The 72,089-nt window shown below is 27.9% G+C and overlaps 1 protein-coding gene and 1 pseudogene across 1 annotated transcript; both read left to right on the forward strand.

The window, feature by feature from the left end:
* Positions 1-562: 562 nt before the first annotated feature.
* Positions 563-5,464, forward strand: LOC111284322 (AP2-like ethylene-responsive transcription factor PLT2; annotated as a pseudogene).
* Positions 5,465-23,016: 17,552 nt separating this feature from the next.
* LOC111285481 (serine/threonine-protein kinase UCNL-like) lies at positions 23,017-25,147 on the forward strand. Its single transcript, XM_089762108.1, has 2 exons — positions 23,017-24,612; positions 24,830-25,147. Exon 1 carries the CDS (start codon positions 23,346-23,348, stop codon positions 24,603-24,605), a length of 1,260 nt encoding a protein of 419 aa, XP_089618234.1. The 5' UTR covers positions 23,017-23,345; the 3' UTR covers positions 24,606-24,612; positions 24,830-25,147.
* The last annotated feature ends 46,942 nt before the right edge of the window (positions 25,148-72,089 follow it).

The raw sequence follows: 72,089 nt of genomic DNA on the forward strand, positions 1-72,089 counted from the left end.
GTGAAAAAACCTCTCAACTGTCGAATGCCTTTTTTCTTTTTTTTTTTTCCTTCTTTCTCTCTTTTTTTCCTTTCTCCCTTTTTTTTCTTTCCTTTTCCTTTTTTTCCTCTCTTTCTTTTCCTTTGTTTTTTTTTTTTTAAGCTAAACTAATTTTTACTTTTTATTTTTATTTTTGCAGGAAAGCTTGGCGCTGAGGTTCATCCCTACAAGGAGGATTATGATTTTGACTCTTTTTTTTTATGGGTTAGAAGGGTTTTGAGATTTTTAGGTTGTCAACAGGGAAAATGGTGGTCACTTGGAGGTAGGTTTCAATGGTGTGTCATGGATTGTTTGGTCGTATGAGCTTGGAGGGAACTGGTAAGGGCTGAGGTTATGGAGTTTTTTTTTTTTTTTTTGGTTGGTTCATTTCTACAAGGGTTGCAATCAAGGTTGGTGCATGTAGGTTTTTAGGTTGTCTTAGGAGGTGCTGGTAGGCACGAAACTTGGGTCGAGGGTGACTTGAGAGGGGTTATTATGGAAGGCCATAAAGAAGGCTTGGTCGTTTAGGGTTTTGATGAGGGCTATGGCAAAAGCTATGGAGCTAGGCTTCAGGACTAGTATTGGAGATGGGGTTCTAGGATGGAAGGACCAGTGATGGGCAAATGAAGGGTTTTTTTTTTTTTTTTGTATCGGAGGGTTTTGGGTGTCTTAGGAGAGGTTAGTAGGCATGAGACTTGGATCGAGGGTGGCTTAAGGGGGGCTATTGTGGAAGGCCATGGAGGAGGCTAGGTGAAATGGAAACTATTCAGGGCTGATTCTTGCTGGGTTTAATGAAGTGCCGATGAAGAGGCCCTAGTGGAACGGAGGGGCTAGGGATAGCTTTAGGTAGGTGTCGACTGGGTCTTGGAAGGGGGATGATGAGGATGGGTTTGATGAAAGGACAATGTTGAGGGGTGCTTATGCAGAGGCCGTGAAGCGCGAGTTCTAGCTGGGGAAAATGGTGATGGTCGAATGGCTTTGCTCTGGTATAGATGAAAGGGGGTGCATGCAAGGCTGGTTATGGCTTGGGTGTAGGGGCGTGTAAAAGGTGTAGTGCTAGCGAAAGTGTTGAGGAAGGGCTGTGAAGGCACGCTGGTGCAAGGCTGGGGTAAGGGTCTTGCATGACTAGGTGATTGAGTCTGGGGTTAGGCTGGGTAAAGACCTGGTTCTAGTATCTACTGGACTGGGGCTAGGTGAAGTGGGGTTGGTGCTTGGAAATGGTTTGGAGCAAGCTGAAGGGTGCCGGGAGCAGCTAGCAAGGTGTTGGCGAGGTTTTGAAAATGGTGGGTATGGTGCATTGGAGCAAGAGCTTTGGGGGCTAGTGTTGGGTTAAGGGCTCATTGTGGAAGAAGGTTCTAGGTGGAAAATGGGTACTTAACCCCTCTTTGTCTCGTCATTTCTTTGGTTTTTATCTGGTCATTTGTAACATCCATCCAAAGTTTTTTTCAGTATGTAGGGTGGTGAAGGATGGCATTGGACAGAGTACCAAACAGAATTGGCAGTGGCTATTGGCCACTCCTTCATGTATTTTTTGTTATTTTTTTCCCTTTTTTTGCTTAATTGTAATAATAAGAATAATAATATAAATATTTATTTATTTAATTGTATATATGTATATGTAATTTTTCAATTAATTTAATTAATTCAATAAAATTAAAAATAATTAATTCAAAACAAGTTTGAACAAATCAAATTCGATTTAACACTTAAACTAACTTAAATAAAAACATACAAATTGAGTTTAAAAAATTGAACAAATTTAAATTAACCTAAATAAAATTGTCTATAATTATTATTATTATTTATATATATTTTTTGTATGAAACTAATGTGCATAGAAAATAAATTAAATCAAAAATAATTTACAATATGAAAAAATAACTTGTATGAAATTAAATTTAACATATAGATTTAAACCACATAAATATCATAATATATAAGATTTAAACTTAAATTAAATTTAATAGCATGAAAAAAAACATATAATATATAAAAGATAAATGCACTAACATTTATTAACCTGTAAAGTCTAGGCTATGAAATATGAATGATGAGTCTAGCAATAATGTCTAATTTTTAGGCTTTCTTTCTTTAATAATTTTTCATTCTTTAATCCTAAAAAAACAAGATAAATCGTATAGTTTTTTTTCTTTAATAATTTTTCATTATCCAATCCTGTAAGAACAAGACAAATTATGTAGCCCCTACCCCTTTTAAATAAAGTTCTATTTTTTTTTCTATAGCTTTTTTTCTTTAATAATTTTTCATTCTTCAATTATAATAAGACAAGACAAATCATGCAGTCCCACGCAAAGTTTTAGACAAAATTTTAGACAAAGTTTTACTCTATCCGTTGCTTCCTTTATTTAATAAATTTTTTTCATTCTTCAATCATAAAAAACCAAGACAAACCAAGTAACCCCCACCCCTTATAAACAAAGTCTCAGTTTTCTTCTATGGCTTCTTTTATTTCTTAAATTTAATAAAAACATGGAAGGTATAGCATCTTATTGGTGAGACAATCATCCCAAAATGGCATCCAAAACAACAAACCATATGCATCAGAGGAAAGGAGAAATCTTTGTATTTCCATGCAACAAACCATACACTAAAGAAAGAGACGAAATCAACCCAAGCAAGATGAAGTTTCACATGCAGATGCAGCCTATGCATGCTAAACCAAGCAAGCATGAAGAAAAAGAGAAGCTTTTACAAGCAAGCTATACAAAAAAATGCAACTAGGGGAAGAAAAACAAGCTTAACAAACACACAGTTGGCCTTCATAGAAATCAATTTTCCTTCTAAAAAAACCTTATTCTCACCTTTAAAAGCAGAAAAATACTATTCCAAAGTTTGAACCTTGCTTCCATAAATCTTTTTTTTTTTGTATTTCATCTTATTGCTTCTTTTTTTGTCCTTTTTTTTTTTTTATCAAAACTAGATTTTCAAACTTGCCCAGAACCATATCTGTTATGTTTTCAAACCAGTTTTAGCTTCCTTTCACCCATATCTCGAAGAGGCATCAGATTTTTCTACAAAGAGACTTTTTGTTACAATTCAAAAAACTTATACCATAGTGAGGAACTAAGCCCTATGAAAAACCATAATCGAGGCTCTTGAATGGAAAACAATTCAAAAAACATTTGAGACCTCAGCTCGTTTTTTCTATTTTTGGAAAGTTTTCAATTTTGTAAATGAAAAGGCTCTATTTTATCCTCAACAATCTGACAAAGTGAACCATGAAACTCCTAACACAATAAAAAAAGAGGTGAAACAAAACAAACATCCAAAAAGATATATATATATATATATATATTTAGCTTCTAAATACTAAACAACCTACTTCATGCTTTCCTATATTTTCACACAAGATCGCGTCTGAGGAACAAGAAAGTAAAAGCATTTAAAGCTCTACACATAAAGACTGAAAACAAAACCAAGTTATATGGAATGCTGGATGATTTTCTGATTTTTATATTTTTATCCAAACTTTATACAAAAACATTATCACCACTATACACAAAAAAAAAAAAAAAAGGGATAAAGGAGTTACCTTTCCCATAACCCTCCCTAAAGATAATAGTTCTTTTTTCTTTTGGTTCCGTTCCAATCTCTTTACCGTAAACCTTGCTTTCCTTTTTTTTGTTTCTTTTTTTGTTTCTTACTCTTCCTAATTTTTTTTCCGCTTCCAGTCTCCTCCCATTCTGTTTCATGATCTCTTCTCCTTTCTTTTATCTTTTTCTCTTGACTTCTTTAAAAATCCCATATTGCTACTAAAAAACCTCCTTTCTTTTTTTGTTGTTTTTGTGTTCGACTTTTCCTCCTTCTTAAACTCCAACCTTGCTGCCCCCCATATAGCCCCCCTTTTTGTTTGTTTCTTCTCCTCTCCACTACTCTGAAACTGACACCACCAGCCACTAACTTAGTTTTTTTTTTTTTTCATATGTTGCAGGTGTTGTTCCCCACTCCCCTTTTGTGGCAAGTCAGCTCATTCTTAGCTGATTGTCTTCTAGTCCATGCAAGCCTCTGTCATCAGGTGAATGAAGATGGGCTCTCTAATGCCCAGCCATCGTGGGTTTTCCTTTCCATTCGGGTTTGTCTCCTTTCTTATTTATTGGACCAAATAATGGGTCACACTATAGACTCTACTTGGACTTCGTTGAAGACTTCATAAAAGACTTATAAAAAGGTGCATTACGGGCTGCTTGTTGTGTTTTAAAATGGGCCTCATGTAATGGCCCCTTAAAATGGACCAAATGTAATGGGCCCAAATACAAATATAGCCCAAGTTAAAAAACGGCTCCAGATTAATAATATTAAATTGTTCTGAATAAAATTAAGTATTTATAATACCGAAACAAACGTTTCAATAACTCAAACAATTGTTCAACATTTTGATTTTGGAACTTAATTGGACTCTACTATTATTAAATTATTAGTCACTAATTGGTTACTAATTATAGGCACCGAAGAGGAAGCAGCTGAAGCTTATGATATTGCAGCAATTAAATATAGAGGATTTAATGCAGTCACTAACTTTGACATGAGTCGTTATGATGTAAAAGCCATTCTTGAGAATCATACATTGCTGATTGGGGGAGGAGCTGCTAAACCGCGAAAGGAAGCTCAAGCACTTGAATCATCAAGGAAACGTGACGAAGTGATACCTCTTGGTTCAAGTTTCCAATATGGAAGCTCTAGCTCTAGCAGATTACAGGCTAATTACCCTCTCATGCAGACCCCATTTGAGCAACCTCAACCATTGTTAACTTTACAAAACCATGGCATTAATTCTCAATACACTCAAGACACCTGCTCCTTCACCAGAATTATATTCACACGCAGCTGCAATCCGGGTCCTATAACTTGCACCAGTCGAGCCAGAATTCTCAATTTTACAACAGCTATATCCAAAACAACCCGGCTTTGCTACATGGGTTGATGAACATGCGGTGTTCTTCACCATCTGCTGTGGATAATAATGGCAGTTCTAGTGCCAGTAATAATGCAGGTTATCTGGGGAGTGGAATTGGCGTGGCATCCAATTCCATAGCAGGAAATGCAGTGGGATCTACGGAAGAGCTAGCCCTCGTCAAGGTTGATTATGATGTGCCTTGTGGTGGCTACGGTGGCTGGACTGGGAACTCAATTCAGGGCTCAAATCCCGCAGTTTTCACAATGTGGAATGGCTAATAGTTAAAGATGTTTGGGGAATTGTGCGAGGAAATGCAGCTGGAATTAAGAAGATCAGCAAATCATCGTTTCTGTTTCAACTAATATCGGTTAATTTTCAATGCAAAAGCTTATAGAGTTAGATCCTCCTGTATTAAAAGGCCTTTTTTATTTTAATTTTTTGATGTACTTTACGACTTGCTATTTTCTTACTGTTTCAAGAGAAATAATTGACCCCAAATCCAGTTTAATTGGGATTTGTTTATGGGTTAAAGTGGGGCGCAAATTTTGTTTTCGGAAATCAATAACAAATTAATTGCTCAGTCTGGACTATGTATCAACTCTTAAATCTCTTTTATGGATTCCTACTCTTACTTAAATCGTATTAACCTTTAGTTTTTTTGTGTTGAAATTATTAGTTTTAGTATGAACATTTGTGCAAAGATTGTCACATAAAATTCAAATTTTAATTTTAATTGGTTTATATAATTATATTTAGGTGATATTAACATGCTTTAAGTTCAGATTTCACTGCCTAAAATCAATTTTTTTACCGTTAATTATGACTTTCTTTGTAAAAAGAATTGTCACATTTATCAGTATATAATTAAGAAAATTATTATCTATAAAGGAAAATATGAAGGAAATTATTGAAGCTAAACTCTTGTAAATTTTCATTTTCGTTTTTCTTTCTTGAGAAGCTCTTGTAGTACAATCAAGGATGGTCATGATCTGGTGAGCCGTTGCAAAATATAAAGATCTCGGTGATTAGTGATGACAACGGGACGGTTCGAGTTGATACGAATTTTTATTTGTCCCAAATTTGACTCGACTTCTATAGATATAAAACTCAAACCCGATATTTTTTTTTATTTTTTTATATTCGAACTCGACCCGACTTGATTTGATATTGTATAAAATCGTACTCGATCAGACTCAAAATTAATAAAATATTATTTTTTAATTTAAATATAAAATTAAATATATATAAAAATATATAAAAATAAATATGAAATAAATAAATAATAAAAAAATAATTTTTTATATATATCAAATCGTGTAAGATCAAGTTTGCCTAAAATTCGATCTCGAACTTTTTTTATATTGCTCAATTCGACCTGATACCAAATTTTTTAAAAAAAAAAATTGACTCTAAAATATCAGATTAAGTCAAAACCAGTCGATTTTTGGTTAAATTGGCTTCCTTATCGATGACCTATAGGATTGGTCCATAGGAATTTGGATCATAACCATAAAAACCTTGGATTGTCCTCTTGAGTCCACTAAAGTTCAAGATTGACCCTGAATTCTATCAACAATATTTATTATTGGAATGTGTAACAAAATAACAATAAAGTAATTAATTAACTACTATTACTATGTCACACTAAAATAATAACATTTCAAGCTCATAATAATGTACCGAATCTATGAATTCATATATATATTACCAAATAAAATTAATTAATTCATAGTTCAAAACACATAATTAATTACTTTATTTGATTATAAATAAGAAAGATAGAGGGTGAATGATCCTTTAATGGTTTGAAGCTCATATGTACCTTACAAGTTTCAAATATATGTCTAACATGTATAAATGTGTGTGTGTGATCAACATTTATATGGATATTGTTGTTTATTCTAATTTTAAAAGTGGTGTCCATAATTGTTCAAAAGTTAGCAGTTTAAGGCAGGTCGGTAAACACGTAGAACTAAAAGCTAATTAAAAGAGTCAATTCTAAAGGAAAAAACAAATAACTAGAGATCAATAGCCATTCATCAAATAACAATTAGAAGTGTTTATTGATCGCACCCAATCATTTTATAATAAAGTCGATTCATCTTTTTTTCAAAAGTCAAATTTGAATTTCACCTAATTTACTCATTTAACTATTATTTTTATTATTAAATAATAAAGCACTATTTTATATTATTATTTTAATTTAAAAATAAAAATAAAAAATATTATTTTGAATAAAAAATTTAATCAGATAAAGTTTTTAATATAACAGGTTATATCAAACTTGATTTATAAGATTGGACAAATAACCTGATCATAGTTTGGTCTAGTCATATCACACCTTAAAATTAGAATCAATCCAAATCAATCAATGAGACGACCTGAGCCATTTCATTTATCCAATGTTATATTTTATTGAAATCCTAAATTTGGGTCGGCTCATCTGACTTTTACAACTTTTAAGAGCAATAGTTGTGAGCTAGGAAAACAAAATGCATCATTCCTAAAACCTTTTTATGGCATTTGAAAATTGGACATTCAAATTTGGAATGGAGAAAGAAATCTTAAATGAATACGATCTTTACTTTTTCTTTTCTCTAATGTGTAACCCCCCTGCTCAAAAATGAAAAAAAAAAAAAAAAAGTATAAATAGTCTTTGCGTGTCAGAGGCACTATTTGTTTTGGACCCAAAGAATTTGGGTTAAAGTTAGAACCCAAAGTGTCTGTAGGGTCGAGTGGTATGTTCCTTGCTTACTGGCCCAACAAACCGATTGATGTTATTGGGCTTTCCTTCGTTGGTATTACCCTACTCTGCTATCTAAAAATGAACTTAGTTATTTCTTTTTTTCTTTTCTTTCAAAGGAGACTGAAGCTTTAGAATAAATTTTTTTTTTAATTTATTAAATGTCATTTGTTAAAATTGTTTGTATGAATTAACAAAAATAAACTCTTTATTTTTCAGTAAAAAGAAACCCTACCATTTAAAATTAGAGAATTTCACCTAAATTATCTCAATTTCACAGCATGAATTAAACAAAATTTTGCATTATGAATACAGATACGGATAAACAGGATTTTTTTTTTTAGATTTTTAATGCCTCTATTTTATCGCAAATCTCTTTTTTTTTTTTTTTTTACATTTTATGTAGAAGAATTTATTCTCTATGTCAATTCAAAGAATCTATGCACTTTTTCTCCCTTTTTTTTTTTTTTTTTTTTTTTTTTTTCTATTTCATGTATTAGATAAGGCAATAAAATTTTGAAGCTAATTAAATATGTTGTCTTGGCCAAAACAAATTATCTTGCATACTATAACTAGTTATTTGGTCCTTTTGAAGATGCCATTTGGTTACCACCATTCAAAATTTCATACCTCCTTTTTCTCTTTACAAGTTTAATGAAATGGAAAGGACATAAAGGAATTTCAGATTTAATCATAAATTAACAAATAATCAGAAACTCCAAACATGTCTCTGCCAACCAAAAATACGATAAAACAAGAAAGTAAAGCAAAATAACTTAAATTCTTTTTCATTTAAGTAAAGCAAAACTACTATTAAAACATCTTTTTAATTAACATATTAAACTTTATATTTTTCCCCAATAGAAATGAATCTCGACTCACCACAAATTTTGAATCCACCGTTCTAAATCAGTAAATCCTAATTTCCAAGTTGAAATTTGACATGAAAAAAATGTAAATAATCTTAAATGCACCAAATTAAATAGATTAGACAAAATAATTAAAAAATAATCCAAATAAAAAAATAAATGCACCAAATTGACATGAAATATGTCTTTAAAATTGCCTCAAAAGAAAATTAATTAGATCAGACAATGCTTTGAGATACCATGACTACATTACCAAAATAATAATAATAATAATAATAATATTTATGTAATAACGATAATAATGGCTAATAATCATGTGATTTATTGATAAAATATTAAAATTTTAATTTTAATGATTAAGAATCAAACTTTAATAATGTTAAATACCACAAAAAAAAACCTATAATAATCGCAAGTAATGTTTTATTAAACCATTCATATCCAATCTTTACATTCCCTTATAAATCATATGGTACTCTTTCATGCAATCAAACTCCACAATAATCATTACAATAATTAAATACCAACAAAAGAAAAAGAAATGATAAAAAAAGAGGAAGAAAAGAGAAAAATTTTCACTTTTTTTTTTAATTCTTTCAATTTGTAATATGCATAAAGTTATTTTCTCCACAATGAAGACGAAGGCAATTAAAAATTGTACCAAATAACTGGATGAATCATTATTCATTATTTGTGGGGTTTGATCATATAGAATGATCATATCAAACAGACAGTTGCAAATGATTGAAAATTTTTTATGGAGTAAAATAATTTAAAAAAAAAAAGTAAAATGAGTAGAAAATAAATGAAATTTCACTTATAATTATCCAATCACAACAAAAATTATTTAGAAATTGGTCACTTATAAATATAAAACTCATATCAAATTTTGATAAATTTTACATAATTTTATAATTAATTAATTATAATATAATTATAATATATAATTGTAAATGATATACTGTGGTTTGGACAAAAATGTGAATGGACTATAACGGATCCCATTTTGAGCTCAAACAAAAAAAAATGTACGTGCGTGTATCGCACTTTTAATCTTTAAATATTTTATTGTTGAAGGAAGCCTCTTTCACTCTCTCATCCACAGTACTTCAAAAAAGTTATTATAAAATTAATAATTTTTCCTCACGATGGATCAATAAATCTCCAAGATTTTCTTCACTACCAAGCAATTGCTCTAACTTCCATTTCCATTTCCATTTCATAAGTGTATGCATCCATTTGCTCATCTTGCTACTTTTCTTTTTATATTATACATATAGTTATTTGTTTTCACTCAATTCATGTAATATATTTAATTATATTACAGTCTGTATCTCAACAAGTAAAACTTGAAACTCCAACTATAAATAACATAAAAATACGATAATTTTATTACTGGACCTTAAATTTGTTATCAAAATGATTTAAATTTAATAAAAAAAAGTTACGTTGTGGTAAAGATTGCAGCTTACATAAAAATGTGTCATGACCAAACAACAAATTAATCTTCCGACTAAAATTAATTGGGATTTAAATATTTGATCTTTAACACTAACAGTGTTGTGCTTGCACGTTCTTAACCAACGTAAACTCAAGATATATAGACTAATTAAAAGAAATGGATATATTATATATATAGTATATGGTTTTTCATTTTGAGTGTTCCGCCTTTAAATGATCCTAAAACTTTTTCAACTTGAATAACAAAATGGGTTTCTTTTATGTGGTGAAATCATGGCCGACAGCAGCATCATCAGAGTATATATAGCTTTTTCTTTAAAGTACATTTATGTTGCTAACTTTGACATGGGTGGAGGGAATATAATTATTAGTTTTCCTCTTTGCTTTTACTTTGAGCTTAGGTGGAAGCCTACATTTTCTCCCACCAACTGATGGCCATTTTATGAAACTTCAAAAATAAAACAAAAATGAATTTAGGGTTTTGTGGAAAAAATCGTAATAAATTAAAAATTGTTGGTGGGGTTATAATGTTCCAACATTAGGCTGAAAAGATAGCCAAAAGAAAACAGTAGAAAAGATTTTTTGTATCCTAAAGTGGGATAATATGGGGTTTGTAGGTTTGCGGATCCTTTTCCAAAGAATTGCTTCTATATGTTATGTTTATGCCACAAGATGCCAACATCTAAAACCCATATGGAATAACTTTTCTTTCTCTCTCTCTCTCTCTCTCTCTCTCTCTCTTTTTCCTATATATAGCTTTATTTGCTAGCTAATTATACACCATTGGCTAACCACATGACGCAGTTTAAAGCTGATATATATCATGGATGCAAGGCCCCAAAAGGGCCAAAATTAAGGTTGAAAGTGAAACTGATTAGTCGTATGTAACTCTACTTTTCTAAGTTAGCCTCATTTTTTGGTCAATGCATCGATTTTTCTACCAAAAACCTTTGAATAAATTTACTCAATAATTCTTTCAACTTTAAAAGCTCATATATATCTGCATTAAGTCTTCAATTTTTTTTGTTTTTTGGAATGTTACCTAACTTACTAGAGTTACAATGTATAAACAATCAGTTTTCAGTAACCGTACCATATTACACTATTACTAAAACACTGTTATTAAAGTGGTGATAAAACAAATCTTAGCCTATTAAGTTTGAAGTATATATTTTGGAGATATAAATGTATATATAACAAAAATCTTTTCAATTATTGCCAATTAATTTTATATAAGATGTATAAAGAATTCGTTTTAAATTTAATATGACATCAGAGTGGTTAAAGACTTTTTAAAATTAATTAAAGAAAGTAAAATTTATTGATCATTTATTAGAAGGCCTTTTACGTTAAGTAAAACTAACACATACCTTCAATCTAACCCAAGCTGATGGCATCTTTCCAGCTCTTTCGATTTTTTCCAATATTCCAGCCGAATGAAAAATAAATAAGCAAACCCTAATTTAGTCTTTAGAATTTCAAGATTTTTAGCAATTTAATGAGTAACGCTTCTCATTTTCGAGTGATTTCTCACTTTTCCGTCTTTTTTTTTTTTTTCAATCTTTCTTTTTTCTTACATATGTGTGTCTCTTAAAAAAAATATAAACCTAATATTAATTGTTGCTGAAAGTTAGAATGGTTCAATGATTTTGGTCAAATGGATGTCTTAAAAGTCATAAGAGTACTTTTATTTGCACTTCAATTTTTTCTTAATACACCTAAAAATTATATTATAAATTTAATTTTTAATAAAATTACTTAAATACTCATTAATCAATTATCTTTTTATCTTTCACACCCCTTTCCTAAAATTTATTTCTCGAAACTCTTAAAAGTTTTTAAAAATGGATATCCAAATATCCATTTTCGAAAACTTTGAATTTTCAAAAGTTTTTAAAAAATTTCAAACATCTTTTTTTGAAAAATTTTAGGAACTTATGAAAATTTATATTCAAAAGTTTCAAATCGCACTAACACATTTTAATATAAAATATTACGAAACTAAACATAAAATCAAACAAAGAAGTACAAAGAACAAATGATTTATCTTTAAATTTTATACTTTTTAACTTCAAATTAATAAAATTTCCTTTCAATTTAACTTAATTGAACTTCAAATCATTTAAAATTTTCGGTTGGAAAGAGAAAGAGAGGAGATGGGGTATGAGAGAAAAGGAGATGAGATGTTTGAGTTTTTTGATAAATTTATGTTTTTGATGTGAGTGTATTGAGTAAAAAATTAGATGTTAAAAGTAGAAGGGTATGTTGAGTAATTCTTAGAGTGTAAATAGTAACACTCAAGTCATAGTAACGTGTACTTTCAACTTCATAATTTTATCAGAATTGTCCATCAGACCATTTCTTTATTTATTGGATTTAATTGAATTAAACCGTTAGCTTCAAGACCTAAATGAAATTCACCCTTAATTTTATGGACAGGGAATATTGCCTATCATGGTACTTTTTTTTTATCTTTTTCTTCAATTTTCTATAATGGAACTTTTGATGGGAACAATTAATAGATAAATGGAAGTACAACAATATGTATGTTATAGAGCTATAGAGAAAAAGGACAAAAATACAGCCTAGCTAGCAACGGCAAAAATACTAGCTGCCCATGCACCATGCTTTTAAACAAAGCTAACAGACAAGAACCTTCTTATCTCTTTTCCGTAACCTTTTTTCTACTCGCTTTATCCCCTTGTGCAATTCTTTTTCTTCATTTCACTTCATTGATTGGGAAGATACAATGTCAAGACTCAAGGATAAAGGTGTAATTAATGATACATCTATGGTCATAATTTACTCGTAATCGACTCCATTATTATTTTTTATTAATAACATATTATATATGTCATATGTATAACTTATGAACTATTAATTTCATAAGATATATTAAGTTTTAAATTCTTTATATATATATGAAATATGGAAAAAAGTATTGGTACTATTTATGTTTTTTTTTTCATATTTAATACAATTTATATATAAGTATGTTATATTTGTCATTATATAATGCAGATTTTTTATTGCATATTTTTTTCTTTAAATGTTGCTAAAATCTAGTATAACATTGTTAAATTCATATAAAAATCTATTAAAAAGCATAGAGTGTAGCAATTAATTTTTTTAATAGCATTAATTAAACCATAACTAAAAACTAATTATTGTACATGTGAATAATAAAACAATGAATGACATAGCATTTTTTTTGTTGGAATATAAGATCAAATGGTTAGTGTTTAAATTTCATATAAGATACAATTATTTAACAACTAAACGAAAGATTGAGTAAAAAAGTGAGATAATTAAAGTGAAAAAAAAAAAAAAAAACCAACAAAAAGTCACATAATGCATTTTGTAGGAATCAAGGCAACGAAAGAGAATTCATCTCTTTATCAATTGAACTAATCCTTGTAAGTATCAAATAATTCTTTTTATTTTCAAAATCCATCTTATAAGTAAATTTCAAATATATGCATTATCTTACAAATTAAGCACAATTAATTATTATAAAATTCTTTTGATAAATTACGAATTGTATGGAATATTCTAACAATCTATTAAGTTTTTTTTGGTACGAAGGTTGCAATATGAGATATCTAAATCCCAAATATATTGAATAACATCTTTTAAAAGTGATTACATGAACAAATTAAATTAAATTTTGGATTCAACAATCTAATAATTTTTTTGGCCTCGCATGAGTGATTTCTTAACACAAAAGATGGGACATTAATAAGAATTTTCAACAAAAAATCACATAGATTGCATTTCTGTTTTTCCTTATTGGCATTGAGACTAAAAAAACAAGAAACAAAGGACCATGAACAAAAATCAAAGATACGCTACAATTATCGAAAAGGAAATTTGCACTTTGACGTATCATAAATAAATACCCATTCATGAAATGGTTGTTGATGGTTGAGGTTGCCGGTTGACTCTTCATTCGACAAGAGATGCAAATTGTAGGACCGTAAATTTTAATCCATGCTAGTGAATTGTAGCAATCAACACTAAATGCGTCATGTGATTGAGCAATCCTAGTTTATCTTGTCATCTATCTATCTTGTTGGACATAAGCACCAAAGGGGAAAATGAAATGTCTGGTAGCTCCCCATGTACCTATATACATGTACATATATGTATACGATTTTTTTTTCTTTTTACATGTGCTCAATATACATAACATAGTTAGTTAGCTCTCATTCATGTTAACGTACGACCTATCTCTTTCTAAAACTCTATAAGATTTGGAAATGGAATATTTCGAAAAAGTTTTAATATTATATATATAATTTTATATTGATACAAGTAAATCCCTTTATATATATATATATATATATATATATATGAATGGTTAAATTTATTAGATATTAAATGGTTCGTATGTATAATTCTATTATTATTATTTTAAAACTGATGTTTCAATATTGATTTAATTTTGTTGAAGGGATATGATGGACAACGAACTTCCTTCTACTTTAATTTAATGTGATGCATATACAAGAGAAGATACAGTTGGCAGAGAAACAAAGCCATCGAAAAAAACAAAGGTTTTGTGTAATGAAGTTTTGGAATTTTCTATCACACTTTTTTCTTATTTGTTGGATTCTGCTTAAGGGAAAAGGAAAATTATGGTGAAGATCTACCTCCCGGAATATTACCCAATACAATCAATCTCAAACTTGAGTAATAAGAGAGATCAATTAATTTAGGTCCTGTTTGCTGGAAGGAGAGAAACAATAAACTGAGTTGAAGCAAAGATATTTGCCCTAATTTTAATCTAATTTGGTAGGTTATAGTAGGAAAGGGTCGGTCAGCAGCACCACCGAATATCATCCGAATCATTAAAAGTGTTAGTAATTAATAATGGGATTTCATGATCTCATTGATTTTATACATCTTTTTCAAATAGAGCAAACAAATCCCCACTAGATTTTAGTTACCTCTCCCTTTATTAATTATTAATCCTTTTCTTTTCTGTCAAATCCCTACAAACCTTAATTTTGATCCAATCTTCAATTCTAATACATCATGACGACAGATTATAATCTAAGCAAACCTATCTATTTTTTTTTTGTCTTTTAATTAAATAAATTTTACAACAAAATAGACTAAAAAATAAAAGTTTTATGAAAAATGTTAATGAAAGTACGATGACAAAATAATTCATATCCAATGAGTTTCGATTTGTCAATATTCACTTGGTTTGTTTTTTTTTTTTTTAATTTGGGATCGAATCAAGTTTTTTTCTCAAAAATTAGAGTGAGGTTGTGTGAAGGTTTATGGTATTTCACCCCATCCAGTATATATAAATATATATTTTATTATTTATTTAAAGTTATATTTATATATGTATTATATTAATAAAATTATTATTTAATTTCTTAATTTAATAATCCATGTGCTATCCTCATTTGGCTAATGTTTTTTTTTTTTTTTCGTTATTTTGTTTCTTTTTAATATTTTAATATTTTTTAATTACATAAATTTTATAAGAAAAAAAATCAATGGATATAGGGTTAACAAAACAACCAATATCTTGTGAGCTTCAATTTACCTCGATCTAATATGTACATTTTAAAAAAATTTTAGATTGAATCGAGGTTTTTCTTTTGTAAAATCGAAATCGAGTTGATGACAAGTTTAAGGTGTTTCGTCTTGTCTCTTCAGCCTAGTATATATATAATTATATTTTTAATTATTTATTTAAATATAAATATATATGTATTATATTAATAAAATTATTTTTTAATGTCTTAATTTAGTTATTATTTAATCCATCATCTATTCATTTATTATATAAATTTTATTTATTTTAACTTTTGCTTAATCCTTGTTCAAGATGCTAACATGGCACTCTATATTTCTTTTTTTTTTTTTTTACTTTTTCTTTGATTTTTGTCAACATTTTTGTTTTTAAATTCTTAAAAAATTAAGGTGTCCACAAAGCACCCTAAATTTTATTTTTTTGTCCTTTTGCCTTTTTTTTTATTTTTTAATCACATAAATTCAGTGAAAAAATAATATCAATAAAGGTGTTCACCTAGCATCCCCATTTATTTTTTTTATGTTTTAAGTAAATAAAAATTATAACTAAATGAGACGGGTGATAAGAATGATAAAACAATCAATACCTGATAGGTTTTGATCCGTCATCTTTCAATATGAGTTTTTTTGTAAAATATAGGTGCCGAGTTGAGTTGAGTCGGTTAATTTATGAAAGCAAAGACTAATCAAAAATGGATTTAGGGTATTTTGCCCTAAGCCACCTTATAGTACATATAAAATATATTTTTTATTTTTAAATTAATTTAATATTTTTATATATGTACTATATTAATAAAATTATTATTTGATACCTTAATTTAAGAAATTAATATTTCAAGCTCACCCACAATTAGCTTTTTTTTTTTTTTTTTTTAAAGATAAAAAACAAAAAAGACACAACTCTTTTTAAATTGTTTGCTTTTTTTCTTTTTTCTTTTTTTAATTGAATCAATTTTTTGAAAAAAAAAAAAAGTCAATGAATGTGTATATGTAGCACCCTATTTCACTTTTTTGTTTTTATTTTTTTAATTAGATAAATTTTGTAACAAAAGAAATAAGTAAATAAATTTTTAAAAAATATATCAATGAGGTATGGATGACAAAATAACTTATACCTGATTGATTTTGATTCATTTGAATTCGTTAGGTTCGTTTTTTTTAAATTTGAGATCAGATCGAAACTTTTTAAAAAAATCTTAATTATGTTTGTTGTGAGTTTTAAGTGGTTTACCCTACTTTATTATTTATTTAATTATATATATGTATTATATTAATAAAGTTATTATGTAATTCCTTACTTTAATAAATTCATGTGGCATTCTCATTTGACTCTTTTTTTCCCATCAATTTTTTTTTATGTTTTGATTTTTTTAATTAGATAAATTTTATAAAAAAATCAATAGATGTAGAAATATATCATGGGTTTCAATTTTACTCAATCCAATATGTACAAGTTTTAAAAAAATTTTAGGATCAGGTCGATTTTTTTCTTTTTATTTTTTCAAATCGGGGTGGGGTTAAAAGTAAGTGTAGAATGTTCCATCTTACCATGAGGATATGTAAATTTATATTTTAAATTGTTTATTAATTATATGTATGTATTGTATTAATAATGTTATTAGTTAATATATTAATTTAATTAAAAGACTATATTTATACATTATTAAGATGTAATTTATCCATCAATGTATCTATTATACAAATTTTAGTCATTATGATATTTGTTTAACCCTCATTCAAGGTTTCGAAATGGTATTGTTATGTTTCATTCTTTTTTTTTTTGTTTTTTTGTTCCTTTTTCTTATTTTAACTTTTTTTGTTTTTTAAATTTTAATTTAAATAAATTTTGTTAAAAAAAAAAACTCAATGAAAGTGTGTATGTGATACCCCAAATTGGTTTTTTTTTTTTTTTAATTAGATAAATTTTGTAACAAAAAAAGCTAAATAATTCATATCCGATGGGTTTTGACTCAACTCGATTAGATAAGGGGTGCGTTTTTTTTTTTTTTTTGCTTTTTTTCACTATTTTACCTTTTTTTTATTACTTTATAAATTAGATAATTTTTGTAAGAAAATAATATAATTGGATGTGCATTACCAGAATTAAAGCTTATTGCTAACAAAACTTTTCTGATAGTAATTAATAATGAATTATGATAGAATCAAATAAAAAGTTATCCTGATTATTATTGACGGGTTGTTGATGAAATTTACTGATGTAATTTATTCTATCATTAATCCGTGAGTAACTTTTTGTTTTTGTTATTTTTGTTACTTTTTCTATTTCCTTTTTTTTTGTTTTATGTCTTTTTTATTATATTAATTTTGTGAAAAAATTGTTGATGGAGGTATCCACATGCCACCCCTATTTGGCTTTTTTTCTTTTTTGTCTTTATTGTATTTTTTTAATTAGATAAATTTTACAACAAAATATGTCAATTGATAGAAATGTCAAAACAATCTATATCCGATAAGTTTTGATCCTATCCCAATCCGATAAGGAATGAATTTTTAAATCAAAATCAAGTTGAAATGAGTTGAGTTTTTTTAAAAAATGAGATTGCATAAAAAATGTGTTTAAGGTACTTTATCCCGGCTCATTTCGAGATATATATAAGTATATATTTTATTAACAATTTAATTTTATATTTATATATGTATGTATTATATTAATAAAGTTATTATTTGATACCTTAATTTAATAAATTAATGTTTAAATTCAATGCGAAATTCATATGACCCCTTCTATGAGCTCCTTTTTTTCATTTTTTTAAGTTTTTGTTTTTCCTTTTATTTCATTTTTGTCCTTTTTCACTTATTTCATCTTTTTGTTTGGTTTTTATTTTTTATTAGACAAATTTTGTGAGAAAAGAAGATCAATTGAGATATTTACATGTCAACTCCATTTGTTTGTTTTTACCTTTCTTTTTTTATTTTTTAATTAGATAAATTTTGCAACTAAAAAAATCAATGAACAAGAATGATAAAATAAAAATTTTGATCTTTGGTAACGTACAAGTATCAATCTAGTTTATATAAGTGTTATGAATTTAATTTTGATCCAAAAATTTATAAAAAAAAATGTGTAAAACTTATACTAGTATAAGTGAATCTTTACTATCTTTGTAAATATATATATATATATATATATGAGGGTACAATATGATTACAACTAAGATCATTATCCAAATTTCATCCATTTTTGCTCTAAGCTAAAATATGTAACAAAAATGCTATCAAAAGCATAAAGAGTGATATTTAAACAAGTGTAGATAAACAATTTAAAACAATACAGTGCATATATATGAAATTTTAGTTAAATTGAACTTGAAATTAAATAGAGCATAAGGATAGAAATTTCAAATATAAAAATTTATAAAGGTTTAGTTCTTTCTCAAGGCACTAACATTCTCTCCCTTGGCTTACTCTTCGTAAAAAGTTCAATCCACTAAATCTTCAATCTTACAATTACCTTTCAAGGTTTATATATAACATTTATACTCTCACAATTGAACTAAGTGAGTTTCTAACCTAAACTCATAAATTATCTCAAAATGGCACCTACCATCTTGATGACTCACAAATTCATTTAAATCCTTAATGGTTCTACTCAAATTCTCACCAAATTACTCAAGGGCTCCACTTAAGTTGGGTGTTAATTTGTCAATATGATATAATGAGAGACAAATAAATATGAAATAAGGTTTGAATAGAAGAATTATGATGCAATAGAGATTTAAAGCTACAAAATACTTGAATGCTCTTAAATATTTGAAAGATTTGATCAATGTTCTTGCAAATGCTGTCTCTTGACTTCAAAGTTGTTAGAAAAGCCCCTTTATAGATGAAATTCACTTGGAGTCATTCAAGTTGAGTTGGTAGAAGAAACTATAGTTGAGAGTGCTTTTGCAAATAGTTGTTGTGATTGTCAAGAAATAGGTGATGAATCCCTTCATATAAGGGATCGATTCTTTTAAACCAAAATTCAAATCTCATTCCTTGTAAAGGCTATATGATCAATCCTTTGATAAGGGGAATCAACCCTTTTAAGTATTATGGCTCTTAAAGGCACTTTGTTTGAAAAAGAATCGATCCCTTTTGAAAGGATAATGATCTCTTACTTGTGCCAAGTCAAATTTTGTATTTCAAATGCTAGAGGATCAATCCCTTCATCCTTGCAGCATTAAGAGATGATTTTCTTTATAAGGGGATTGATCCCCTAAAGAAGGAGATTGATCCCTTCCTTAAAAAATTCAGAACTTGTATTTTTAAACCTTAAAAATTTTATTTTTTTTCTTTGTTTCAATTTTTTTCTTTTATTCAATCTAGAAAAATTATTGTGGAGATATTTTAAAGCCAAAAAACTTGAAATAAAAATAAAAAAAATTTTAAAAAAAATATTTGCAAAATAAAATTTTTTGGACTTTCTTTTAGGTTAATTATGAGAATTTTTCTTCACTTTCAATTTTTCCAAAAAAATGATTTCTTAAATAAAATATTGAGCTCAATATAGTTTTCTTTTTAAAGACAAAAAACTCTAGTCAAGTAAAGCACATTAGAAAATCAGAAAATTTCGTTTCTCAAAACTAAAATATTGTCACAATTATATTGACTGCAAGGAAAATAATATTTGAAACAACAATTGAAGTTGCACTTAGACTCAAATAAATAATCTCTAAAACAAACTTTTAATTTGAGAAGTAAACCAAAATTTGAAACAAATTATGTTTTTAAAAATACACTTAAATTTTTGCCATTTCAAATAATGATAAATAAGGAGCTAAAAATTGCTAATCAAACCAAATTTGTTCATTACTTTTCAGATTTTTGGTAGCATGCATGTTACCAAACATTTTAAGTAATGATCAATTTAAAGATCAGGTACGTGTGATCCATGCTTGTTTCACTCTCTTATAAATTAAAAACACTTAAAGTAAGCATTATATCAATCAATCCATCAACTTTATTTTTCCGAACAAGCGAAAACTGAATAGGACATTTTATAGGATTTGTATTTTCTCGAAATTAATTAAATGGAGCGGACCTTTGTATCATGGATCTTAATCTTTAATTTATAATCTATATCCGCGTCTATAATTTATAATAAATAATACAATTAATTTCAATAACAATATATACAGGATGAATGTTGGTAAAACTTTTGACTGATTTAAATAGATTTTTATATTTATATATTTCTAAATTTTAATTTAAAATATTTTTATTATAAAAATTAATAAAATTTATTCAATTATAAATAAGATTCTAATTAATCCCATCAAAAAATTTTATTTAATGAATTTATTAGCTGAAACAAAAAGAGTTAAAGTTTATATTAATTTTTTATTTAGTTTTAGAGTTTAGTTCTGCTTTAATAATAAAAATGATAAATTTTATGTTAATTTGACATATTTTGAACATACTTTATATGTTAATTAAAATTTTTGTTAATATGCACTTTGTTAATTTAATTATTTGTAAAAATTACATGTTTAATTTATAATTATTATTTAAAAATAGATAAAAACATTCACGTGACAAGAAAACCTAGTTGACTTTAAAATAAATGAATAAATAATTAAAGAGTAGAATAAAAATTATTGGGTAATTAATTTTTTGTTCAATAGTTCTGGAGATAATCTTTTAATCCAAATTTAAATATTTTCTCCATCATGGAAAATTTTAACTGTAAATTACCCATTTAGGCACTTAAGTTTTAAAGATTTTCTAGTAGAAGTTATTGAGTTTATGCTCTCTTAACATTTGCCAAAAAAAAAAAAAAAACATAAAACTTAAAAGAATCAATTGAAAACTTTAATTATTATAATAATGGAAATATTGAATTTAATTTGTCCCTTATATATTTTTCTTCTTCTCCAGTTTTTCTTATCCCATCCATAGAGAGAGTGAAGACGACAATTCCCATGTTTGGAAGCTTTTTAAATGTTGTCGCAAACTTGACAATTGTTGTACAAATTAAATATTATAAAACTTGTAATCAAACCCATTATCATGACATTTTGGCTATAAAGAAATGTTCCCTAATTGCAACATTAGACATTTCCCTCAAATTTTGTGACCTCTTCTAAGCTTATCATTGATATAGTTGGTTGATCATTTAACAATTCATATTATTTTAATTAACTTAGTGCAATACACATGCTACCTTTAATAATTAAAATGGTATCTTCCAAAAAAAAAAAAAAAACTTAAACTAATTAGATTTTTTGGCCAATTAGATTAAGTGATACTATCTTCAACAACTAATTTTATGATGATTAATAAAACATTAGCTCAATTGATAAATTCACCTATTTTTAAGATAAGTAATTTTAGTTTTGAGTCTTTTATGTAGTAATTTGTTGACACTAATCTCAATTGCAAGAATTTTAAAAGGTATGATTCATCTAGATTGATTTGACGATCTTTTATTTAAATGAAATTTTGAATCTTAATCTTTGAACAAAAAAAGAATCATGTATTAATCAAATGAATCAAATAATATATTAATCCCAAAATTTACCAAAAACCATGAATATTGTGCTAAAAAATATAGGAATTTGGAAGGTGAAAATATTCCAAGAACAAACCCTAAAATCATCAAGGTGCACGATCATATATTCTCCCCTTAGATTAGGGGAAGCCCCCATGTGAAACCCGTACAAAACCAATCTTTTTTTGTCTTTTGTTTGGCTCTTTGCATCTTTTCTTTACTCCAAACACGTGTGCCCGCTTTTTCTTTGCTAATTTGTTCTCCATTTGGCAAGAAAAATAAAAGGAAACGGAAAAAAGGCCAATTGGCTTTAACCAACTCATTACACATAAAAGACCTTGCATTTAGGTGGCAATTGGAACAATTTTTTTTTTTCGAGTAAAATTATTGTGCTCTCATAATAATGATAGGAAAATAATATAATTATAATAATGATGGCTACCACAAAGCACAATTGCATAAAGGACACTTATGAATACTTTGGTCGATTTTTTTAAAATTATATTTGATATAGTATTAATATAATAAAATTTATATAATTAATGAATTATACGATAATACATTATAAAAAATTAATTTTAAATATATTTAGGACTATTTTTTTATTTTTTAAGATTTTAAAATTAATTTTTATAAAATATCGTTATGTAATTAAATATAACATTTATGAACGGATAATATATCAAATATAAGTTATTTAAAAAATAAACCAAAATATTTATTAAGGATATTTGTTATCTATGATTTAATACCATTCTTTTGCAAAATTGAAAATTATAATATTAATATATAAAATAATATATTTATATAAATATGTGTTTATAAAAAAATAAAAGTGGTCAAGGTACAAGATGAGCCTTTTCATCTAATAAGAAATAAAAGGAAAAATAAATAAAACTGTGAGTTTGACGATGATAATTTTAAGTAGAAGTCTCACATAAACATGCAAAAGCAATGTTAATGCACGTTTTAAAACTATGGCTTTTTTTTTTTTTTTTTCTGAGATGAAAGTTGTGGGTTTTATTTAATTTGCCTAGAAAAAAAAGGCCGAACGAAGAGAGCCTTAATTCGAATCACTGTTTCAATCATATTCCACTCCACGTTGGAGCCAAATGAAATCCCTGTTTCACACCCACCCAAAACACAAACCCCTCGTCCACCAAAAAGAAATACTTCTACAAACCAAAAACGCACTATTATATATGCCAAACCCCATCCATCAATACTATCTTCCTCTTTCTATCTGCCCACCCGAACATTGTCTTCCTTTTTCTCTTTCTTTGTTCCTCTGAAATGGAGAATCCTTCATCTTCACCCTCATTTCCACCTGAGTTAGATTTGGACAACCTCAAAGCCATCAAAATCCTAGGCAAAGGAGCCATGGGCACTGTCTTTCTCGTCCACGACTCATCTATCGACCCCACTGCTCGTTCCCCGTTTGCCCTCAAAGTTGTCCAAAGATCCAAACATGACGCTGACCGACGTGCTCGTTGGGAAATTGGGGTCTTAACCAGGCTTTCCCCTCCCGAACCTAATCTTCAACACCCATTTCTCCCTCGTCTTCTGGGTCGTCTCGAAACCCCCTTGTTTCTTGCCTGGGCTGTCCCTTACTGCCCTGGCTCCGACCTCAACGTCCTCCGTTACCGTCAAAACGACCACGTTTTCTCCCCTGCCGTTATCCGGTTTTACCTGGCTGAGATCCTCTGCGCTCTCGAGCACCTGCATTCATTGGGCATCGTTTACCGAGATCTCAAGCCTGAAAACATCCTCATTCAACAGTCAGGTCACGCAACTTTAACGGATTTCGATCTTTCACGCAACTTAAAGAAGAAACAATTGTCAGAAATTTTAACTTACGACGAAAAGGATCAAAATTCATTGCCTGAAATTCCGGTTCAACGTAAACATCGACGAAACTTTACTCGATGGATACCCGTCGTACCTGATAACAAATATAACAAAGCTTTGAAGAAGGCGAAATCAGCTCGAGTCAGTCCAGTGAGTCGACGAAAGCTCAGCTTCTCAAACGGGGAACGTTCCAACTCCTTCGTGGGCACCGAGGAATACGTGTCACCTGAAGTCGTACGTGGAGATGGACATGAATTCGCCGTCGATTGGTGGGCTCTCGGAATTCTAACCTACGAGATGCTTTACGGGACGACACCTTTTAAAGGGAAGAATAGGAAGGAGACGTTTCGAAACGTTTTGGCCAAAGAGCCGGAGTTCATGGGACAACGGAACGCTTTAACGGATTTGATCGGAAGGTTATTACGAAAGGATCCGAAAAAAAGACTCGGATATCACGCAGGCGCGTGCGAGATCAAGGAGCACGCGTTCTTTAAAGGGGTCAGGTGGGACCTCTTGACGGGTGTGTTACGGCCGCCGTTCATTCCGTCTAGAGACGACGGTGACTTGACGGAGAAAGTAACTGTAGGACAAATAGATATAAGGGAATACTTCCAGAGTTTGAAAGCTCCGTCGTCAATGCAACCATCGCCGTTACCGTCACCGTCATCGGAGCATAGACAGAACGTTTCTTTCACGGAGTACTAATGCACATGTAAGGTTCAGTTAGATAAATTTTTTTCTTTTTTTTTGTTTTTTGACATTTTAATTTTCGTTTTGTAGTGTTAGTGTAAATAAAATAAGGGTAGAAACTATAAACGTGAAAGTGGCGGAGATTATCGGTATAAAGTCATTACAGATTGTAGTATTGTACAATTGTTTATACGGTTACTATACTTTTTGATGACTTCTTTTCCTCTCCTTTCATGGAGCGTGTCTGCCACGCTCCACCATAGGATTTGCCCGATGCTGAAGGTTCGAAGAGAAGGGTTTTTGAAGTCCAAAGAAATTAAAGTAAAGGGTATTTATATTTTGTTTTTGTAAAAAAATTTTGTAATATGAGAATAAAAAAAAAGTTGCAGATTTCAAATTTAAAATTAAGCTTTAAATTCGATTATTATTTTGTAGGGACATCATTAATTAAGTAGATAATGAATGGTTAATTAAGAGTTAATTGAATTCCCAAACAAGTTTTAGTAAAAGGAAAACGAGGAATTTGAAATAAAGAAAAGGTATGAAGGTTTGAGATTTAGGGTGAAGAGTTTAAACGGAAATCATTTGTGTTACCTAAAGATAAAGATGGTGGAAATAGTGTTAGTTCCGTGAAGAGTGGTAATTCATCAATTAATTCCACTGTTCCTTTCAAAGTTAATAATTACAAGAAAAAAGTTACCGTCTTTCATCTCCCGCATAACACGTGCTCAAGATCCTAATTTTTCTAAATTTGTTATAAATTAACTATTTTGTTGATTTAACTCATTGTTAATGAATTTCATCTTGTACTCTCCAAAGAAATTTTTTTAAAATTTTTATTTTTAATATTTTGTAGAAATTTTAAAAGACATTGCAATGAATTATCAATGAATACAAGAAATACGTAACAATTAGAATGGAAGAGTCCGAACCAAGGAGTTTTTAGTTGCAGTTAACTTCAAGCTTCAAGATTGAGGTTTGAGGGTATTGAATTTAAATTTTAATTATAAAATAGAAAACAAAAAAAATGGATGTATTCAAATAGGAAAGAATTGTGCCAAATAATATATTAAAGAAGGAAAATGTTAAAGCAAATGCAGGAGGAAGTTGCTCGGAAGATTAGCTTTTAAAATTTAATAAAATATGTACTGAAAAGCTCGACGTCATATGATTACGGGAGGAGACAAAATGTTCTAAAATTACGGGTTTTACGGAGAGGAGGCTCCACCTACCATTATCTTTAATTTTGTAATAATTTTTATTTAAAATTATTAAAATTAAAATTTTAATATTTTATTTATAGTTAATATGACAATGACTATTAGCATATAATCAATGCCTTTTGATTTATGATTGATTAATTAGTGTATCTTGTAAAATAATAATAATAATAATAAAATAAAAAATTAACTACAAATATATATAAAAGAAAATACGGCTAATCACAAATAAGAGGAAAGGTGAAACGAAATTTATTAAAAAAAAAGAAAAGAAGCCATTTAGTTTACTTCAAAATAATTATTTTTTAATTTAAAATTTAATTCAATAATTCATAATTTTTTTTATTAAAAAAGTTACTTTTAATCTTCATACTTTAAATCAATTGAAAAATAATTTTCAACATTTTCGACAAAACTTAGATGTTGGACCAATTTAATCATTGTGTCTAGATTTTAACTAATAAAAAAACTAATAACAATAAGGTGGCAATAATTTATATACAGTTGATGAACAGGGCCATCCTATATGCAAAATACACAAAATTTATCAACTTTGAGGACTGTACAGCAAAGTGGATAAAAAGGATGTACATTTTTTTTTATTAAAGCATAAAATTAAGAAAATAACATATACTTATAATCTATATCTATAACAATAATATATATAAAAGCAAGGATATATAAAATATTTTGAGCCAATGAAAATGGACATTTTAACTCTTTATATTTCAATATTGTCATTTGTCATTTTAAATCTTTTTTAATTATTATTATTATACAATAGTTGTAATTGTAATTTGGATGTAATAGTTTTAGATACGGATTGTGTTAAATTTTTATAGATAAAACTTAAAATTTAATTAAATATACAAAACAATGAATAAATAATATATTAAAAATTGTTTAGTAAAAACAAAAAACCATAGACAAAATTTTAATTTAAATATATAGGAAAAAACAAAGTAAAAGATAGATAATGAATCAGTTATTTAAAAAGATATATAAGATGAGAATTCGAATCTCATTATCTCCATCCCTTATCCTTTATCTCTTATTCAATGGATAAAAAAAACAAATAAAATTAGTTATTTAGAAAGACTTGTAAGATGAAAGTTTGAATCTCATTATTTCCATTTCTTATCTCTTATCTCTTACTCAATGGATAAAAAAAATATAAAATATGACTTGAAGTTCTATATTAATGGATTAAATCAAAGAAAGTTAAATGATAAATTGAGAAATTGTAAATATATTAACATTTTTTATGAAGTAAATATATTAACTTTGAAAATCTAATGTTTAGATGTTTAGTAAAAAAAAAAGGAAAAACTTTAGCAAAAATGGAAAAAAACCATCTATGCTTGGCTTAAAAATCTTAAATGGTAAATATATATATATATATATGGTTAAATTTCTACATCGTTAAATTAATTTTATATATTATAATTTTTAATAAAATTTATTTTAAAGAAAAAAATTTAATTATATTAAATTATTAATTTTATAATAATTCTTTAGATAAATTAAAATTTTTTTAAATAAGTGAATGATTAAAGTTCATAAGTAACAGATACTCGTACTAATATATATATTTTCAGCTTTAGTTTAATATCATATCTCTCTTTTTTATAATCAATTTGCGCTTGAAAATGGAATATATATTCTATTTCTTTCATGTAATTAAGTAAAATTTTTCTTTTTAATATTTTTAATCAGTTTGGGCTTGGAAATAAGATTCATGCTCTGTTTCTTTTATTTGGCAAGCAAGAGGTTTTTCGACTAATTTATACACTGTACATGATAAATTTCTCAAGTAAACTTTATGTTTTCTTTTATTCATTTCAACTAATATTACATGGCATGCTTTGCTTTTTGCTTTATAATATGATTTTATCAGTTTCGAAGCTAAGAGAGGTTTTGAGTTTAAAATAAACTAAATAAATTTACTGAAATTAGTTTATATGTCTTTTAATTAACACTGTTTTATATTAATATAATCGAACATATTTATACATATTTCATATTTTAATGAAAATTTTCACTTTGTGATTAAGATTTTCTTTTAATATAAAATATCTTAATTTCACAAGTTTTATAACATTTAATTGTGAAATTCTATTGCTAAAATTATTTATTAATTAAAAGTTTATTTATTTATATTTTATAATTATTTTCTAAAAATAAATCAATAATACATATTTAAAAAATATATATTCACATGCAAGTTATGTAAACATAATTCATATATTAGTATATATATATATATATATAATTTTTAACACTGTTCCATATCTCGAGGGTGAGCTCTGTGTACATTTTTTTATTATTAAGTATGGTAGTTGAATTGAGTTTCCACATAATTAATATAGAATATTTTTAAATTAAAAGACATTAAGCATCTATTGAATTGTTAATGAATTATACTAACCAAAAACAAGAGTACACCAGGAAATGCACGAGTTGTTTTGTTATAGAATCTGTCTATGCAGTGGTGGCGTCTTCAGGTGGCCGGAGCTGCGATAATTGGAACTTGGTTTCCATTAACGCAAATAAGATGGACTACAAATTATTCCAATTGTCTGCTATTTTAGGGTTCTTTGTTTGGCACAATTTTCCCTTGACTGACTCAAAGGTCCCCTCGATACTTAGGAACAAATGGACCTTTTGTCATTTACGATTGTCATGGCCTTGACCTTGGCTCATTGCAATTCAATCACTCTGGCCCCCTGCACCATACATTTTGGTCTCCCCTTCCCAAACCCCCCCCCCCCCAACCCTTTTCTGAATAGGGAAAGAAAACAGCTTATAGAGTGGCCCTTACCTTCCCCTTCTTAACACAACAATAAGGTCCCATTTCACATTTTTATTTTTCCTAGCTAGCCTACAACTATTGCTTTCCCTTCTTTCCTTTCAAGTGTGATTTGGCCCTTTCTTTTGTTATCTCACCCTTGTTTGTTTAGAAAAAAATAAAAAGTAAACGTAGTTACCCTGGTCTTCTTTAAAGAAGTATCTGATGGAAAATTTGAGGTAAAATGGTAAAAAAATCTCAAATAAAAATTCAATAATCATTTAAATATTTGATATTTTATTACCATTAATCACGTTCTAAATCTTTTATTCTAATTAGTTGAATCCTTAAATATTTATATTCTCTTAATTGGATATTTAAACATCTATTTTTATCAAATTAAACTCTTAATTGCATAAAAGCAGTTAATCATTTTTAGTTTAATTAGAACTCAATTAGTGAAAATAAATGTTTAAAGATTTAATTGATTAAAAATAAGATCAAACTTAAATGATTATTGAATTTTAGTTTAGAAAATTTTTTTACCCTTTAACCAAATTTTAATATATTAGAGAAACATAGTGTCAAAATACCAATTACCAAATCAATGAACAATAAATGATTCTAAGTTTTTAACTCATTGCAATTAAAAATATCCTATCTCATGTTTGCATTTTTTTTTAACAAAAGAAATTACAACTTAAAGATTAAAAGCATGCTAAATTGAAATCTCATACTTACTAAATATTACCTAATAACTTTATAAACTAACTGAAGTAAATTCAAATTCACGTCATATTTGCATCTTTTAAGCATCATGACCATAATTCTTTTTCTTGTGAAGGTAAAAGAAAAGGATGAATAGACACCCCAACCCACACACCTTCGGCCCACCAGACCCAAAACAGAAAAGCAACAGGATGTTTTGAAAGCAGTGAGCACGTGATATGCTGAGTTGATAGTTGCATTAATTTGCATGAATTTTGTCTCAATTTCTTTTTTAATTTCATGTTTTTTTAAGTTACAATGATAATTATTACATTCATATAATTAATTAAATAATTAGTATATTATAATTAAAGTGTAATTATTAAATAATTAATTAATAAATTAAAATATAATTAAATAATCAAATTCACACATATAAAACTTAAAACTTAAAATTTCAAAATTCTATAATCTCCTCTTTACTATTAAACCACATTGATCATGTTTTTGAATATTTATCCAACCGTGTCCACCAATGTCAATATAAGTAGACCTATAGCATACAAATAAATTACGAAGCAAATCATATAACGATAATAATAACAATGGGTAAAGCCAAGTAGTCCGAAATCCGAAAAGCTGAGGCAAAAATAATTTAAAAGGCTAAAATTTTAATTGTCTTATTCATATAAAATGACATGATTTAGTTTAGACCAGGACCCTGCATTGGTTTCATTCTGGTATAAGTAATTAATAAGTTCATCTTGGAATCTAACTTTTACCGATGAAGTGTTTTAGTTTAGACTGCATCATTTTGTGATAGGCTTCCATTGGATATTGGTCAAGGGAATTCGCAGCTCGCTTTTGGTCTTCGGGTAAATGAATCTCTAATGCCCCTTTCGGGATTGATTACCATGTATTCAACTTCAAACTTCAAAGTAGCTTTAAAGTTGTACCTTTTAAAGGCTGTCTTAATGAGATCTCTAGACCATACCTAATTAGATTAGTTCGCTTTTCTCAAAAGTAAAACTTCTCCTTTTTGGTCGGTTTTAAAGGCAGCAAAGCCACTTTAAATGTTGAAAATAAGGGTTCAGGGCCATCGTGTTGAGTTGAACATTTCCCTTTCAACCTCCTTAATTGATTCTTTCAATATGGCATCTTTGTTTTAGACTTCCTGTAAAATTTCCTGTAAGTAGCAAGCGACTGTTATTGAGTTTTTTTTTTTTTAATTACAAATAAATAAATAGTTAGAATCATAATCAGGTATAATATTTATATATAAAAAATTATTAAATAATTAACTAATAAATTAAAATAAAATTTAATAAATTTAGTATAAAATTGAATTAAATCTAAACAATAAAACTTGAATTTAAAACATCAAAATTTTAAACTTCTTTTGTATTATTAAACCAAAATCTCGTTAACGATTTAGTTAATTTACAGGTAACATAGATAAAGAAATGTACTAATAGTATATAGCTAAGGTAATGATTTTTGGGGAAGATAGTTAAAGATTACTTTTCAAATATTAAAGGCTTTTGTGATTGTCCAAAAGGGCTTTCCTGATTGTCGGTCGAGCTATTAAGTTACCGCAATTTTAGTTTTGATTTGTCAAGATCAAAGCTGATCCCACGGGGTTTCTCGGACTGGACTGGGCTAGTAGGCACAGCTTTCCTTTCCTACCGTCGAATCCGATCGGAAAACTAAGGCTTTGAGAGTCCAAATAAATGGGTTCATTGTCCGGCCCGTTAGTGAAGTAATTTTCTAAAATCATGGATATTAGATTTTTTTTTATCAGTTTTTTGGTTTAATAATTAGTTTTTTTTTTTTTTTAAATCTGTAAAATGAAAAATCGGTCTCTATCATCCCTTATTCGCTCTTCAGTGGACCTGCACGATAAAAAATACTAATAATCAGTGGGTTATGGCCGTCTCAATTTTAGATGAGCTATAAAAAAAATTTATTTAATAGAAAAGAAAAGGAACGAGTTTTAGTGATGCCAAAAGATTTGTCGTATAAATAATAAATTAATATTCATAGGTTATTCGAATTTGATTTTAATAAAATTTAAATTTGATTTAATTATTATCGAATCGAATTCGAATTTAAATAATTTAATTTATTAATCGAGTTGAATTTAAATATTTTTATATATAATTCAAATAGCTCATGAGTTTAATCAAATTTTTATATTTTATTATATTTTAATTATTTTAATTAATAAAATATCTTAAACTCGCGCTTGAGTTCAAGTACAAATAATTAAATTTTTTTTGAATATTTTTATTTCGAGTTTGATTTCTATTTCGAATTGAATTCAAACTAAAAAATAAAATTTGATCAAATTGAAATTAAATTTCGAATTTTGAATTTTAAATCTAACTCAAACTCAAACTCAAACTTAATATTATATCGATTTAAACTCGATTTCTTTTACCCTGCTTCACTCATATATGTGTATATATATATATATATATATATATATATTTCAATGATCAATTTAATAAAGAGAATTCACTTCAATCAATAGGAAAAAGTTGTTTTGCTTCTTTAAGCAAAACAAGTGAAAAAAAAAATCAAAAGGTTTTATTTGTTTGTCATTTTTTGTTATCTACATTTTACTTTTCAAATCTAAAATCCATAATCTAGAACTACCATTGAAGGAAACATTATGTTATTATTTTTCAATTAAATGCAGCCAATTAAGGCCAATGTGATTTTTTTTTTTTACCATTAAAATGGTTTTATGGGAATTTTGTAATTTAGTTGTATTTACTTGACTAGTATCAAGCAATTACAATCCCAACATATTTTTTCTTTTACTTGTTAATTTATCTATAATCTATAATATAAGAACACATATAAGAGTATGGAAGTGGAAAATTTTTTGAATGGATGAAAATAGATATGATTGTTAATTATATTTTTTAAATTATCATTTTAATAATATTTTATTATTTATTAAGATTTATCCAATAAATAGAAGTTAATTTACTATATAGCAAGCCATATTATGCAAGACTATTAAATTTTTTTTTTGGTGCAAGGCTATTAAATTTTGAATAGAAGTTAATTGACTTGTGCATACCCTATATTCATATATAAAACAAGTTATATTATGCAAGGATATTAATTTTTGAATAGAATTAAATTTTTTATAGACTGCATTTTAATCTTAAACTAGATTGGTGCCTCACTTCATCGAGGGACTTATTTTAAATATTCATAAAATTTTTATTAAATTAATTTCAAAATATAATTTTAAATTAAATCATATTAAATAAGAATTATGCATTTAAATAATTCTTATTTTTTATATTTTAATATATGTATTGATATTAATAAAATAATTTATCAATTATGAAAATTAATTTATAAATTACATAATACATATGCATTTGAAAAATAAATTTATATGCATTTTTTAAAAAAGGCGAAGATATGAAAAAGAACCTTTAAGTATTAAAAAAAATTTAAATAAGCCTTTATATTATTATTGCATCTAAATAAGTCTCTCAACTCTTAGTTTTTACTATCTAAACCTTTCTAAGACAAGTAGACCCAATGATGTGGAAAAAAATGTACATGTGAACACAAAACGTACACATGGCATAAAAAATGTAAATAAAGAAATTAAAAAAAAGTTATCTAACAAAAATTTTTATTAATCGGTAAAATGACAAAAAATTATTAGCAAGAAAATAAAAATATATAAAATTAATAAAATTAAAATATTTATATTTATATAATTAATAAAAAAAAAATTATTATTTGATCCCATGATCGAAAATAATTAATAAAAAAGGAAATATCTATATGTAAAATTATTATTTATTAATAAAAAATAAATTTCCATATGTAAAATTAATTAAAAAAAAGTTTCATGTACATATATTTTATTTACGTGTACATATGATAATCACTTATAAAGTTATAATTTAGAGCTAACACTTACTGAACATTAAGGTCATAAAACTAATTTTATTTTCATTAATTTTATATATTGTTATTTTCTTGCGAATAATTATTTTTTGTTATAGCAGCAATTAGTAAAACTTTTTGTTTGACCATCACTTTTTAAAATTTTTTTTATATTTTTTTCTGTCATGTGTATATCATTGTGTTCACATGCACATTTTTTGCCACATTATTGTGTTTACATGTCTTAGAAAGGCTTATATAATAAAAAATAAGAATTAGAGGACTTATTTTGATGTAATATTAATAGTATAAGGGTTTAGTTAGTTTTTTTAAATACTTGGAGGTTTTTTTTTTTTTTTTTTTTTTTCATATTTTAGCCTTTAAAAAAATTTTCTATTTATTATATAGCTTAACATATATTTTTCGATAAATTATAAAAAACCACATTATGATTTGATATAAATTTAAAATACACATAACTACCCTATCATTTATTTTATTACTTATTTGTTCAAAACCATGATTTTATCTGTTATTTCCATTTTTTTCCTTTTTTTTTCTCCAACAATTTACTTTTTTTTCTCTTTCTAATTCTCTCAATTAACCTTCTACCCACTGATTCAAAGCATTAGAAAAATTCAAAAGAAACCCTTTTTATTTTCTATGTATTGCTTGTATGATTAGATGTTTCAATTATGAGTTTGCTAGATTTTTACTTTTTGATTTTTTGCTGGGTTCAATTTTTGGGTTTGGATTTATTGAGTATTGTGTATGGGTTTCTTGGTTGTGTGTAGGATTTGCATTTAGGTATGCTAAATTATTTATGTATTGCTTTAATTTATTGAAAATTGTTTGTTTTCTCTGTTGGTTGCTTGATTTTGGGAATTGAGATATTTGTGTGCATTTTTACTTCAGCTTTCTATTGGATTGATGCTGGTATGGGCTGTGGTGTCGACTCTATTTGAATGTTTGTTGATTCCTACTACTGTTTGATTTTCTTCTAGTTTTTTTGCCTAAGCTATTATTGTCGTATTTTTTATCTTTGAGGCTAATTGTTGTGCCTAAATTGCTCTCTCTTTTAAATTTAGTGATGAATTCCCTTTTAAACTAAACCCATAAAAAAATTATAAAACCAATTCTAAAACCCTAGAAATCTTTACTTTTAGAGAAAATTTTCTATAATTTCTTGCTTTTAATTGTTTTTTTTTTTTTCTCTCTGTTCATTCCCTCATTCTAGCGTTGAATACAAGAAAAACCCCAAAATTGAAAATATTTGAAAAGAACAAAAAAAGTCATGGGTTTGAATGAAGAAGTAATAAAACCAATCATGAGGTAGTTAAGTATAATATTTTAAACCTCATGGGCCACTTTAAATTTGCCTCAAAACCACAAGATAATTTTATATAATTTACCTTATATTTTTATATATTATATAAAAATATATTAATTTAACATTATCAAACTTTTGACAAAAAAAAGTTTTTCTATCATTTAATTTTATATAATAAATTTTTATATTTGATTTTTATTTTTATCTTTTTATTTATTAAATTGATTAATAGATTTAATTAAAGGAAAAAAAATAAGTCAGCAAGATAAAAAAAGAGGTAGTAAATATTTTATTTATTTTTGGATTTAGTTAAAAAATTTTAAGTACAAATACTAAATATAAAAAGTAAGACATTACTCATGGATGGACCAATCATTTTTTAGAAACTTTGAGCTTAAGTCCTCAACCCACAAATTTTTTTCAAATTGGTCAATTTTTTAAAACTTCCTAAAAATTTAACCTAAAATTATACTCTTTTATGAGGGGATTTTTTCATTAAAAAATAAAATGGTTATTTTATGATATTAAACAACTGTCAACTATTTAAATCTTTGGGATTTTTTTAATATAGAGTTATAGATATTGTAATATGTAATAAAGAAAGAAAATTATATGAAACAGTTATCCCGGGTTAGCATATATCCCTTACATTCATATCATATAACATAATTATATTATTGAAAACAGTCAATTATTTATAATAAAATAATTAATGAATATATTAAAATAAATATTTATCATTTAATTATCACACGTGAGATGTAATAATAATTGACTTTTTTCAATAATGTGATTACATGGCATAATTTAAATAGTTTTGAGGTAAAATAACCATTTCATACAATTTTTTTCATATATAATAAGTATTGAAATTTAGACAATAAATAAATAACTAACCATTTATCCATTATTCAAATAAGAATCATTAGAAGTAAGAGAATAATGCAAAATAGCCAAATCAAACCATAACAAGATAGAATAGAATATTGTAAAGTATAAAAAATAATTAACAATTTATCAATTGATCATGTCAATGTCATTTGAAGTAAGAGAACCATTAGAAGTAGCCAAATCTACTATACATTCTTTTTTTCTTCTAAAAAAAAACCCAAACATGAAAGGTAAAAAAAATTAGTTGTAACAAAAGTACATTTACATCCTTTTTTTCACGAACTTTGGTTAATTACGGTAACATCATTTAACTCAAGATTCACCATTCTATTAAAAATAGATACTCCCCAAATCCCCAAATTATTTCTCTAAAATCCCTAATCCAAAATGAAAATCCCTTAACTGAAATCGAAAATCCCTTAACTAAAATAAAAAATCTCTTACTCTCGATCACTTTCTGCAAAACATACTAAATTTTCTTACAAATTCCTAAAACCTTGAACCCTAATCGTTTATCTTCGAGTTCATAGTTCGGTGCTCTTTTTAGCTTAAGATTGTTTATTCAAATTTAAAATGCAGATTCATGTAAAAAAAATTAAGAAATGATATATATAACAAACATCGTTTATTATGATATTAGATGACATTTTCTCAAAGTAATCGTTGTTTTTTACTATAACAGATGATTTTTATTCAAAATAAACATAATCTATATCATTATTTCAATTTTTAAATATTTTTAAATTTTATATGTTTCCTATGCCTGAGCCTTAGCACTTCAGTGACTATGACTTTAATACCTAATGGACTATTTTTAGGTTTGTGATGCTTTAAAAAGTCTCCCTTCTAGAGTTTTTTACTTATCAATTTTATTTCTACCTAAAAACTCAAGTTTTAAAAGAAGTAAGAAAGCACAAAAAAGAAATATCGAGATCCATAAACTCTTTGCATTTCAAGCTCCAAAAACTCATCTCAAAAGATGAGAATTTCAAGAAAAACCACAAAGCTAAAAAGAGCAAACATTGGTGGGAAAATGTTTTATTGTTCTTTAAGTGGAAAAAGTAGACGTTGGTGAGATTATCGAGAGAAGACTCTAGTTTTTTGGTTTTTAGAGGGAAAAAGGGAAATAGGGAGGGAGGGAAAAAAAGGAAGAAAGGAAAGAGGAAAAAGAAAAAAAAGTAAAATTAGAAACTTTTATTAATTTTTATTAACAATTTTGTATTAATTTTTGTTGGATAATTTTTTTATTTTTATTAATTAATTATGATTAAAATTTTTTAATTAATTACTTTTATTAATTAATAATTTTAGGGAAATGAGTTAATTAATAATTATTTTTTAATTAATTAATTATTATTAATATTATTTGTATATTAAATTATAAATAATAAGATATAGTACGAGTTGACAAACTTATTGATAGCATATTAACAAAGTTGTTTCATTTCAACTATAATTTTCTTAAGTTTGAAAGAATTTGTTTGGCTTGAAAATCCCATGATTGTTGTCCAAAATCTTCATTATCGAAATCTTACTAAAACAATCTAAAAGATAAATTTTGCTGTTGTATGGTGCTATCTTAGGTGTCACTTTGTATACCATCAAATTTTTCTTATTTATTTTTTAAAATATTTTAATTAATAAAGATATTTTTACACTTTTAATTTTTTGTGGGATGCCTTTGTGCCATGTGACACTTTTTTTCTTTTATTTTTTTTAATCTCTCTACTTTTTTAATATATTTTTTCTTTTTCTTTAAATTTTTTTTTGGCCAGGACTTCTTTTAAATATTTAATAAATATTTTTACATTTTGTATTTTTTGCTCATTTGATATTATTGATTAAAAATATTTTTTATTTGATATTATATTAAAATAATAATTTTCCTTTTTCTTGGTTCTTTTGGTTTTTCTTTTTTAAATTAATTTTTTTTTTAAAAATATTAATAGAGGTGTCGACCTGGCATCCAAATTTGAGTTTTTTCTTTTTTTCTTTTTATCTTTTTTTGTTTTATTTAGCTTTCATTTTTTTAAATCCATGATATAAATTATGTATGAAAAGCTCATAATCATTAATGTTGCATGGCAATTCAACTTTCTAACTTTTTTTTTTGGTTTTCCCATTTCTTTTACTTTTTTTATTTTTATTTTTTGAAAAAAAGTCAACATATTTGTACACGTGGCATCTTGTTTCATTTTTTTTAATTTTTTAATAAGATAATTTTTGGAACAAAATAAATTGGTAAATAAATTTTTTAAGAAAAATGTCAATTGAGGTATGGATGACTACACAACTCATATCCAATAGGTTTCGATTTATTCAAATCCAATTAGTGCATTTTTTTTAATTTGAAATATGATCGAGTTTTTTTCTCAAAAATTAAAATCAAGTTTGATGCGAGTTTAAGGTATTTTATCCGGTCCAAATATATGTAAATATATTTTATTATTTATTTAATTTTATATTTATATATGTATTATATTAATAAAGTTATTATTTAATCATTAATTTAATAAATTAATGTGGCATCTCATTTGACATCTCTTTTTTCCTGTTATTTTTCTAAATTAGATAAATTTTGTAAGAAAAAAGTCAATGGATGTAGCGATAACAAAACAACCTAAATCCTATGGGTTTTGATTTGTTTTGATCTAAAATGTGTTGGTTTTCAAAAAATATGATCGAATCAAGGTTTTTTTTTTTTTAAATCAGAATCAAGTTGGACATTTATTTTTGGTATTTCATCTTTGCCCTAAAAGTATCTATAAACTAATATTTTAAATTATTTATTTAAATTTAAATTTATATATGTACTATATTTTTGCCTTTTACTATGTTGAGAGATTTTTAAAAAGTATATTTATCAAACTTTTATTGAAATAATTTTAAAATATAATTTGAAATTAAATTGTATTAAATAATAATTAATTATTTAAATATTTATTTATTTTTTTATCTATTTAACATACTATTGATATTAATATACTAATATTTTGTTAACTATAAAAAATATATAAATTATTATTTATAAGTTAAATAATACAAATGGATTGCAAGTTTAATTTGTTTGCATTTTTTAAAATATTTATATTTTATTATATAAGTTAACATATATTTTTATGGTATAAAAATACACTTATTTTTATGTTATCAAAAAAGTTTTTTATACTTTGATTTATTTAATAAATTATTATATTTAGTTTTTATTCTCATCCTTTTATTTATTAAAATAATTGATAAATTTAATTTATGTACAAAATGAAGATTAAATAAGCAAAAAAATAAGTTAGTAAAAATTTAATTTGGTATTGGATTTGGCCCAAAACTTTTAAACCCAAATAATAAATATAAAAAATTATAATATTATTCATAAATAAATTAATCATTTTCTTTAGAAAATTTGAACTTAAATCCCAAACTGATCAAGTACTATTTAAATGGGTTCAAACCATGCTAATTTCTTTTATTGGTCAACGATACATTGCTTTGATGCTTTCACTCTTGAAAATAAATTTAGTGTCTTTATCTATCCAACCCTTTAAGTAGGAGATCAAGGAATGGTTTAGATTAATATTAGTTGGATATGGTCCCATAACAGTGGGTCCACAAAACCTTACTCAATCTCTTGGATTAGTCCATCAACTTCCCCTAACAGTGAGAGTCTTATGGCTTGACGGTTGATGCTTAATTTTATTTTCTTTTAGTTTTCTCAAATGCAAAAAAGAAAAAAAAAAAAAACCTATGTCGTTTTGATTCCTAAAGCTAACCCTAAAGAACCCTAAGTATAAAAACAATATATATTTTTTAACTTTTTTACTTCCTTCTCTTTTATTTAACCCTTCCTAGTTAATTGTCCCTCATTGGTCATAAGCCTTCTACTTTTCTTCTCTTTTCCTTATTTTTTTAATAGTTTTTTCTTATCTCTTTGTTCATTAGACCCTAGAGACTTCAAAGGGATTTTTTTTCTCCCTACTCCCCTTTTATATTTATACTTTTGGTTTCTTTTATTTTTAAACAAGAATTACTGTTCTTATTTTCATTTTAAGTTTTTGATTTTCAAGTAAAATATATATTTTTTTATTTTCTATTTGTGATGCATTTGTAATGAAAATTTGATAGTATTTTTGGCTTTTTTGGCTTATTGTTTTTTGTTGTTTTTTTTTTTTAAATTTTTTAATGAAATTTAGTTTTTTAGAGCTATGGATGCAAATGGTTGGTGTTTTTTTGGTATTTAGAAGTTGGAATTATTGTGTTTAATTAGTATTTTTGATTGTTTTTTTTTTTTTTAAGTTTTTGATGAAATCTGGTTTTATGTTTTTAAAGCATAAGTTTATATGGATATGCATACATTTTACACCGTTTTCCCTTCTTTCTTATCGTTCCTTCTCTTTTTTTTTTTTTTCTTTTGTCTCTAGAAGCCTTTTTGTCTAGAAGGATTATCGATTATCTTTTTGAGATTTAAATAATATTTTTAATATTTAAAGGTAAAAAAGGATATGTAGACATCGAATTTTATCTGAAATATTTTTGGCATGGTTAAACTAGGTCCATTTACAACCCCTAAAAAGCCCACAAGTTGGCCCATTTAGAGACCCAAACAAAGCTTATTTAAAGCCCATAAGGAGTCATATTTAAGAACCCATAAAATGTATCGATATTTAAGCCTATAATAAACAAAGAAAAATGAGACCCGTATGATTACTGTCAAATTTTTTTGCATGAGATTTATATGGATGATACCTTTGTTGGTGGATGCATAAAGAATAAATGAAACAAGTAAACTCAAAGTCAACTCTGGTCAGATCCGATCAAACTTGGTTAATAGAGTGAAAATTAGTCAAATAAAGTCAAAATGCACAAAACTTGATCAAAATGGATAAGGCTTGAGTTAATTCTCAAAATTCACAACTTAATTCGAATCAATATAGTGTAAAGTTAAAATTGGTGATTTTTTTAAAGCACTAAGAATTTTTATTTCACTTGAGAAAGTACAAAATTTTCAAAATACCCTTTAATGGCATTTTTATAATTTATCTTTCCTAAGCTTAGATTTTCATGAAATTTTTCAGATCTTAATTTCATAATATTTCATAATTTTTTGTGCATTTGAAATTATAGCATTACCTCGAGAACTGTGAAATTACCAAAATGCCTTTTAGGGATAATTTCATAATTTATCCTTTTTGAGCTCGGATTTTCATGAAACTATTCAGATCATAATTTCATAATATTTTATGATTTTTTGAGCATTTGAAATCATAGCAGTACCCCAAAAAGTATGAAATTACCAAAATACCCTTTAGGGGTATTTTCATAATTTTCCCTTTTTGAGTTTGAATTTTCATGAAATTTTTCAGACTTGAATTTTATAATATTTTATGATTTTTGAAGCTTTAAAATCTCAAAAATGACCATGGAAACATTGATTTTTAACAAAATAGCCTAAATATGAAAAACTTTGTGTTAAGGGTAAAATGGCCTTTCCATAGGTTTAGAGGCTATAAAAATCCAACCTTTACAGTGAATAATAGGGACCATTGGATCTCTCATTGAATCTTGATCCAATGGCTAAAGTTTGTTCCTTGAAAAAAAAAAAAAGAAACTTTGACCTTTTGATGAGATTTGATCCGATGGTCTATATTCACCAAAAGAAGATCTTTTTAAGGGTTTTCTTCTTCTTAAAAAAAGAGTGGGGAGAACAAAAAGAGGCATGCATGGGGAACATCCAATGGGGGGGCAAGGAGGAGTTAAAGTGGAAAGACAACACTCGTAAAAAAGAAAAAAAAAAGGTTAGTGAAACAAGAGAAAAGAAACAAATCTTGCTTTACGGAGGAAGTCTGAGAAGGAAGTGAAAAAAAACATGAAAAAAAGGAAGAGAAAGGGAAAAGAAAAGGAGATCTTTTTGTGAAAAAAAAAAGTCGATTTAAAAAAAAGGAGAAGATGAGGAAACAACAACAAAAAGGGAAGAATGAAGACCTGGGAATCACGAACGAAAGCCAAGTAAAAAGAAATAGAGAAAAAAAGTGAAAGCCAAAAAAGAAGAAAGACTAAAAAAAACAACAAGAAACAGAAACGAAAGGAAAACCTTTTTTTTCTTTCTTTGTTAACACATATAATGTATATCCTCTTTGATATATGCATCTAAAAAATATAAAATGGATGCCGACAGTTTCTAAGTCCCTTTTAAGTAGTTGCTTATATGGTTTAAAGCCAGATCATTTATGGAAACTTGCAAAAAGTTTAAAGCTTTGCATGCTCTTTGACTTACTCGCATGGTATTATTTTGTGGGGAGTAAAAGCTCAAAGCTTTAAGTGTTTACTGCCTTCTTCATTAGCTGGAAAAATGGTTCATGGCTTCTTTAATGGCAACAATAATTTAAATCATTCCACGAGGCTATTATACCTTAGTTCTCTTCTCTTTAGATCTCTGCTTCTTTATCATCTATGAACTATCGTTGGTTAGTAAAAAATGAACCTGAAATCGACTGAGGATTCCTATACCATACTGTTTTATTTTCCATTGGTTGTCACTGTTTGATCTCTCCCATAGAGTTTTTCCCATGTTGTTTGCTTTCCTTGTTTTATAAAGAATTTCTTATTTCACTTCTATATTTGTAGCTTACTTCCCATGAATCTTTAGGGAGAAAAAGAACTTGTAAACTTCAACGACATTTATTTGGGCTTTGTTCATTCTCAAGCCACTGCCTTGCTAACATTCCAATGCCTTTTTATTTTAATTTCTATTTAAATCCTCTTGAGTTTTCTTAATATGTTTATCCACCTGTCAACTATTTTGCATAATTAATGTTTGAAGAAATGGCCACTATATCAAGCTCATTTTAAGTGCCATCCCTTGATTAGGTAACAGGATTTGGCCATTATTCTTAGTCTGTTTCACTTCTCATTTATTTTCCTAGAATTTTTTAACTTACTTCTTTCCTAATATTTTACCTTCCATTTCATGCAATTTATTGAAGAAAATGCTTAGAGTTTGAGGGGAAAATGGGCCCATCTTCGCTGTTCAGTCTTGATTTCATGGTGCCTGCTTGCTTATGGTCTGAATCATTACCTTTGTTAGTCAAGTTCTTTGATGCTAGATGAGGATAATGTATGGTTATTTAGGTCAATAAATCATCAATGGGGTTTTATGTGACTTGATCCTACCCATTTATATTTTTCTTGTACTTATTTTTAGGTTGTTCCCTATTTTTCAAATCCAGTTTTCATCCTTTCCATGGCCATGGGAATTCACTTCCTAAGCTTATTTTCTTATAGGCTTGAGGTTACAGAGAATCCCCTTCTAAATCAAATTGTAGGTCCCAGACTTGGTTTTTAAGAATTTTGCTACTTAATAATGAGGGTTAAGCTTTAAAGCTGTGCATTGTCAATTTTTTTTTCCTATTCCTTGTCTAATCCAGGTGGTAATGGAAAGTAGCTTGGATAAAAAGTTAATTTGTTCTTTTTTTTTTTTTTTACTTCATTGACATGAGAAATTTTCAAAGCCTAGGGTAGGAGTTCTATTGGCTCCTGATAAATGTCAGGCATGATCCATGGAACACATGTCCATGTTTATTTTTTTCTTGTTTGATTAAAATTGGAATTGTTTTTTTACATTATAATTTATTTGGTGTTTAAACTTTTATGTTCAATTTAATTCCATGCAATAAACTATTATTATTATTATTATTATTATTATTATTATTATTATTATTATTTATGCAATTTATCTTTTATTTGCATTTTAGTTTCACATCAAATAACACTAACATTAGTAATAATATTAATGTTAATAGCAATAAATGAAAATTTTTGATAATATGATTCTAGGAAATCCGAGTAGTGATTTTTGAGAATTCTTTAGGTGATTAAAGTATTGGAATATTTGGAAATTTCTTTTCAATATGAAAAAACCTCCATTTTATCATTATTTTCATTAATTTGAGAAGCCTTTTAGATAAAAATATGTTTTTAAATTAATTTCTAGATAATAATATTATTACATTTTTTAATATTAAAGCAAATGAAAAATCTCTGAAGATGAAATCTAAAAGAAATCCAAGTAGTGATTCTTTTGAAATCTTTAGGAAAGAAAACTTATCTAAAATGCCACTAATATATTGGAGCATTTAGATTAATTATCTATAAAGATTTCTCGTTTGTTTATAAATGGCATAAATGATTTTTTTATAGACATTATCCTTCAGGGTTTTTTATATAAATATTGAAAATAAGTATAAACTACCAATGATAGGATTTTTTAGAATTTTGAGTAACGATTTTTAAATATTCCTTATGTGAGATGGCCCATCTTAATTTTGCCAGAGTATTAGAATATTTTTAGAGATTTTTTAATATATAAGGTTTTTATTTATTTTTCAAGCATATTACTATTCTAAAAATATATATTTTAAGAAAATTAAGAAAATTAGTTTTTAAATTCAAATTTATCAATTTTTTTATTGGGATTAAATTTTGTTTGTCATGCTTTATTATATGCATTATAATTTAAAGATAAATATGAATCATCGATGATGGGGCTTTTTAGACTTTCAAGTAGAGATTCTTAAAAATTTCTTAGGTGAGAAAATTCCTATTAATATTACCAAAGTATTGAAATATTTTTAAAAATTTTTCAACATACAAGGTCCTTGTTTATTTTTCAAAAATAGAAAAAGTACTAAAAATAAAAATGTGTTTTTTTTTTACAATAACTAAAATTAGGAAATTCAATTTTAAATACCAAAATTATAACCATTTTAGTCATAATTAAAAGATAATACATAATTAATTGGTACCATTTTAAACAAACATTGTGGGGATGCTAATCATTCTTCACGCATAACTGACTCTTGATCCCAAATTATTTTTTAGACCAAAAAATTATGTTTTTAATAAATTTTGATTAGTTTTAAAATTTTGTAAAGAAAGTAAGTTTTAATAAGTGGCCAATCACACCTAACAAAAAAGATTGATAGCAACTTTATATTTTGTTTTCAAATTCGCCTAGTGGTCTTTAAAACTGTTACGACAGCTTAGATACTTCGCTGGAGATGTCATTATTTAGAGAGTCGGGCCAAACATTAATAATGTGTTATCTTTAGTTGTGTTTTAATGTTCTTAATTGGTATTTAATCTTAATTTCCTTAATCTTAATTTTGTTTAATAATAACAACAAGAATAATAATAATTAAAAAAATAAAAAAATTGCATTTCATTTCAACCATGTCATTTATTATTTGCTCATTTATTTTATGTCTCGTGTGTATCATTATTGTTATTGTAAAGCACATAGAATAAGGATTATAATATTATGTTCCTTGTTCATACATGATACATCATATCATGCATGAGCTCTATATCCTAGCTTTAACCCTTTTAAGAGGGAGTAAAGTACCTATGCTCTCGTGAGGTAATAACCTACGTAATGGCAATCAAAATACTCTCACTCAGATTGAATCTTTTTTGTTCATAGCTTATAATGGGTAAGGATCGAGGTACCTTACTAGTCTTATGTAGATGCTAGTAAGGAACAATTTGAGAACCTTTTAGATGCATAAATCCTCACTCAGCATATCGTGAACTTTAAGGGACCAGCCTTAGGTAGAGTTATGCCAATTCTTTTTGTAAAAAATTACCCAAATTAAGGCATAGAGAAAAATTCCAATACAATTTGTATTTAAGTATATGAATGGTGTAAATAAAACTAAAATAGTGTAAAAAGAGCAAAAAGGTGAAATAAAAGAAAAATATTCTTTTAATAAATTAACATATAGTTCGGTTCGACTAGTGCTTATTCAAAATTTACATTTTCAAACAAATATTGTCCAAAAAAAAAGAAGAAAAATAAAATATTTTTTTAGTATTTTTCAATAAACAAAATACAAAAAAATTTCAAAAAAAAAGGGAGGTTTTTTTTTTTTTTTTTAATTTTTTCTTTGATTGAATAAAAAAAAACATGAAAAAAAAAAGAAAATTTTCTTAAGTGTTGGTAATCTTATGTACTTGTTTTTTCATAGAAAATATTTTGTTGGATTATTATTTCTTTTTACCAAAAAAAAAAAATATAGAAACAAAATTTAAAATAATAAAAAAAGGAAACAAACAGAAAATGGTTTTCTTAATTTCTTTGTTTGACAAATAAAAAGAAAAAACATAAAGAAAGGAGAGATTTTATTCCTTTGGCTCCAACCTAAATTTTCTTTTAAATTTAGAATCAAGTTTTGTGTATTTATTTTGTTTTTATGTTTCCATATTTTCTTTAAAATAAAAAGAGAAGTTTTAAAATTGATAAAGCTATTTGGTGGGCTTTGCAAAAATGTCCTAGTAATGGAACCTGAAATAAAAATACACATCTAATAATTTTTTTTAAGGGCATATTATTGGTTCAATGTTGTTCAAGATTTGCATTTGTAGGAATTTGCAAAAAAAAAAGAGTTGTGATTTTGAATTTTATCCTTTGTAGTTCTTTTAATTCTTTTTATGGTTATTTCCATTATGTTTCACACTAGCAAATAAAAACATAGTGCATGCACTCCATCTTATACCCAAATGTTAGTATCAATTTCATTGGATTTGCATTGTACATGCTTTGTATTTCATGTATAAATTATGTTAGTGCATCTTATATAATTATAATTCATCAATCATGTGCATGCCTCCAGTTACTCATGTAGTATGTCATTGTATTTCATACATACAGATTCATGAATGATATGATTCTATAAAATATGCATTGTACAAATAGCATTTCATGCAAGCACGCCATCTCATTACATTCCATGCATATACATTCACATGATTTTTATTAAGCATATAGTGCATTTCATATAAATGTGTGTCATCACTCACACACTAGGTCATTACATACATTCAAAAAATGATATGATTCCCATTGTACTCACATTATAGATACATTTCATTTCATGTAAATATGTCCTGTTACTTTCTGAACATACATGAAAAATATAATTCCCATCAAACTTTAATGGTGTATGCATTGCATTTAAGTGAGGTAGGCCTCATACATTCACAAATTCATCATGGAAACATCATGCCATTCATGTATTCTCATAACATCCCATCATTCAGTGAATAAAAAACACTCCTTATAGGTAAAAGAAAAGGGGGTCCTAAAGTTGTTGGAAGAAAAGTCATGACGAAGCCCACTTTTTTTTTTTTTTCAAATTATTCCTCTTTTCATTTGAATTTAGCAAATGCATCAAAAGGTTAAATATAGGAGAGGATTGGGCATCTCGAAGTGAATAAGCCCAATATGAAAGATAACAAATGTGGAAAAACATGGTTGATGATCACAAAGAACATTTGGGCTTTCTAACTTTGTACCAATTCTCGAAAGTAGATTATTGTTTTCCAAAAAATAAAGGCTTTTAGTTTTTGGATTTTTGTAAATAATAACATATTGATTAATAAGATTTGATTTGTAAATATTGTTTTTTTATATTTTCTAACTCTTGAGTGAGGTAAATTAAAAAAATTGATTCACAATTGTTTGAGAATAAAGTTTCATATAAGATGTTTTCAAGATCTTCAAATTTTTTTTTAAAAAAAAAACCTTTTCAAAGAGAAATATATGTTTTCTAAATGGTGAGGATCTCAAAATAGTTGGTGATTACTATTAAAAAATAAACCCATCCAATATCTTTTCACCTTTCTTTGACCGTTCCTATGCTGCAGTCCTTTTGAATAACCTCACTCACCAATCATAGTCCTTTAAGGGACATGAATTTCAATTTGCGAACCTTGTCATTCTTGGATATATTGAGATAATAATCTTTTTCTATATGGGCAATGAACAAAAAAGAACAATTTTGAAAAGTCATTTTGAATTTCAAAAAACTAAGCAAGATACTATTTCAATTTTTTTTAATTGGTAATTCAATGTGTGTTAAATTTTGCTAATATGATTGAACCATCCAAATTCTTTCAATGACTATAGAATGAAAAATGCCTGAACTTTCTTTCTTAAGTAGCCCTTGTTTCACATCTTAAGCCACATTGACAAAAAGAAGCAAAATTCCTTCTCGCCTAAAGACAATTTATTTCATGCATTAATATCTTTTCCCCTTATTGTACTAAAAGTGCCAAACAATTTGGAACCAAAATGAGCTTTTTTACGAATTTTTTGATCAAATTCGGGACATCCTTGTCATAACAGTTTTGGGACCGCCAAACGTAAAAGATGATGTTTTAAAATCAAGAAAAATAAAAGGGGGAGTCACCACCAATTTTTGTTAGGGTGTGATTGGCCACCCAAAAGTTTATCTTTTTAGTAAAACTATAAAAACAGGTTCAAAGTTTATCAAAAAGATAAATTTTGGTCTACAAAAAATCAGGTTTGGTCATAGAGTCGGTTATGCGTAGGGAAGGATTAGCACCCCCACAACGCTCATAAATTGGTACCATTTAATTACACATTATTTTAGATATTGGCTAAAAATGGTTTTAATTTGAAATTTAACACTAATTCCCTTAATTTGAAAAAAATAAAATTTTGCTAAAAAATTTTTTTTTAGAACTATCGAGAAAATCTTTAAGTTAAAGAATTATCTTAAAATTCTCCAACATCTAGGCAGAATTTAAAATAACTCTTTTCGCTTAAGATTTAACACAATAATCCTTAAAATGAAATAATAATCTTTATAGAAAATAATTGTTAGTGACTCTCCAACATCTAGGCAGAGTACCAAAAATTATTTCTTTCGAAATGTTATTTTTATTTTATTTTGTAATATCACAATTTTTTTTAAAAGTAGTACAAATAAAAATTAAAGACATAATAGTACAAATAAATACTAATAATAACATGCTAATGTATGTATGTCAATGAATGTTATATAAAATGAAATGTAATTTAAAAATTGGGTTCTTAAGTATAATGAGACCACCCCGACTCTCCAACATCTAGGTAGAGTTTAGGTGCGACTGTTTATATTTAAGATCCCAATTTTTTTATTATACTTTTTATTTGTTAACTTTATTATTAATGCGAATTAAGAAATCGTGTGAAAAGACTTCACGAAGTAAAATTTTCTAAATACCCCATCATCTAGGCAGCATTTGGGAATAAATTGCTTCAAATAGAATTTTCACACGTGTCCTTAGGATTTTGGATTTTGGATTTTAAGGGGTTTTGGATTTTAAGGGTTTAAGATTTTAGGAGTTTTAAAAACTTAAGATTTTGAAAATTAAAAATTAGCGTTTAAGGTTTAAGTAAAACGCGAATATCTCTAAAAATTCCTATCATCTAGGTGGACTTTCGGAGCAAGTTCAATTTTTTATAATTTTTGAAAACTAATTAAAAATTTCTTATGTGTTTTTTTTATGAAAATTTATTCATAATAATTCTCCAACATTTAGGCAAAATTATTTGTTTGAAAAAATATTTTTTATTCCCTCCAACATCTAGGTAGGAAAAATAAAAAGCTTATTTCATTATTATATTATTATTTAAACATTTTTAATATATTTTTTTAGTTACTATTTTATATTATTTTCATTTATTATTATTAATAACAATTAGATATTTATCCTAATAAATTTAAACATTTATCATGCATAAATATAAAATAACAAAAAAAATATATATATAAAATTTTTTTTTTACCTGAATCGGACCGGTCAACGGTCTGATCAACGCTGGTTCGGGTTGTCTGACTAGTTCAGCGGTTCGATCGACGATTCAGGCGACCAGCGGTTCAGATCGGTTCACTGACGGTTTGTCTGAAGCGGTTCAAGGCTGGCTGAAGCGGGTCGTCGGGTCAGGTTGCGTGGATCTAGGGTCAGATCCGGGTCATCGCACAGATCCTTCTTGGCCTGAAATGGCGTCGTTTTGGCCCTATGCTCAAAACGACGTCGTTTTGCTTTTAATGTTTTCTATAAAAGTCAGTTTTTTTAACTTATTTCTGGGGAGAGGTCGGTCGTCTCACCGTCAGGCTGTCGAAGCACCGTGCCGACCGCTGACTGGTCCACCATCACCGGTGGTCAAAAACTTTAAAAGTGACCAGAGAACTACTTTCGACGCGATCTTTTCAAATTCGATCTCTTTTTTTTCTTCTTTTTTTTTTTGGAAAGGGGAGTCCGAGAGAGCTTTTTGGGAAGGGGGTCCAAAAGAGAGCTTCGTGGGGAAGAAGTAGGGAGTTTTTAAGGAGTTCAAAAGGGGATCAGGGTGGCTGTAGGTGGGTTGACCAGGGGGCTGGTCGGGGGCGACAGCAGCGTCGTACCCCACCAGCCACCCTACTTTCTATTTTTTTTTCTTTTTCCTATTTTCTTTTTCTTTTTTTAATAATAATTAATAATAATTTTTTTATTTTAAAAAAATATATATACTTATTATTATTATTATTAATATTAAAATTATTAATGTTAATCTGAAATAAAAAATAGTATATCCGGATAAAATTGTTGTCTACAGCTGTCCCTCTTTGTACATTACTGAGAATCAGGAATAGGGCAAAGATAAAGACAACGATTTTATCCGAAAATAAATCATCATTTAAAAAAAAAAAACAAAACGATTGGGATGATCGCAAATCGAAATTATACTCGGAGGTCTTAGAAATAATGTCCGGAGGTCTTACAGAATCGACTGGGATAACATTTCAAGTCGAAAGATAAGGAATCGATCGAGATAACACCTCGAATCAAAATTATGTTCGAAAGTCTTACAGAATCATGCCCGGAGGTCTTACAGAATCATGCTCGGAGGTCTTACAGAATTACCCGGAGGTTTTATAGAATCATGCCCGCAGGTCTTACAGATTCGATTGGGATAACACCATAAGTCAAAAGATAAAGAATCGATCGGGATAGCACCGCAAATCTAATTTATGCTTGAAGGTCTTAGAAATCATGCTTGGAGGTTTTACAGAATCGATTGGGATAACACCACGGATCGAATTTATGCCCGGAGGTCTTACAGAATCGATTGGGATAACACCGTAAGTCAAAAGATAAAAAATCGATCGGGATAATACCGTTAATCAAATTTATGCTCAGAGGTCTTAAAAATCTTGTTCGGAGGTCTTACAAAATCGATTGGGATAACACCGCAGTTGAAAAATAAAGAATCGATCAGGATAACATTGCGAATCGAATTTATGCTCAGAGGTCTTACAGAATCATGCCTGGAGGTCTTACAGAATCGGTTGAGATAACACCACAAGTCGAAAGATAAAAAATCGATGGAATCAATGGTTTTTCCCCAATCAGATTTAATGAATGCAATCAATGATACAAATGTCCATCTTGATCAAATGATGCTAATGGAAATGTTGATAAAAATACAAATCTCAATGCAAATGCAAGAATATGAATGCTTGATGCAACTATATTTGATAATGACAATGTTTTTTTCATGTAAATGCTCCTACAAATACCTTTTCTTAGGATGCGGATGCCATGATAGTGCAAATACGAATTTTTTTATGGTGCGAATGCAAATATCTTGTGCAAGTGTAAATGCAAGTGATGCAAATACGGATGTCTTTCTTATGGCACAGATATAAGTGATGCAAATATAAATATCTCTTTCATGTTGCACAGATGAACGATGCAAATTTGAATATCTTCTTTTTTTTTTGTAGGTAAAATGTTTTTCTTATGATACAAGTAATGCAAATGCAAGATCTTTCAAAAAGTTTTGCATTAAGAAAAAATTTTTTTTTATTCTAGATAAAACCTTGAAACTCTAAAACTTTTTTTGGGGTAAAATAAACTTGGCTTAAATTTTATTGAAGGTCGGCTAAACTGGGCTTAAAACCTCATTTGAAGCCAAATAAACTGGGCTTAAATATAATTTGAGGTTAGATAAACTGGGCTTAAAGCCTCATTTGAGGCCAGATAAACTGAGTTTAAAGCCTCATTGATGGCCAGATAAATTGGGCTTAAAGCTTCATTAATGGCTAGATAAACTAGGCTTAAAACTTCATTTGAAGCCAGATAAACTGGGTTTAAAGCATCATTGATGACCAGATAAACTGGGCTTAAAATTTTATTGAGGGCCAGATAAACTGAGCTTAAAGTTTTTTTTTTTTTTTTAGAATTTGGCGATCCTTATCAAAAATGAAAAAGGTAAGGATTTTCTTTCCAAATGGATGTAATAGTTCTGTAGATAGCGATGTTGATTCACAAGGTTCCATTCCTTGAAGGGAGTGAAAGAGGCATACAAACTAACAAATGAAACACAAGCTTTTCTAAAAGATGAATTCCTCAAAAATCAAACATATTCAATATTTTTCTTAGTCTCCAAATACGACATTTTGATATATGTCAAGATCAGCTATAAGGGCTTGAGATTTTAAAAGGTTATTTGAGAATAATCAACCCATCTCAGACTTCTATGGTTTTGATATTTCAGGTCTTTCAAAAACGTTTGGCTTTACTTTTGTTTAGCATCCACCATACTTAGCATCGGGAGTGACCTTTCAGGGTTGGCTCTAGACTGTCTTTTTGAGGGTTTTCACCCTAGAGCCGCTTTTATTTCTATTTTTCTCTTTTTTTTTACACACCATGCACTTGAGAATTCAAATCTAATCCAAAAGAGGAAAAAATTTTTTCAAAAAGGTTTAACGGTTCAAACAGGAGATTAGGTAATAAAAGGAAAACTTAAAAAATTCATGTTCATTTTTTCAATAGAAACTCTTCAAGTTTAAGCTTTCATACCTGATCCAATATGGACTTTTCAAAGGTTGTAATGTAGGTTAAGGTTCATGGTTGCCAAAGAAAAGGATAAAAAGGCCCAAAACAAGTATTTAAGGGTATTTGAAACTAAGGATCATTTTTCATTGGAAGGATACACTCTAAGGTATATTCTATTTTATGCTTTCCACCCATTCATTTCTTTTTTTTTTTATTCTTCCTTTCCTTTCGTTTTTTTTTTCATCCTTTCACTGAGTGGATTCAAAACTTTTATGAACTTTTATATTGGGTTTGTGCCCCTATCACATGAGATTCCATTAGACATTCTCATTCTTATCCTTCAAACACATTTTTTTTTGCCTCGAATATAAAAGGTGATCCTTAGTTAGAGTTTATTTTGAAATAATTCAATCAGGCTCAACGAGGTAACAAAAGATAAATTTTTATTTTGTGAAGAGATAATGAAAGATAGCTATTTGTCACTTCAAGCATAAACACTTAAATTGAAGACTACTCTTCAGGAAAATGAACTTGAAAAAAGGTTTTTTATCTCAAAAAATTTTTTGGTTTTTTTTTTGTCTCTTTTTTTTTCAAAACCTTGACTAGTGCATGATGTCATAACCAATTTTTTTTTCTTTTTTTTGTTTTTTTTATGCCCCCATAGCTCACACCTAGATTTATTTTGCCAGTAACACGTTTTCATGGAAGATGTCTCATTTTAGCAAACCACTCATAATGAAAGTAATTACAAGAGAAGGGTCATATGAAATGGATAAGAAAATGATTATGTGGGGTAAACATGTTTAAGGTATCAAATAATCTAAGTTACTCCATAAAAAGAGAACAAAAGGGTTGATCATAACTCAAGTTACCTTAGAGGTAATGAGGTATTTCTTTTCTGACAAATATACCTCAAGAAAAATGATCGGGTTAATTTTTAGATAAAAGGCTGAAAGGGTAGTATGCTTAAGTGCATTTTACAAAACTTGGATTTGAAAATTTTGGAACTGCAGTATAATCTTATCATATTAAATTATCACATTTGAATTCTAAAAAAAAAAAAGTCATATAGGCTTGATTTTTTATGAACCATACATTTTTTTAATGGCTGTTTCATTTGTTCATTGCCTTAGAAAAGAATATTGCCAATAATACCAGGTGAAAATAAGGTTCACAAATTTGAATTTAAGGCTATTAAGGGGTTATAACTGATAAAATGGGATCAATTGAATGAGCAAATTGGCATTTAGGTATTTAAAAAATTCTTAATAGTGATCGCCAATTCATCTTAGACTTAAAACTTCATTTTTTTTTGCTTTTTTTTTCAAGATCTTTCTCTAGCCTCAGTACTTAACCACATGGGGCTTTATTCATATCTAACATCTTTTCTCTTTTTTTTTTTTTTTAAAAAACCAACTATATATCGAAACTTACACGAAATAAAACACTATGATGCACAATGTTTACTCATGCAATGCAAACCTTAAGACTTGAATAAAATAATTTATCATCTTGATCATACTCTTGAGATGGTATTCAAAGTTACATAAACAAAAGTTTTCCCTTTGATGTTTCACCTTTAGCATCACTAACTTGCAACTTTACTACTATCAATCATCAAAACTACCAACTAGCTCTTTAAACTTTACATCGTCTGCATCGATCAAAGCTTAAACTTTATCTTTAAAGTTAGTATAATCTTCTATGGAATACTCCTTAACTCCATCATGAAATTCACATTTAGCATTAGGATCATATCACTTTAGGTACGAAGGCTTTCTGGATCTTGCAAGAACAACAGAGATCATATGATTTTCTATCAATAAAGTAAAGAGCTTAGCGTAAGGTATTGAAAGTGAATGATACACTTTGGCTCTCTTTCTCTTACGACTCTGTGAATGGCTTAAGTTGATCCTTGGTTCTGTTCCTGGTGAAGAAATTTGAGTACACAGATGAAGTGGTTAGGGAAAATCATCGATCAAAAATATTGGTTGGGGATAATATGGTAGCCATTGTGAATAATCTTCCATTGGATCTTTCTGCATCATGGTGAGATTTCTCTCATTTTACCCTATAATAATTATTTCTTGGGCTTGTTTTACAAAAATATCTCCTCTTTTTTCATCACCAGTATCTATAATTCTTCCCCTTCTTATCCTTTCCTCAATTCTACCCACAGCAAACAATAAATTCGTAAACTCTGATGAAGTATTATTGATCAACTTATCATAATAGGGAGAAGGAAGGGTATCCACAAACAGGGAATTCAACTCCCTATTGGTAAGAGGTGGTTGTACCTGTGATGCCATATTTTTCCATCTAACAGCATATTCTTGTTAGCTTTCATTAGGGTTCTTTCTCATATTTTGGAGGGTTAATCGGTCTGGAGCCAACTCTAACATATACTAGTATTGTTTCAAGAATGCCCGTGATAAATCTCTTCAAGTACGAATTTGACTGTTTTTCAGATTATGATACCAATTAGCTGTTGCCCCAGTCAAACTTTCTTGAAAGACATGAATAAGTAGCTTTTCATTACTAGTTTTTCGTTATACTTTTTGAAATTTAGGGCTTTGAATTTTAATGGAATAATAAGATCAAGTACTAGACTAAGTTCACTGGCGCCAATATTTTCGTACACATCATGGCTTTTAATTACTTTCAATCTCCCTTCCAACAAATCATACTTATCTTTCATCACTATATCTTCTGATGGATCTGGCACCCTTTTCAATTTCTTCAATTCTTTATGATCATCCACATTAGGCATAGTAATGAAGTCGTGAGAAATATGCCCAGGATTGACATTTGTCTGAACTGATGGTAACTTGGCAAAATGGCCAATATAAGGTTGATGAGTTGTTGGTGGTGCTTTGACACATGGGGATCTTGAACATATGTGAATCCAGATGGATAAAATGATGTCTCGATAGCTATTTCCTTCCTTGTCCTGTGTGTCTCAACAACTCTTTTTCCTTTTGTCAATTCCACTATCATCTGTTTTAATTCTGCCAGTTATCTGTTCATGTTTTGTTGCATTCCCGTAACTGTTTCACTGATCTCTCATTGGGTCTTTTCTACTCTGTCCATTCGACTGGCATCTTCATTTTCCATGATTTTGGTACTGTCTTGAATGCTATAAATACACTGATCTTGTTGCCTATGATAGCTATCCTCGAACCTTTTATTAATTACCAAGAGTCAGAAATGCATAACAAGAATTTTATTATGAAAAATCTTTTGGCTTTGAAGGTTTAACAAAAGCATATTCACAATCATCATCTTTTGTCTTTAACTAGCATGAAAAATAATGAATTCAAACAGATGATGCATGATGTGCAAGCCATAATTCCTCTTGATTCAACTCCAAAGCACTAATCCTTACTTTCAATTGATCTTTCATTTTCGTCACTCTGATTCTCATCAAGACAGACATTTTATTTTAGGACTTAAACAAAAAATTCTAGACTATTACCCTTATTAAATGAATATCACAAAAACAATGACACACAAAGTATGTTTATGAACACATGAATATGATAATGTCACGGAATGCATATATACTTATGACAATGGATTTTTATATGTACAAAGGCCCAAATAAAAATTTTCATCAACCATGAATGTGTATGCAAAAAATGCAATGTTATGTTGCAAGAATGGTGGGATATGAAATGCAATGTATATTCCATACGACCGTATTATTCATGAATCTATATGCATGAAATGCAATGACATATTTACGTGAATGGTGAGATGTATTCTTATGACTAATGCAATATACTTGTATGAAATGAACAGACCTACTGTATGTATGAGATATGTATGTATGAAATACAATACATGTGTTGTGCTGGCTTAATAAAGTAAACACTGCCTTAAGATACGTAATAAGATAGAATGCATGCCCTACTTATCAAGAAGTACATGGGATGCATGTGCATAAAGTAAAATACGTGTGTTACCTATTGATATGGATGGGATGAAATGCATGTATTATCCTATTATAATGCGCATAGGATAGGATACATGTATTATTTCATCATGATGTATGAAATGCGAAAGATGAAGTAAAATACAAAAATTTTTTATTTTGAGAAGGAAAAATGAAATAAATAAGGCTTGAAAATTAGTCTTTATTCGGCCAATAAACAAAGAATTTAAGAAAAATCCTTAATCTTTGAAAATGTTCTTTTATCTTTTTTTTCTTTTTTTTAATGATTGACCTAAAATAAATACCACATATTCAAATATAATGCACACAATCAAAGTATATACAAAATAAAAGAAATAAAATGACTCGAGAATTTAAAACAAACAAGTAAGAGAAATAATATAACAATCATACAACAAAATAATATAACGTATAATGTCCTAATTTTTGATAATTTTCTAAAAAGGTGGCATGGCTCTATCCTAGGCAGGCTTCCTATGGCTCACGATATGCTGGGTTAGGATTTATATGTCTAAAGGTCCTCGGACTATTCCTCACATCATCGCCTATTATAGACTAGTAAAGTTCCCCGATGTTTGTCCATTATGGGTTATTAACGGAAAGGGTTCAATCTGAGTAGAAGCGTTTTGCTAGCAAATGCGGAGGTTATCACCTCACGAGAGCATAGCTACTTCACTTTCTCTTAAAAATGATAGAGCCTGGGTATAAAGCTCATGCATGCGGGTGATTATGCAAAGTGTGTGCAATATAATGTATTAATCAAAATAACATGAATAAATCATAACCAAAAACAAAATCAAAATGAAGTAATAACTAACACATAATTTATTTTATTTATTAACATGAATGTTTTAAAAAAAAAAAAGAAATTAAATTAAATATCAAATAAAATCAATTAAATCCAACTATCGTCAATAGCGCATAATTAAAATTTTGGCCTGACTCTCAAATAAGTCCCCAGTGGAGTGGCCAAGCTGTCGTAACAGTTTTGGGACCGCCAGACGTAAAAGATGATGTTTTAAAATCAAGAAAAATAAAAGGGAGAGTCGCCACCAATCTTTGTTAGGGTATAAAAACGGGTTTAAAGTTTATCAAAAAGATAAATTTTAGTCTACAAAAAATCAGGTTGGGTCCAAGAGTCAGTTGCGCATAGGGAAGGATTAGCACCCCCACAACGCCTATAAATTGGTACCATTTAATTACACGCTATTTCGATATTGGATAAAAATGGTTTTAATTTGAAATTTAACACTAATTCCCTTAATTTGAAAAAAATAAAATTTTGCTAAAATTTTTTGTTTAGAACTATCGAGAAAATCTTTAAGTTAAATAATTATCTTAAAATTCTCCAACATCTATGCAGAATTTAAAATAACTCTTTTCGCTTAAGATTTAACACAATAATCCTTAAAATGAAATAATAATCTTTATAGAAAATAATTGTTAGTGACTCTCCAACATCTAGACAGAGTACCAAAAAATATTTCTTTCAAAATGTTAATTTTATTTTATTTTGTAATATCACAATTTTTTTAATAGTAGTACAAATAAAAATTAAAGACATAATAGTACAAATAAATACTAATAATAACATGCTAATGTATGTATGTCAATGAATGTTATGTAAAATGAAATGTAATTTAAAAATTGGGTTCTTAAGTATAATGAGACCACCCCGACTCTTTAACATCTAGGCAGAGCTTAGGTGCGATTGTTTATATTTAAGATCCTAATTTTTTTATTATACTTTTTATTTATTAACTTTATTATTAATGCGAATTAAGAAATCGTGTGAAAAGACTTCACGAAGTAAAATTTCCTAAATACCCCATCATCTAGGCGGCATTTGGGAATAAATTGCTCCAAATAGAATTTTCACACGTGTCCTTACGATTTTGGATTTTGGATTTTAAGGGGTTTTGGATTTTAGGAAATTCGGATTTTTGGGGATTTGGATTTAAGGGATTTTGGATTTTTAGGGGTTTCAAATTTTAGGAGTTTTAAAAATTTAGGATTTTGAAAATTAAAAATTAGCGTTTAAGGTTTAAGTAAAACGTGAATATCTCTAAAAATCCCCATCATTTAGGCGGACTTTCGGAGCAAGTTCAATTTTTTATAATTTTTGAAAACTAATTAAAAATTTCTTATGTGTTTTTTTTATAAAAAATTATTCATAATAATTTCCCAACATCTAAGGAAATTATTTGTTTGAAAAAATATTTTTTATTTCTTCCAACATCTAGACAGGGAAAATAAAAAGCTTATTCCATTATTATTATTATTATTTAAATATTTTTAATATATTTTTTTAGTTACTATTTTATATTGTTTTCATTTTATTATTATTAATAACAAATAGATATTTATCCTAATAAATTTAAATATTTATCATGCATAAATATAAAATAACAAAAATAATAATATATAAAAAAAATTAAAAAAATTTTTTTTTTACCTGAACCGGACCGGTCAACGGTCCGGCAACGTTGGTCCAAACGGTCTGACCGATTCGATGGTTCGATCGACGGTTCGGACGACTAGCGGTTTAGACGGGTTCACTGACAGTTCGTTTGAACCGATACAAGGTTGGCTAAAGCAGATCATCGGGTCGAGTTATGCGGATCTAGGGTTAGATTCGGGTCAATGCGTGGATCTTCCTTGGCCTGAAACGACGTCGTTTTGGCCTTATGCTCAAAACGACGTCGTTTTGCTTTTAATGTTTTCTATAAAAGTCAGTTTTTTTTAACTCATTTCTATTTCAGAGGGGAAAAAAAAAGAGAAAGGGGCTCTGGGGAGAGGTCGATCGTCTTGCCATCAGGCTGTAGGAGCATCGCGTCGGCTGCTAGTTGGTCCACCGTCGTCGGTGATCGAAAACTTCAAAAATGACCAGAGAGTTACTTTCGACGCGATCTTTCCAGATCCGATCTCTTCTTTGTCGGAAATGACCCCAATCGATGTAGATCGGGGTTCAAAGTTTTCTGTTCTTCTTTTTTTTTTCTTTTTTTAAAAAAAAAACTGAAGCTGATGACGATCTTTTTTATTTTTTGTAGGTAGCTTGGTGTTGGGTTCCTCGCCTAGCGAGGACTGTGTTTGTTTTTTTTTTTGTTTTTACGTTTCTATTTTCGTGGTTTTCGTGAGAGGTTTAGGTTTTTCTGAGTGTGGGAGGCTAGGATTTTGGGTATTCAAAAGCTTGTTGAAAGGGAGGCTATGTGTTCGAAAGAGCTTTCGAAAAAGGGAGTCCGAGAGACCTTTTTGGGAAAAAGGTCCGAGAGAGAGCTTCGTGACAAAAAGATAAGGAGTTTTTAAGGAGTTCAAAAGGGGATCTGTGTGGCTATAGGGTGGCTATAGGGTGGCTATAGGTGGCTGACCAGGGGGTTGGTCGGGGGCGGAAGTAGCGCCATACCACACTAGCCACCCTACTTTCTATTTCTTTTTTTTTTCCTATTTTCTCTTTCTTTTTTTTAATAATAATTAATAATAATTTTTTTATTTTAAATATATATACTTATTATTATTATTGTTATTATTATTAATGTTAAAATTATTAATGTTAATTTGAAATAAAAAATAGTAGACCCAGATAAAATCGGTGTCTACAATCCTATACAACATGATTTTCACCGTCATAAGAACTTTGAGTAGAAAACAAGATGGGGTATCAATCACGAAAAAATGAATAGTGATTATAACACAAAAACAAGAAAAAATAAAAAAAAAACAAAAAAATATTTTATCTCTTTCTTCAAATAATTTGCTCATCTAACTAAGTGATCGCGTTTAAAATGATGAATGATCATCTTTCTGTACCTATCGCTTATGGAAAAATTATCCACTTACTACCCATTTGAGCCTATTAAATTTATTGTTTTTAAAATGAACCCTCATTAAGGATTGTTTTGTACACTGGGGGCAAAATAAAGATATTTTCAAAAGTCCAACTTAAAAAAAAATGTATAATATTGAGAACATCTAGCATGCACCTCGAAGATGAGAGTCCAAGGCAAAATGTGAATAAAGCTTCAATAAAATAGAATTCAAGAAAATAGATTGCTAAAGATGAAAACAAAACAAAAAAAAAAGAATTGCACTTCAGAGATGAAATTTCGGGGCAAAAAATGAATGAAGCTTCAAAAATCCCATGAATTCAAGAAAGTATATTATTAAAGAAAAAGTTAAATATTTTATAAAAAAAAAGAGAAAAAAAAGGGAAAGCAAAGCAAGAAAAAAATACACCTCAGAAATAAAAGTTTGGGGTAAAAAATGAATGAAGCTTCAGGAAAATAGAATTCTAGAAAGTTGATTGCTAAAGATCAAGGCAAATGTTCCAAAGAAAAAAGGAAAAGCAAAGAAAGAAAGAAATACACCTCGAAAATGAAAGTCCAGGGCAAAAAGTAAATGAGGCTTCAATTAGAATCCCAAGTAAAAAAAGAAGATAGAATTGAAGAAAGTAGCATGCTAAAATTAAGTCAAATATTTCTAAAAAAAAAATAAAAATAAAAAAAAAAAAGAAAAAGAGCAAAAAAAAAAAGTATGCACCTCAAAGATGAAAGTCTGAGGCAAAAAGTATATGAGGCTTCAGTTAGAATCCCAAGTAAAAAAAAGAGATAAAATTCAAGAAACAAGAATGCTAAAGTTGAAGTCCAAACAAAAAAAAAAAGAAAGTAAAGAAAGAAAGACACATGGCTTTTTGTCCAGATAGTGTTCTATAAAATCTTTGGCCTAATTACCTTGAATAATATTTTTTTAGCTTATTTATCCATTTTTTTTAGAACCCCAAACCTTAGCCTACATTACATACTTTGAAGTCTGTTATGATCAAATAGAGACATTTAAATTTAGGAGTTATGCCCTTGAAAATTTGTATACACCTATTATTTGGCAAGATTTTACCAAGTTCTTCATTGTTGAAAAATATACCTCTAAGGTGAAAACCCAAAAAAGGCAGTTTAGAGCTAGAGCCACTCTTGAAGTCCCAAAAAAATTTTAGAGTTCTAAAGTTTTATCAAGAATAAAAAGTCATGATGCAAAACCTTTTGAAAGGATTAGTACCCATTAAAGACTTTGCATTTCACCAAAACGTGAAAATAAACAACTAGTCCTTTTCTCTTCCTAAATCTTTCTCGAAAAATATTGATTAGTTTTTACGCATATTGAAATATCATGTTTTTAATAAAAGAAAAGTGTTTTAGAAAAATTATCTCTTATATGAGCCCAAGGTAAATCCTTGCAATTGTCATTGAGCCTTCCTTGAAATATTCCCACTAGTGAAAAAAATTGAATTGTCAATTATGCCATCCACAAGCAATCTAAATAGTAATCATCAATTTACATGAGGTTTGAAAGTTATATGTTTTTAATTTTTCTCATTGATTATGAAAACACTTTATGTGGGATAATTTTGTGATTACTTTGGAAAAGTTTAGAGATTAGTTGCGCATTTTTGTACAAGATATTAAGATCATTTTTGGTGTAGGGTGAACCTTGAAATTTTGAATAAAAAATTTCTTTTGAAAAAAAAAGGATAAAAAAATGAAACAAAAAGAATCTTTGCATTTTCATCGATTGTAAAAGACATTTGACTGGCATGTTGAAAGAAAAAATCCATTTGCATCAATTAGATATGCATTATCAAAAAAACATTTAATTTGTAAGTTGCCAAAAAAAAAAGGACATTCGCTTTTGCATCACTTGCATGTGCATTATTAGAAAGACATATGATCTAATTGCTATAAAAAATATAAAAAAATAACAAAAAGGACATTCACATTTGTAATTGTGTCTGCATCATGAGAAAGATATTTGCATTCACATCTACATTACAAAAAAAAAAAATTCACATTTGCATCATTTGCATGAAAAAGACATCAGATATACATGCTACGAAAAAAAATAAAAGAAAAAAACCAAAACAAAAGAAAAGAGAAAGGACATTCACATTTGCATCACTTGCATTGTATCATGAGAAAAACATTGGATCTACATGTTACAAATAAAAAAAAAGAGACATTTGTATTCGTACTTTCGTGTGTATCATGAAAAGACATTTGCATTCACATCTAAATCACAAAAAAAGATGTTCGCATTCAGACTTGCATATGCATCATTAGAAAGACATTTGCATTCACATCTATATAAAAGAAAAATATTCACATTCTCATCACTTGTGTTTGTATCATTAAAAAAGACATTTGAATTTACATCACTTGCATAAGAAAGACATTGGATCTACATGCTATAAAAAAATAACAAAAAAAAAAAATATTTGCATTTGCATCGCTCGCATTTACATCATAGAAAGATACTTACATTCATATCTGCATCACAAAACTTGCATATGCATCATAAAAAAAAATTTGCATTTGCATCATTCGCATTCGTACTTGTATATACATCATAAGAAAGACATTGGCATTCACATCTGCATCATAAAAAAAAGATAATCACATTTGCATCACTTGTATTTGCATAATAAAAATGACATTCACATTTGCATCGTTCACATTCATACTTGTATATGCATCACGAGAAAGACACTTGCATTTATATTTGCATCACTAGCATCTGCATCATAAGAAAAACATTTGCATTTATATTTGCATCACTAGCATCTGCATCATAAGAAAAACATTTGCATTTACATCATTTGCATTCTAACCAAGGCATTCACGTTTGCATATAAGAAAGACATGTGTATTTATATCATAGCATCTTCAACATAGAAAAGTATTTGTAAGGGCATTTACATGAAAAGAACATTAGCATTTGTCACCTGTATTTGCATCAAGCATTCACATTCTTGCATTCGTAACAACATTTGCATTTGCATCATTTGATGGAAATAGACATTTGTATCATGATTGCATTTGTCGATTTTGTAAATATTAGAAAAAGGAAAAAAACAAAACAAAAAAAAGAGAAGAAAAAATGGGCAAAGAGAAAGAAATAAGTCTATTATAAAAAAAAAAAAAGATAGTTTGACAAGAGACCAAAATGTCAAAAAAGTTTAAAAAGTTTTGTAAAAATTAAAAAGGTTGTTGAAAAGATGAATGAAAAAAGATAAGATACAATACAAGACCCAAACTCAATCTAGTTGGCACTCAAGTCCCTTCTAGTTGGCACCCAAGATAATTTTCAAGACCTCTGGGTAAAATGTTTTAAATTTTCAAAGTTTTAACGCCTTTGAGATGAGGAGCATTCAAAGATTTGTAAGACTTCCAAGCATAATCTCTAAAACCTCTGGGCAAAACATTTTATGATTTCAAAGTTTCAATACCTTTGATTAAAGGGAACACTCAAAGATTTTGAGATTTGTAAGACCTCTGAAGATAATTTCTAAGTCCTCCAGATAGGATTTGTAAGTTTTTTTAGCTAAATTTATTTTAGTTTTGATATTTGTAAGATCTCCGAACATAATCTTTGAGATCTCCAGGTAAAATATTTTAGATTTTAAAGTTTTAAAGCCTTTGTTTAGAGAGAGCAATTTTCAAACAAGATTTTTTTTTTAAAGTTTCAAAGCCTATATTTGGGATAAGCCATTTTTAGACAAAATTTTAAAGTTTCAAAGCCTCTATTTAGGAGGAGCCATTTTCAAACAAGTTAAAAAAAAAAAAAAAAAGAGAAGATTTTCAAAACCTCTGTTTAGGGGGAGCCATTTTCAAACAAGTTAAAAAAAAAGAAAGAAGATTTTCAAAACCTCTATTTAGGGGAAGCCATCTTTAAAAAAAAAAAAAAAAAACTCTTAGAAGCATCATTCAGACAAAATTATTGTCTTTGTTTTTGCATTATTTTTTATTCTCAGAAATATGCAAAGAGGCGCAGCTGTAGACACCGAATTTTATCTAAAATATTTTTAGTATGGTTGAACCAGGCCCATTTACAACCTATAAAGAGCCCACAAGTTGACCCATTTAGAGACCTAAACAAAGCTTATTGGAAGCCCATAATGTGTCACATTTAAGAGCTCATAAAATGTATCGATATTTAGGCTTATAATAAACAAAAGAAAAGGAGACCCATATGGTTACTATCAAACTCTTTTGCATGAGATTTATATGGACGATACCTTTTCACATGGATGCATAAAGAATAAATAAATTAAGTAAACCCCAAAGTTAACTCTGGTCAAATCTAGTCAAACTTGGTTAATAGAGTTAAAATTATTCAAATAAAGTCAAAATTACACAAAACTTGATCAAAATGGATAGGACTCGATTTTATTCTCAAAATTCACAACCTAAATGGAATTAATATGGTTTAAAGTTAAAATTGATGATTTTTTTAAAGCATTAAAATTTTTTATTACACTTAAGAAATTACAAAATTACCAAAATGCCCTCTATGGGTGTTTTCATAATTTGCCCTTCCCGATTGTGGATTTTAATGAAAATTTTCAGCTCTCAATTTTATAATATTTCATGATTTTTGATGCTTTAAAATCCCAAAAATGAGCATGGAAAAATTTATTTATAAGAAAATGGCCTAAATACTAAAAACTTTGTACTAGGGGTAAAATGGTCTTTCCATGGGTTTAAAGGCTATAAATATCCAACATTTGTAGTGAATAATGGGAACCATTGGATCTCTCATTGAATCTTGATCCAATGGCTAAAGTTTGTTGCTTGAAAAGAAAAAAAAAAGAAACTTTGACCCTTGAGTGAGATTTGATTTAAGGGTTCATTTCACCAAAAAGAGATCCTTTTAAGGGTCTTCTTCTTAAAAAAAGAGAGGTGAGCGCAAAAAGTGGCATGTACAAGGAACATCCAGCGAGGAGGAACAAAGAGGGGCTGAAGTTGAGGGATAGCACCTGCAAAAAAAAAAAAAAAATAGGGTTAGTAGAGTAAGAGAAAATAAACAAATCTTAAAGCCTTGTAGAGGAAGGCTGAGAGGGAAGTGAAAAAAAATTTAAAAAAAGGAGAGGAGAAAAGGAAACGAAAGGAAGCTCTTTTTGTGAAAAAAAATGGGGAGTTGAGTTTTCAAAAAAAAAAAAAAAGAGAAGGAAGCAACAACAAAAAGGGAAGAAGGAAGAACTAGGAATCACGAACGGAAGCCAAGTAAAAAGAAATAGAGAAAAAAAAATGGAAACCAAAAAAGAGGAAAGACTAAGAAAAAACAACAAGAAACAGAAATGAAAGGTAAACCTTTTATTCTTTCTTTGTTAACACATGTAATGTATATCCTGTTTGATATATGCATCTAAAAAATATAAAATGTATTTTGGCAGCCTCTAAGTCCCTTTTAAGTCATTGCTTATACAGTTTAAAGCCAGACCTTTTATGGAAACTTACAAAAAGTTTATGGCTTTGCATGCTCTTTGACTTACTCACATGGTATTATTTTGTGGGGAGTAAAAGCTCAAAGCTTTAAGTGTTTACTACTTTCTTCATTAGCTAGAAAAACGGTTCTTGCCTTCTCTAATTGCAATAGTAATTTAAATCATTTGACAGGCTATTATACATTGGTTCTCTTCCCTTTAGATCCCTATTTCTTTATCATCCATGCCCTATTGTTGGTTAGTAAAAAATGGACCTGAAACTGGCTGGGGATTCCTGAATCATACTACTTTGTTTTCCATAGGCAGTCACGGTTTGAGCTCTGCCACAGAATTTTTCCCACATTGTTTGCTTTCGTTGTTTTATAAAGAATTTCCTATTTCACGTCTGTGCTTTTAGCCTACTTCCCATGAATCTTTAGGGCGAAAAAGAACTTGTAAACTTCAAGGACATTTATCTGGGCTTTATTCATTCTCAAGCTACTACTTTGCTAACATTCCAATGCCTTGTTTTAATTTCTAGTTAAATCCTCTTGAGTTTTCTTAATATGTCTATCCACCTGTCAATTATTTTGCATAATTAATGTTTGAAGAAATGGCCATTGTATCAAGCTCATTTTAAGTGCCATCCCTTGGTTAGGTAGTCACGGTTCGACCACTGTTCTTAGTCTGTTTCACCTTTCATTTGTTTTCCTAGAATCTTTTAACTGCTCTTTACTTCTTTCCTAATATTTTGCTTTCCATTTCATGCAACTTGTGGAACAAAATGCTTAGAGTTTGAGGGGAAAATGGGGCCATCTTCGTTGTTCAGTCTTGATTTCATGGTGGATGCTTGCTTATGGTTTGAATCGTTACCTTTGCTAGTCAAGTTCTTTGATGCTAGATGAGGATACTGTATGGTTGTTTAGGTCGATAAATCATCAATAGGGTTTTATGTGACTTGATCCCACGCGTTTATTTTTTTCTTGTACTTATTTTTAGGTTGTTCCTTGTTTTCAAATCCAGTTTTCATTCTTTCCATGGCCATGGGAATTCACTTCCAAAGCTTATTTTCTTCTAGGCTTGAGGTTATAGAGAATCCCCTTTTAAATCAAACCGTGGGTCCCAGACTTGGTTTTTAAGAATTTTGCTACCTAATAATTAGGGTTAAGCTTTAGAGCTGTGCATTGTTAATTCTTTTTTTTTTTTTTTCCTATTCCTTGTATTGTCTAATCCAGGTGGCAATAAAAAGTAGCTTGGATAATAGGTTAATTTGTTCTTTTTTTTTTTCTTTTACTTCATTGACATGAGAAATTTTCAAAGCCTAGGGTAGTAGTTCTATTGGCTCCTGATAAGTGTCACGCATGATCCATGGAACACATGTCCATGTTTAATTTTTCTTGTTTGATTAAAATTGGAAATTTTTTTTACATTATAATTTCTTTAGTGTTTAAACTTTTATGTTCAATTTAATTCCATGCAATAAACTAGTATTATTATTATTATTATTATTATTTCACATCAAATAACACAACATTATGCAATTTATCTTTTATTTGCATTTTATTATTATGCAATTTATCCTTTATTTGCATTCTAGTTTCGCATCAAATAACACTAACATTAGTAATAATATTAATGTTAATAGTAATAAATGAAAATTTTCAATGATAGGACTCCAGAAAATCTAAGTAGTGATTTTTGAGAATTCTTTAGGTGGGAAAAATCTTTTAAAAATTATCAAAGTATTGAAATATTTAGAAGTTTCTTTTTAATATAAAAAAACCTCCATTTTGTCATTATTTTCATTAATTTGAGAAGTCTTTTAGATAAAAATATTTTTTAAATAAATTTTTGGATAATAATATTATTACATTTTTTATTATTAAAGTAAATAAAAAATCTCTAAGGATGAAATTCAAAAGAAATCCAAGTAGTGTTGCTTTTGGACTCTTTAGGAAAGAAAATTTATCTAAAATACTGCTAATGTGTTGGAATATTTAGATTAATTATCGATAAAGATTTTTTGTTCGTTTATAAATGGCATAAAATGATTTTTTTTATAGACATTATACTTCAGGGTTTTTTTAGATAAATATTGGAAATAAATATAAACCACCGATGATAGGATTTTTTAGAATTTCGAGTAGTGATTCTTAAAGATTTCTTAGATAAGATGGTCTCTCTTAATGTTGCAAGAGTATTAGAATATTTTTAGAGACTTTTCAATATGTAAGGTTTTTATTTATTTTCATGCGTATTACTAATCTAAAAATGTTTTTTTAACAAAATTAAGAAAATTAGTTTTTAAATTCAAATTTATCAATTTTTTTATTGGGATTAAATTTTGGTTGTCTTGTTTTATTATATGCATTATAATTTGAAGATAAATATAGATTGTCGATGATGAAACTTCTTAGAATTCCAAGTAGAGATTTTTAAAAATTCCTTAGGTGAGAAAGTTCCTATTAATATTATCAAAGTATTGAAATATTTTCGAAAATATTTCAATATGCAAGGTTTTTATTTATTTTTCAAAAATAGCAAAAGTACTAAAAATAAAAATATGTTTTTTTATAATAAAAAATTAAGAAAATTAAATTTTAAATACCAAAATTGAGACCATTTTAGTCTTAATTAAATGATAACACAGAATTAATTAGTACCATTTTAAACAAGCATCGTGGGGATGCTAATCATTTCTCATACGTAACCGACTCTCGAACCCAAACTATTTTTGTAGACCTAAAAATTATTTTAATAGGTAGCCAATCATACCTAGCAAAAAATATTGGTAGTGACTCCATCTTTTGTTTTTAAATTCGTCTAGCGATCCCTAAAATTATTATGATAAGACATATACCAAGGCTATAAGGTTGATAGTGCCTGTTGTTTATTGATATGGCAATTATTTGATGATCTGGATGAATAGTAAAAATGCTTATTTCGCAATAAATTGAAGTCGAAGACAATTTAATTTTGAAGGTATAACTTTTATTAATAAATTTATTATTTCATTCCTTAATTTAATAAAAATTACTATATTTATACATAATTAAAATATAATCCGTCTATCAATCTATTATATAAATTTTACTTATTTTAACTTTTATTTTAACCTCATTTAAGTTGCCGACATGACACCCTATTTTTTTTATTATTTTTACTTTTTCATTTTTAATTTTTTTATTTAAAAAATTACAAATTAAAAAACCAATAGAGATATCCACATGACACCCTAACTTGATTTTTTCCTTTCTTTTTTTTTTTTTAATTAGATAAATCTTTCAATAAAAGGAGTTAACGATAGGGATGAAAAACAATTTGTATTCGATGGTTTTCGATCCTACTCAATTCGATAGGTGTTGTCATAACGTATAAATTCGTAGATTTATCGCTAGACATAGATTAAAAGAGTCGTCACCAATATTTTTTGTTTAGGTGCGATTGGCCACTTAACTGAATCTATCCCATTTTAAAGAGAAGTCTCAAACTTGACTTAGATATCTTTAAATGGTAGATTCTAATCTATGAAACCATATTTAAGTTCAAGAGTGCAATTGCATATGAGGAAGATTATAGCACCCTCACAATGCTCATCCAAATGATGGTACCAACTTGATTTCAAGTTTTCCAAACCTAAAAATATCTTTATAATTTGCCAACTAATTTAATTATTGAAAATTAATCCTAAAATTACTCCAATAGTTTGGTGATAATTTAAGACAATTCATCACCTTAGTAGTATTCATAGAGACTAGCGTCTTACTCTAAAAGGCTTTGTCATTAGATCCATTTAAATTTTATTTAAATAACTAATTAGTAAAATCTTTCAATAGTTTGATAAGATTTATTTTGATGCAAATCTTTCAATAGTTTGGTAAGATTTTATTATAAAATTATTATGAAATTTATTTTAAGAAAATTCATTTAACCTTCCGATAGTTCTAAAATCTACTTCATTATTTAAATCTTTCAATAATTTGGTATGATTGAAATTTTTATTATTATTATTTTTAAAAAATTCATTAAGTCCTCTAATAGTTTTGTAAAACTTAATTGAAGATTTAAATCCTCCAATAGTTTGGTAGGATTGAAAATTTTATTACAATTTTTTTCTTTTAAAATTCATTATAAAATTCTCAAATAGTTTAGTAGATTTCATAATTTAAAATTTCTAAGCCCATGAAATAAAAAATTCATAATTTAAAACTCACAATCTTTAAATTTTATTTTAAACATAAAAAAAGTGAAATAAATGAATAAATATATAAATAAACAAAATGTAAAAATTACCTTAATGGATAAAAACATGCCTAAGTGGAAGTATCCCTTGATCTATAGTGGTAGATAGCCACCAATTTTGACTTAAGAGCTCTATTACCAATTCCAACCAAAGAGCTTGAGTATAGATTGCTACTCATCTATTTCCTTGTGGGTTTTTCTTTTTTCTTTTTTTGTGTGTGGTTGATTGGTGTTTATATAGGGCTTTTTGCTAAGAATTTTGGGGATTTGCATTGAATGGAAATGATTGTAGGTCTGATTATGCTCTGAATTGATTTTTTTTCTTAATTCTCTTTAAAATTGGTTTAATTAATTTTTGAAATTGTCTCGATTTTTCTTGATTTCCAAAATCCCTTAAAATTCCCAAATTAAATTTGGCTTTGATTCCCTAATTTGATTTCTTTTCAACCTTCTTTTAATATTTGAAGAGATCATGTTTTAGTCTTAATTGTCGAGATCATCCTTGATTAGTGCTTAAATTACTCCACAAATTTCATTACCTAGATAAATAAAAGACTAAAAGATAAATAAATAGGACAAACAAGATATAAAAAAGAAATGTATGAAATTGGACAATTGGGCTTGGATCAAATTTAGGCCCAATTAGTTTGAGCCTTGGACTAAATAGCGTATCTATAGCTACCTCTCTTTGCATAGTTTTTGTGAAACAAGAATTGTGCAAAGATATAGATACTCATTACAGCCGGGCCTAAATTATTCAATTATTTATTTATTTTTTTTAAAAAGCTCTTTGAAAATGAAGGCACACAACTTTTTTTTTAAAAAAAGAATTAAAGATGACACTTGAATGTTTTGACAATATCAAAACATGTCTAAAGGTTTTATAGATCACTTCCGAAGAATTTAAAGATTAAGCTTGGAGGTCTTACAAATCATTCATTGAAAAATGATCTTTTAACTAAAGGCTACACAACTTTAAAAAAAATATATACTTGAAAGTTTTAAAAAAATCATGCCCGAAGGACTTGGAGACTATGCCCAAAGGTATTAGAGATTATATCCGGAGGTCTTATAAATCTCAACTCTAAAATAGATTCAGCTAGGAAGACATATGAATATTAGCTGAAGGATTTAGAGATTATGTCTGAAGATCTTATAAATTTCGACTCTAAAATAGATTCAGCTCAAAAACTTATGAATCTTGCTCGAAAAACTTAGAGATTACGTCTAGAGGTCTTACAAATCTTAACTCTAAAATGATTCAGCTAGAAAAATGTTCTCCTCACCCATTTTGTTTGAGTCCAGAAAAACTGAAAACTTTCAACTTAAAATTCAAAGATTCACAATTTGAAAATTCAAAGGTTCATTACAAAACTTCAAAGATTGGCCAAACTTTCAGATTAATAAGAATGAAAAATTCACAAGATTTTAAGATTCACAAGAGTTTTAGATTTGCAAGATTTTCATATTAACAAGAACTTCATGCTCCTAAAAATTTAAAGATTCATAAAACTTTTAAATTCGTAAGAATAAAAGAATCACAAGAATTTCAGGCAAGAACTTCAGATTCACAAGAGTTTCAGATTCACAAGATTTTTAGATTCGCAAACACTTTAGATTTCCAAAAATTTGATATTCACATAAACTTCAGGTTCGCAAAAATTTCAGGTTCACAAGAATTTCAGGTTCTCAAGAACTTCAAGTTCATAAGAGTTTCTGTTTCGCAAGAATTTTCATCATTATAAAGATTCACAAACTATAATAAATAGATAATATTCAAAGATTTGCATTCAAAAGATTTAAAGTTTCATATAAAAAAAATTCATGGATTAACATCAAAATTTCAAGTCTCACCTCCAGAATTCAAATATTATCATTCAAAAATTTTAGAGATTCACATCCAAAAGTTAAAGATTTTCAGTTGAAAAAAATTAAGGATTCACATCCAAAATTTATATTCTAAAAATTTTAGAGATTTACATTCAAAAGTTAAAGATTTTTATTCTAAAAACTAAGAGATTCACATCAAAAATTTCAAAAATTCACATTAAAAAACATTAACACCAAAATTTTAAAGATTCTTATCTAAAAAATTTCAAGGTTTCACATCCAAAATTTCAAATATTCAACTTTAAAAATTTTTAGAGATTTACATCTAAAATTTCAAAGACTCACATTTAAAAAATTAGAAATTCCCATTTAAAGTTTCTAAGGTTCTTTTTCAAAATTTTAAGGTTTCACATCCAAAATTTCAAAGACCTCATTCAAAAGCTCCTTTAAACAAAGGCTCTATAACTTTAAAAATTTGGAAAATTTTCCTTGTCAAAATAAAATCTCATCATAAAGGATCTTCCTCATTCAAAGATTCAAAAGTTAAACATTTTCTCCCAACAAAGTCAAAATCTTGTATGCAAAAAATGCCATGATATAATGCCTTTTAAATGATGCAAATGCATGCTGTAAACAACAATGCATATGCCATACTAAGATTCAAATATTCACTACATGATGTGAATGTATGCCCCATCCATGATG

This window comes from Durio zibethinus, chromosome 6 (genome assembly GCF_047325235.1).
Source record: "Durio zibethinus cultivar Kanyao isolate XHJ-2024 chromosome 6, ASM4732523v1, whole genome shotgun sequence".
Taxonomy (NCBI): domain Eukaryota; kingdom Viridiplantae; phylum Streptophyta; class Magnoliopsida; order Malvales; family Malvaceae; genus Durio; species Durio zibethinus.

Coding starts and splice junctions, on each gene's coding strand:
- LOC111285481 (XM_089762108.1), top strand. CDS start 23,346: ATGGAGAATCCTTCATCTTCACCCTCATTTCCACCTGAGTTAGATTTG.